General features: G+C 38.5%; 5 protein-coding genes across 15 annotated transcripts in view; 3 read left to right on the top strand and 2 right to left on the bottom strand.

The window, feature by feature from the left end:
* LOC108677667 (chloride channel protein 2) overlaps positions 1 to 4,067 on the bottom strand; it is a 21,116-nt gene extending 17,049 nt beyond the window's left edge. The window contains exons 1-4 of the mRNA XM_018165923.2: positions 3,535 to 4,067; positions 2,859 to 2,958; positions 1,052 to 1,228; positions 602 to 730 (exon numbers count right to left, since the gene is read on the bottom strand). Of these exons, the coding sequence (XP_018021412.1) occupies positions 602 to 730; positions 1,052 to 1,228; positions 2,859 to 2,958; positions 3,535 to 3,648 (520 nt within the window). The 5' untranslated portion in view covers positions 3,649 to 4,067. The remainder of the gene's footprint in view (positions 1 to 601; positions 731 to 1,051; positions 1,229 to 2,858; positions 2,959 to 3,534) is intronic.
* Positions 4,068 to 18,673: 14,606 nt separating this feature from the next.
* On the top strand, positions 18,674 to 24,790 carry LOC108677673 (organic cation transporter-like protein). Of its 2 annotated transcripts, none has more exons than XM_018165929.2 (9): positions 18,674 to 18,923; positions 19,320 to 19,433; positions 19,934 to 20,037; positions 20,720 to 20,874; positions 21,214 to 21,382; positions 21,530 to 21,841; positions 22,328 to 22,542; positions 23,256 to 23,446; positions 24,585 to 24,790. In XM_018165929.2, the coding sequence occupies exons 1-9, from the start codon at positions 18,711 to 18,713 to the stop codon at positions 24,750 to 24,752; spliced, it is 1,641 nt and encodes a 546-aa protein (XP_018021418.1). In that variant the 5' UTR covers positions 18,674 to 18,710; the 3' UTR covers positions 24,753 to 24,790. The 2 variants fall into 2 exon arrangements, with proteins under 2 accessions (XP_018021418.1, XP_018021417.1); XM_018165928.2 differs by having other exon boundaries at positions 18,674 to 18,950.
* Positions 24,791 to 26,716: 1,926 nt separating this feature from the next.
* On the top strand, positions 26,717 to 33,393 carry LOC108677666 (DNA-directed RNA polymerase III subunit RPC10). 3 transcript variants are annotated; one of them, XM_018165922.2, is made up of 4 exons: positions 26,717 to 26,930; positions 31,493 to 31,573; positions 32,188 to 32,252; positions 32,560 to 33,393. In XM_018165922.2, the coding sequence occupies exons 2-4, from the start codon at positions 31,517 to 31,519 to the stop codon at positions 32,756 to 32,758; spliced, it is 321 nt and encodes a 106-aa protein (XP_018021411.1). In that variant the 5' UTR covers positions 26,717 to 26,930; positions 31,493 to 31,516; the 3' UTR covers positions 32,759 to 33,393. The 3 variants fall into 3 exon arrangements, with proteins under 3 accessions (XP_018021411.1, XP_018021410.1, XP_018021409.1); XM_018165921.2 differs by having other exon boundaries at positions 26,718 to 26,930; positions 31,471 to 31,573; XM_018165920.2 differs by lacking the exon at positions 26,717 to 26,930 and adding an exon at positions 31,034 to 31,276.
* A 3,787-nt stretch (positions 33,394 to 37,180) lies between these two features.
* On the top strand, positions 37,181 to 48,095 carry LOC108677674 (lysosomal cobalamin transporter ABCD4). 3 transcript variants are annotated; one of them, XM_018165932.2, is made up of 14 exons: positions 37,181 to 37,471; positions 38,546 to 38,673; positions 38,998 to 39,140; positions 40,129 to 40,245; positions 40,674 to 40,799; positions 41,597 to 41,729; positions 42,240 to 42,374; positions 42,691 to 42,846; positions 43,389 to 43,500; positions 43,807 to 43,870; positions 44,217 to 44,545; positions 45,296 to 45,498; positions 45,870 to 46,405; positions 46,623 to 48,095. In XM_018165932.2, exons 1-14 carry the CDS (start codon positions 37,258 to 37,260, stop codon positions 46,882 to 46,884), a joined length of 2,658 nt encoding a protein of 885 aa, XP_018021421.1. In that variant the 5' UTR covers positions 37,181 to 37,257; the 3' UTR covers positions 46,885 to 48,095. The 3 variants fall into 3 exon arrangements, with proteins under 3 accessions (XP_018021421.1, XP_047736988.1, XP_047736989.1); XM_047881032.1 differs by having other exon boundaries at positions 46,687 to 46,828; XM_047881033.1 differs by lacking the exon at positions 37,181 to 37,471 and having other exon boundaries at positions 38,605 to 38,703.
* Positions 48,096 to 48,242: 147 nt separating this feature from the next.
* Positions 48,243 to 68,995, bottom strand: LOC108677675 (zinc finger protein 773). Of its 6 annotated transcripts, none has more exons than XM_018165936.2 (5): positions 68,842 to 68,993; positions 62,909 to 63,031; positions 61,194 to 62,030; positions 54,823 to 55,251; positions 48,243 to 52,109 (listed from the first exon to the last, which is right to left on the bottom strand). In XM_018165936.2, exons 2-5 carry the CDS (start codon positions 63,021 to 63,023, stop codon positions 51,373 to 51,375), a joined length of 2,118 nt encoding a protein of 705 aa, XP_018021425.1. In that variant the 5' UTR covers positions 63,024 to 63,031; positions 68,842 to 68,993; the 3' UTR covers positions 48,243 to 51,372. The 6 variants fall into 6 exon arrangements, with proteins under 6 accessions (XP_018021425.1, XP_018021426.1, XP_018021423.1 ...); XM_018165937.2 differs by having other exon boundaries at positions 54,991 to 55,251; XM_018165934.2 differs by having other exon boundaries at positions 48,243 to 52,193; positions 54,739 to 55,251; positions 68,842 to 68,992.
* Positions 68,996 to 71,402: the final 2,407 nt, after the last annotated feature.

Genomic DNA, 71,402 nt, shown 5'->3' with positions numbered 1-71,402 from the left:
AGAAGGGGGCGGAGGACGACGAATGTGAAATATCAGCTTGGACTTGGACCAAGAATTCCGAAGCACAAGGACCAAAGGCTTCCAAGCCACTGGTCGCACCAAATCCCCTGCTCATGAGGTCAGCGGATGTGAACAGAAACACTAGATGCCTGCTTATCCCACAGATGAAGATATGCAAAGCTCGTCGTGGATGCAATGTGATGTTCCCTAAAATGGTTCACGAACAGTGGTACGCGAACATTTTTGCTGTCATGAACAACGTTTACTCAATTATTTTTATTTTATAGAATGTTCCTATCAAACATAAGATAATCTAAAATGGAGTTCATCCGTTGCTACCCGTTCAATGCAGTAGTTTGCTTAAATCGCAAGTTTGCTAAGAAAATGAAAGCAAATAATAAAGATTTCGTATGACGCCAACTTAGTTTAATACACGTAAGTAATTATTAATCAAGCTTCCTAAAATCATTCTTTCTTTTGAATTAAATATTACTCACGACCCTTTGAGATAATTAAATTTTGTTTTTGAGGAAAAGAAAAATGCAGTTTCTAAACAATACTAAGTAGGGCTTGCAGGTAGTGCAAATGTAGCGGGACTCACCGATGGACTGCGGGGCGACGAACTGTACGAACGTGACCGAGAAGAGCACCAGCAGCACGGGCAGCGCGATCCAGGCGAGGTACTGCAGCGCCACTCCCGTCGTCAGCTCATCGAACGCCCACAGCCGCGCTGCCCCGACCAACACGTTTGACATCAACACCGAGATCAGTGTGAGAACATGAGTATATTGATACAAAATATCAACTAATACTATTGTTTCCAATACTAGAATACTAATACCTGTTAGATAATGCGGGATGTTTTTCGGAAACTTCGTTGTTCTATAATTGCCAACTTCAGACGGTATAGTAAACTGTAAAGAAGAATTACTGGAGCATCTCGCTTAAACATTGTCAGCTTGCACATGTACAAATGTACCCTCATGCCCTGGTTCCGATTGTAGCGTAACAAAATTATTCAGTCTGATGAGGATCAAAACACCATGATCACCTTTAGTGCAGGCCGCGATGCCCATGTCCATGATGAAAGATATACACGCCATGAGTAGGCCTAGGGTGAGTAGGAAGGCCCAGTCTCCTTTCCCTAGGAAAACTGTGAAGAATTTCCAGCCACTATGGCGACCGTTCGCCAGCCACCTCCGCAGCCAGTTGCGTCGTGGCCTGAGACCTGCAACCAACATTTAATATTTCGATATAATGTTTATATATAATATATAAACATGTATAGTTTAATTTCAGAACGTTTAGAAAAATATTCATTTACTTTTAGTAGTGATGTGTGATGGGTTTTTTAATCCAATCAAGGCACTGGAGAACAATGACATTAAAAAAATTCTATCAACCAATATGCAGAAATATATTAATGAAAAAACACTCAATCAACAAAGAGAATATGTAAACTTTTACATTATTTCTTAGGTAGGCAAGCAACTCAACTATCTGTAAAAAAAATTATTGCGATACCATGTTTCGTTTGGGACATTTTACGATATTTTTAGATGTGTCATCATATTTGTATTACTATGGTGCGGTAGGTACTATGGTATGTATAATATGTATGATATAAGATATATTATATGCATATCTATGATATGTATACATATCTGTGTTTTTATGGAGCGGAGCCTTTCCTCCAGCAGTTGGGGTGACCTTTTTACATCAATAAATAAATCCGCACCAAGAACTCTTACACCGACCTACATATCGAGGTCTAGAAGTGAAGTTGCGACATGTATGTAGATGTGATCATAATGTATATAAAATTGTGCATGTTACGTTGAAGATCTTGTTGTAGTTAAGGCTCATGAGTTGTGTTCGGATAAACTGCTTTGAATTTTGTTCGGTTAGATTAAAAATGATTCAGGACATCAAAAAAGATTCTTTGTATAGCTCCAATTGTCTAAAGCATCATAACAAATCAATGAGTTGCAAATTGTGTTATTTCCTAGCGATCAGGAGCATTTCCTTTCGTAGCTTATGGCTCACGTATAAGTCTGGCATTTTTAGTACACAGTCTATTAGGTACTTGAATCATATGTTTGGAATAAGTATTGTAAATATTTTTAGAAAACCTTTTGTAAGCATAGTTTTTAATAGTCTATTTTTATGGGCTCCTATGGTTTACTTCTTTATGAGACCTTTAGTGTAAAAGCTAGTCGACGACGTATCAAATAGTTTCATGCTTGCTCATTTGTTCGTCTATAGCCTGCGTTAAAACTGCCCACAATCTTTCGGTGCGTTAATTTATGCCTTCTTATAACTTGTTTATAGTTTTGATGATTATTTGTTATATATAAATATTAAAAGCATACATCGAAGTTCATAGGGTTAATATATTTATGTTTTTTCTTACAGATATAATCTGTTCACTCAATAAAAAGAAAATTTCTTGTCGGAACTGTGGTTATCCTAAAACCTAAACGCGGATTTACGTCAACCCAAACTCAACAAAACGAAAAACGTTTTACAAGTATAATTTATCATGTGTTTTTAGTACTGTTCTGTACTTACGTTTTTCATTTATAAAAGAAGTCACAGACTGACCTTAAACTGAAGTGAGGAGAAAATACTGAGCAATGCAAGAAACCTAACATAATGGGATGATTCACATAAGCCATGTAAATGTAAATGCCATGATCAGAAGCCATGTAAATGGCATAAAAATATAAATATGCAACTATACATGGCACTATGTGGTTCTCCATTTTTCTCATGAAATGAATGTGAACGAATGAAACAATACATTCAATGAATGAAACAATATATTAAATTTATTGGGCATATTATTGGAGACTCACCTGTGGGGTCGATTTTTTTTAGTCTCTTGGCTTCTTTCTTGGCTAACTTGGCCTCTTGCTTAGCGAACTCGCTGAGCTCTTTACGATACATGCCATACATCTGAGGAAAGAAAGAAATGAATCGATTATTAGCTTTATATGCAACAAAAAAAAAATTCTACAACAAAATTATGAGGTTCTGTACTTGAGTTATCTAAAACAATAGTTCTTATAACCATGAACTGCAAATGCAGGCTGGTGTGGACAGTGAACACGTTTAATTTTATACAAAGTTGCAAAATGTGTTTACAAAAAAAAAACGAGTTCATGTCATACTTATGCATCAAGTAAATGTGAAACAATATTTCAGAAGCGGAATAACAAGCAAGGTCAGACCTATGAAATTGCCGAAGTGCGATAGCTTGTAACAACGTATTATTATTGATAAAAAAATAGATCCAAAGATCAATTATATATTGATGCAACAGAAAGACAAATTAATGACAAAAATATAACAATGCAAACCATACACTCCACGGTTTAACAGCAAATTTCGCATGTATGTACGAACTCGATATTTCATTTACTTGAGCTTGCAGTTGCGTAATGAACTATTTATAATTCCCTCATTTTATTCATAAGGAATAGTAAGAATAATAGCCTCAAACCGCGAGGTCAACAGAACCAAGAAGCTCACCAAAGTTTGTTGGTACCGACGATCCCCAGCGAAGCTCTGCTGGCCCTCGTCATCCTCCTCATCGTCTTCATCGTCGCTGCCCTTGTTGGGCACCTCTTTCCACGTCACGGTCATCGCGAGCTCGTCGTTTTAAAGTTTTAATATTTTACTCGTCTTCTAAGCTTTAATGTTGCAATCTGTGCTCGCTTGCCTTCCTTCTGCACCCTGCTTCTCTTTTACACACCGGACAGTTGTATCGCTTTCAAATTTCATCAGTTTCAGTAATCATAATTTTCAACAGCATCATTATTCAAAGTTTTCATCAGTTTCAGTCATCAGTTTTCTTCAAATTGTTTAAAGTAACCATGCTTTTGCGGACTGAATTCCTGTAGCCCTGGTCCGCTACTGATAGCTTATCAATCTTTTTTCTAATTTCACGAATTTAGAGCCTACAACTGTTATCTTCCTAGTTTCCATCTAATATCTTCCTATTAAGTCCTCATAACACCTTCGTTTATCATAACAGTCTAAATGCTCGTTATCACAGATCTATAAAACCTCAAGTTTGTTAAACTTGATTACGGGACAAATATTGTTTACATGCTTATCATAAAGTCAGGAGATTCATAAACCAGAAAGCTGCTAATTAATTGCCGGTCAAGAACAGTTACCATTTGTGCCATTCAGCAACCGTCTACTAAGTGTCTCTGGAAATATTTATTCGTCAGCTGCCAGCAATGCCAGCATCCCGAACCGAGGCATCCTTGACAGAGATCAGGAGTTTTGTCTCGAATAAATTATAGAAAACCGAAGCATGAAGGCAATTCAAATAAGGGCTCACGATAACAGCCTTCGACATTCCAAAGCTCAAGACATGAGTGATCGTCTCTTAATTGATGACCAAAATGAATACCTAAACTTTAAATGCTAGAAAGGCAATATTGCGTAAAATTTCGTGAGACAATAATCGTAGCCACCCTGCAGCCACATTGCAGGGAGGCTAAATGAATAAAGTCATCGTGCTGACCATCTGGTTGAAGCGGGCAGTTTCTGACTACAATTTTAATGTGTTGCTACGAGGAAGCGTGATATCGAAGGTCGGACACCTGCAGAGCCCTAAATTTTGATAACTTTTTGTGAAGTATATGCACATAAGTTTTGGATGCACGGCATAGAATATACAAAGCAATAGAACTCGGCACCATATAACACCTGCAGCGAAGCGAATAATAATATCTGCCGAGCCACTCTTCGTGATGCGCGTCCTCTCAACTATTACATAACATATATATATATAGTGATATCGGCGCTGAAGTGTAGGCCTGATGTGGCCTGTCGCCGATTATTTTCCTTTTCGCGCCTTGTTCACAGAAGATCTTAAATCGTGTCATTTGACCGGATCTTTTCATGACTGACGATAGTTTGAAGTAGCTACTAGACTTCCACCGGGTTCGATATGGTGCTAGGCATTTCAAATCTGAACATATATTTTTCCATAGCTTTATCTAGTCTGTTCTTGAACGCGTTCATACTTGGAAGGCCAACGATGACAATCGTTTGGATCATACATAGGATCATCAGGACGACAACTAATAGTAAAGTAATCCTCGTAATAGGGGGTAATGAAAAATACCAGCAACAGGTTATTATGTAGTTGAATGACGCCAAACTTTAGTTTATTTGGTAAGATATAATACTATTTCGTAGCTAGTGGACTTTATAATTAACTTTACGAGCACAAATGGGGTCACAGACCCCAAAATGCAGACGTTTGCGTTCGCCAAATGTACATGAGCGGTGATTGATGTACATTTTGAACATCAATTTTTACAAAATTTACATCAATCAAGGTTTGTAAAACAGTGTTCTAAAGCACGAAGAATTTATGTGGAATATCATGCAGGCGAACAATCATGTTTCTGACGTCGTTCCAGACTATAAGCTTAGCAATGAAACGCCTCATTATATAAAGAAGAGAACAGAGAAAAAACTAGACGCCACACACCTCATTCTACTCACTAGGGTTTATGGCATCACATGGTGATATGAACGTGCGTAGCTTCACTTCCCCATTGTGAAACTAAAGCTTTTTGCCGGATAGTCAGCGAGCGCAGTTCCGTTGCTTGTGAATTTAGCGGCGGAGCAGAATTGGTCGCCGGGGCTGAATTTATGAGACGAGGTAGCGAAGACGAGTCTGCCGCGACGAGGTCGCTCGGACGAGTGCGAAAATAGAAGGGGGAGGTTCTTGCGCTGACGAGAATAAAATGCTGTGATCTTACTTGTTTTTATCATGAGGAATGTCTTTCTCGGCATTGAAATAAGGAGACTGAGTTAATGGTGAGACTGCTGAATGGCAAGTGTGAGATTTTTCGGCTGAAAAATGTCAGTAATAATATTGTGCGAGTGATTCATGCATCCGGTTTATTTCCTCGACCGGCAAAAAAATACAAATGATGGAAAATGAATTTAGGAATACAAACGTGAAAGTTGAGTTGCTAAAGTTACTTTCATGTGATTCCTTCCGTTACTCTGATAAAATTAATGAGGTTGTAAATACATGGTAGATTTACCTTGGTCATCACTCTACATGACACACCAACAAAAATACCATCCGCATCTCAATCAATTACGATGTCAAAAAACATTGTTCTTGTGAAGAACAGACATAGCTATTTTTTCAGACAAAACAGAAATATCTATTTTATATTGTCTAGCTATTATTTTCTCTGACATAGCAAGGCCCTTGCTCACTCTGATGAGGATTTGTGCAGCAAAGAGCGTTATTATTAAACCGAGCAGGAGGCAGCGCCAGAACAAAGTGCGTATAAAATGCGTCACCGAGACTTAAACCTCGTGAACCTGCTTGCAGATAACCACTTGACTTGATGTTAAACAATTTCAGTCTTTGCTAAGTAACGTAAATCATGTTATCTAATTTAATTAACACGCTATGCTCCTCCGGGATTTCTCTTGAAGGGCGTTCATTTTTCGACAACCACATAGGCAGTTTCTCCTAATGTCTGAAATTCTGAAATTGGAGCAAGAATTTTACTGAGCGACTCAGACTACCAGTGTTTACATCGCAAACGCAGCCACTGTTACAGGCGCTGCCAGCAAATCTTGTGGCGCCAACTGACGCATTATGCATGAGAACTGAGATTAAATCTCAAATTAGATATACCATTAATTACGCAATTATTAGAAGAATAAAATGGAATAATAAATAGATTTGAAATGAGTAAAATCTATACATAAAAAAATGATCGACGAGCAGACTGCAGTATTCCCCCAAGCTAATGTCAGAGCTTAGACATTCAGGCACTCAAACAGATTAACATAGAATTCTAAATCTCAATGTAGAAAGTAAAGCCATTTAAACCTTTAATAATCACAGACGCTCATATCACACGATCTATATTATTTCTTATTGGTTCCCAGTCTGCGAGCACAAGTCTCCCGTATCTGCGTCTACAAATATTCCCTAATTAAATTACAAATCTTTTTACCCTGACAATGTGGAAGATTAGAAACGTTTCTTTGTTTTAAAATAGTTGAAAAATACATAAATTTGCGGCTGGTGCGATATCCAGATCATGTGAAGTGAAGCTGATAGAACAAGGGAAGTCAAAAAATCATTTATGAAAAAGTTACATAAAGTCTACCATCTCAAAAAAAGTTCTTGCTCGTGATTTTGACAGAACTCTTATTCACGTGACACGGGAATTTATTAGATTGACGTGTAAGGATTCCTTGTAGCTGAGGTACTCAGTCACAGGCGAGGATTAGCGAGCAATCCGCAATCGTTGCACGTGTTTTCCTTGCCAACGAACACCGCCCGTGTTGAATGATGAATACTTGTCTTGTTACTTTGCGTACCCGCACGCAGGCTCGTGAGCATTGGACATACAGTACACGCATGCAGATCGAGGTAGTGCGTACGTCGTTGTCATGCAAATATAACAGGTTCTTGTTCGCCACCGACAGAGCAGGCTATTGACGGGTGTTCTTAGGTTGAAGCTTTGTAGCATGATAATGTACCTAGGCAATCATAACTTTTATGACACGTGTGTTTTTTTTATTTGTATCATCGATGAAATGAACCAAACTGAATGTTTTAATTGCCAAGTATGCATTTCGTGAGCTCAATATAACATGTGAAGCTGACCCATATATTCATGCATTGAACTAACAGTGAATAATTTTTGTGAGAGAAAAGATGCCTCAATGGCGGTTAATTTTGTTCAAAGTTTGCAGAAGAAAAATTAGAAAAATTAAAAATTATGCTTATAACGCATGGATGCAGGAGATAATGTACAGAAACAAATACATGAAGGGTGCTCCCTGGATTGCGAAGAGAGAGCGTGATCTGGGCACAACGTCCATTTGCATAGAGTTCACGACGTATTAAAAAATGAGCTGCAACCCAAAACAAGATATGGCCCAGATGAACGCAATATTTAGCAGCCTACCCGACCATTCTTCCTGCACAAAAAAAATCAGAGAAACGTCGCGGTTGACAAAAAAGTCGGCCACAAAACTGGCCACATTTGTCGCGGCCGCGCCTTTTGCATCATCGCCGTTTGCGATGCTTTTTTTAACTATCCGCCGACTATAGGGTGGTTTAGGATTATTTTACCCACTTCTGGCACGTCTTACATCTAAATCCTGTAGCAGTAAGTTTTTTTTAATATAAAAATGCTCTTCGGGACTTATTTTTGGGCATGTTGTATCTAAGAATCATAACGACTTCATCGATTCTACTTGAGAAATAATTCACGGCAACATTGTTTAAACAAAGAAAAACAAGTAATGCATTCTCTATGGTATTAAATTTTCCTTAGTTGAATATATTCATTAAATTTTATTTTTTTAACGTCATTCTAACTACGAATAGCATTTCAGTTGTTAGTGATAGTGCTAGGAATAAATAAAGAAGATATTTTGGTTCGGACAACTAGAGAAGTAAGCACTTGATAAAGAGTAGTAAGCTGCAGCAGCTTCAGATAACCGATCAAAGGATTTGGGTGTTTAGCAATGAACGCAACCAAGATTATCACTCATGCACATCGTTTGCATATACGGTATACGGTCGAGCTACTTGCTTTATTCACAGAACATTGCTGCACTGTCTTATTGCTTCTTCCTAACAGGTTAAGCGAATAGACGACATCATTATATATACATGACTATATCTTATTGACTTATTGTGAAGACTAGTGAGGTCATGCGAAATAAGTATGTCTTGAGAGACACACCTGCTGTCATAATAGGACTGCGTATAAGAAACCATAATATAAGAAACCCAAAATTATTTTCATCAAATGCCAGTTGGAATCCATGGACCTGAAATGAATATTAATGAATATTCAATGGGTTGCTCCTTGGAGGCCATGGACAGACTCCATGGACTGACATTATACCTAATTATAATTAGCTCATTGCGTAGGTATGCTGTTGAATGTTATGGAAGATGCGTACAACTATTGGCACCGGAAATATTCGAAAACTTGAATTGATGCACTGCTAATGGTTCGTTCCTAACTGTTTAGGTACCACAAACGATATATGACATGCAAGTACTGTAGCACTTGTATGCAAGTTCATGCAAGTGCTGGAGCACTTGCTTGCAAGTACATGCAAGTACTGTAGCAAGACCGGAGAAGCCTCCAGCAATGGGTTGCCCTGTCAGAGAACAGGCAAGGCAAGGAAACTAAACTGCACTGTAATGCAAGGGGAGAGTACATTGTGCAATTGTGCATGATGCATCAATCGTGTAACTTCAAGGCGAGGTGATCGCTTCCGCGTACTTTACTAAATGGCGGATTTCATTTTATTCGCTTAAAAATTGCGCATACTGTAATGAATTAATCCCTGCTAAATAGAATTATCCCAACGCGGGTAAAAAAATATTTATATCATTTCAGTTGTAACCCATTAACCAAACACGACGACAAAGGACAAAACAAAACGCCTGACCTAAAATGAATCCTCGCACTAGAAATGGAAGTTACTCCAGTATTCAGTGATCGCAGTCCACACAAAGCTCACTCCGCCAGCAAAGGCTAAGGTGCAAACACGACATCAAGATGTTGACGAACAGGACTACACCGAGCACGTCGGAGTGGACACTCTTGTCAACAGGCTATTGTAGCTCCTGGACTCCGCTAACGACTGAGCTGCTGCGTTGTACTGAGATAAAAACAATAGCGCATTTTTTTCATAAATGAGAATATGCGCTAAAAACGTGTGGTATCGTATATACAAGGTCCAGTTTAATCTGTCCGGTCTAAAAAAAACTATATCCAAGATCCATTATATCTATCACGCAATAATCGTAAATCCAAGGTTCAGTTTGATAATTAAGGCAAAAAAGTCGTAAAACCCAAGTTCAGTCCAATCAATAAGGCATAAAAATCGTAAATTCGGGGTTCAGATTAATCTATCATGCATTTAAATTCATTCTATTAATAATTGAAGTGTTAACTTAGAATTTAAAATGAACCAATGATTTATGACCATCGTTAGCGTTTACAAAACACGTCCTGGCAAGTTTTTAGCCCCGTAAAAGAGTTGAGTGAACGGCTTGCTTAATGTGCTGCGGATATTCCCATTGATCGAAGCAGCAAATTGTTCCAGCATGATGCATCACTGCACTAATCGTCACTGAATGCTCTTCCAAAATTATTATTGTGTGATAAAACATTAAATTAAAAACTACATCCCGTTTTAATCAATAGTATTATTCTATATGGCTGAAAACATAAACATCTCGGGCAGGATCTTCATCAAAACCAGTAATATAGCAACCCTCTAACATTAATGTGCAAAAATTCATCCCTATATGCAAAATTCATCCTCAGGCTCGTGGTAATTAAGGCTCGTGGTAATTAAGATAGGAATTCATTGAGTCAAGCGCAACGTAGGGGCGGGGAGTTGCCATCCAAGTGCAGCGCTACCAGCCGTTGCTATGGCTCAGCGAACTATACTTGAACGCAGCGTCGAGTTACTAGAACGTTTCTTGTGTCCAAATACATGTTGTTGCCTAATAATGTTTAAATCATCGCTGCAAGTAGCAGGAAATCATTTGTTAAATAAAAGTTTCTACAATTATTGCATAAAGTTCATACCAAAATTAGTCTAGTATTTTCTGCCGCAAAATTGCCCAAAGAAACTACAACGTAATAATTCGCTGCAAAAATACCACGCTATACTCGCTGTAGCCGTTTCACTATTGCCATACTTGCTGTAGCTGTTTCACTATTGCCATACTTGCTGTAGCCGTTTCAGTTTTTAAGCCACGAGCAGATGTGCAGGTTTTGAACGCTCGGTTTGGTCTTCCATCAAACCTGTATAAATGAAGAACTTCTGCCCAACTACACTAAATAGTTGATCGTACATAAACATAAACCTTTTTATAACCTCAATTTAGTACAAGTTTTCCGGCCACGCAGAACCCAGGACAGCGAGAGTACGTTCGGTCTCGATTCCTCAGCTAGGGGCAAGTGGATGACAAAAAAGTGCACTCCACCCTAGGCGATCACATCAGCTGAGGCCCACGTGATCGATCCTGAGATCCTTTGCTGCTCAGAGGAGTCCTGTTCTCGTCAGGATTCTGGTTTGGATCTCAGCTAAGAGGAAACTGAAGCTCGAGCAAAATATTGGCCGCAGAAATTCATCGCGCATGAACGGGCTGTCACATGACAGCGCCGAAAAACAGTAACGAATAAGTCAACATTTTTACTGGAAAAATCAACACCAGCAACTCAGAAACATCTGCGGTACGCAGCTGAAATAAATCCATATTCAGATTCGTTTGAAAAGCTGCGCATATTTAATATAATATAATAATATAATAAGACATAATACCATCAAGACATCGTGCTAATATAAGCCAAGTTTGAGAATTTTGTTTTCCGTCAGTAACACCGATCGTGCCTGCTTCTCCATCCTATTCTCAATTATTTTTCTTATTGAAATGGCGACAACATGAAGTGTCAAGACGTTCAAACTTTTTGTACAAAATAAAGAGAAATTATGTATCAGATTTCATGCCGTTGACCTCATCTGGTCATGTTTGATTGATGTACAGCTTTTGATATCGACATTCCGATAGAGACTCTGATAACTGGAGATAGGCTGATATTTCCCAGAACGCGCCGTAACATTTATTCTAAGTCAGGTTTAAGCTTGCTTTTCAACAAGCATTCATGGGTATTCCACCTGCATGATGAGTCTTTATACTATATTGGTATTATTAAGATCATATAATTAACATTTCGGGAGAAATAACATAATATCCCAATTCTGTGTGTATACGTGTCATTCTATTCCATCTTCAACTTATTCATTTAAAAAATTATTCTATTATGTGTGCTCTCGTGTTTCAGGAAATTATCAACGAAGCCACAAGCCATAGAAGGCATAGAAGAATGAATTTAAACAAATTTACAAACACATCAGGGTTTTTACATCAAAACTTTAAGCTCATCTTGATTTACTGGGCGTGTTTTCTGAACAGTTCTGCGTGACACAATCAAGATCGATCAATCAGCTGCGGCATTAACCTATATATAGTGAAGCTGATAAACGTTGTCATTATCAAACCGTCTGTGCTGAGTAGGTAATTTAAATTAAATACTTCATCTGTATATATTTTTAATTGAATCCTCTTCTGTAGCCATTCTTATTTAAACCCTCTTTGTAATGTAAAAGTTCTTATAATCAAATCCTCTATCAGTCGAAATTTGTACTTAAATCTTTTATAAGATGTTCACAATCCTTAGCACAATATCGTTGGTTGAACGCCAATCGTTTGTTCAGATCACGGCATGATACGTTTCATGATTTATCAGATTTATTTCGTCCAGGAATAAATAGTTTCAAGATTTTGATAAGAATATCTTATCTCATTACAAGTCAATAATTTTTTCCTAAGCTGTTTATTATCGCATGTTGAGGATTAAACTTTATTCCGGACTTATTTAGGATAAAATAACGCATATGATCGAGTATGATAATTTTAGAATGTGTGTGTGAAAAAAATTCAATATGAACGCAATGAGTATGCAATTTATCAACCTGGCTGCAGAGGGTTCGTCATCCATCATTAAATCGCACACGTCGAGATATGCTGATAGAATAAACGCGTACCAATGCCCTGATAAAGAATAACTTGATTCATTAGAGATTACAAATCAATATTTGCGGTCAAACAATTCACTCATATGTGTAATTGGTCAAGTTTATGATGACAGGAAAATGCATAAACGTAAACGATAGCGGGAATTTCAACTGATTCGAGTGTTGCAAATTTTACATTAACGGTTATTGCAAAATCAAGTAATCAAAAGTAATATAATGAAATAAAATTATGATCCACAAGATCTCTCACGCCGGGTCACGAAAATAAGCAAAAAATGGATTTAAAAGCAACCCAGATTCAAATCCGAAGTAAGAGAGGTCATTTGTCAAGTGCCGCGACTGCTCCTTGCCCTGGGTTCCGGCTGAAAATTAATTTTTTGCTAGTCAACTACAGCCGGCATGCATCACTTTAACCTCGGATTTAGAACCCATAACAGTCAGTCTTGATTCATGGCGTCATCTTGAGCCGTCTAAACAATCTATTCTTAAATAAGACGCCACACCAGGCTTGAACAATTAATATTGTGTACAGACGTGATACGACAGAGCGCGTGTTTTGCCAGCCTTGGAGAAGCTCAACGTGGGAGCTGGCTTCCCTGTTGAATGAAGGTAGCTGGCATAATGTCTCGTAATTCACTGTTGAATGATGGCAGCTGGCATAATGTCTTATAATTCATTTTTCTTTCAAGGGTTTTTATCGTTATCCATGAAACATTTTGTACGGTAATTACATATTTTGAGTCAATAAAATTGTAAAGGAAAGAAGTTTAAATTTAAAAAAATTTGCGAACGGTAATGACTATGTCATGTTGGCTTTCTTCGTAAACTGCTTTGAATACAACAACAAAAAAAATATTGCAATAAACTAAAATTAAGATATAAATAAATTTTTAGAATTAAACCTATTTTAGAAACTTTAAACTTTATATGCTTCATTAAAATACAGGTCCAACTCGTAAGTTTCTTCGATGTTCAATCCATAATTATGATCCATAATTATTGATTATGTTCAATCCATAATCCATAAAGCGGTATTTAACTAATATTTAATTTATTCTACCCTTCTATGATTGGTGCGGTAACTGGAATCTGAAGGCTACATATAGGACACGCGAACTCTCGGAAAACTTTATTATCCGTCCAACCTTTTCTCTATCATTATTGCGGCAGTTTGACTTCACCTGCGGCAATCTCCTGCATTCGGGGCTCGCACAATCACTCGATGATGACAAGCAAAAGCACAACAGTTATACTCCACTATATAAAGCCACAGAAATACACTGATAATACGCAGAACTCTGTTTGTAAATTGCGCAGCACAGCATGTACAGTACATATGTAAATCACGCAGAGCCATAGAAATTTTCCCGTTGTTGCACGAAATGCGGGCAGTAAGAATACAATTGGGTCAGTAAGTAAGTCAATTGCAGTAAGTCAATTGCGTACGTTATTCCGTATATGTATAGCATGTGTATGTTGTACCATCTGTATGTGATAGTACAAATAGCGATAATTTTGAATTTTATAACTTTTTATATAATATTAATTTGCGCCTCGGCGTCGCTGAAGAGTCATCGGATGAAGCAGAAATTAAGAATCAGATATAAGAATTAAGAATCAGATATAAGAATTAAGAATCAGATATAAGAATTAAGAATCAGATATGAAAGTGCCGGGACTTGTTCAAGTTTGAGCCTCGTAGTCATGAAGCGCCTCGTCTCTTATCCTCTCGTGTCCCAAACACGTGCAGTAATCAGAGCCCCACGACACAGGAAATAACTTCTGTAATGACTTAACTGGTAAAAATAATCGTCTGCTAATCAATCGGGACCAGATGGAGGCTCCATATGCATGTTATGTCGGTTATACGCGTAGAATTTCCTACCATTTTCCTACAATGAGCCTCTAATCAGGGTATTTAGTTGTTCATATATTCTCATTAATGAGAGCTATGAGCCTGGCGTTGCACCGCGTCTTCGAGTTATCTGTCACTTGAATATACCACGTCACTTTGAACGTTTAGGTTTGCGTAAAAAAAACGTTCAGTTTCTTGCCACCGAATTCATAAAATTGTATCAAAATTAAAACTAATTACATGAAAACTGAAAAAAAGAGAGCTCATTAGATCTCAACCAAAATTTTATTTCTCTATAAAAACATCATCAATTTTGAAGTTTTATAGACACAATCATCACTGCGAGGCCTGTCTTGAGGCACAGATTTCTAAGACCGTGTATAATAATAAGATGTTCTCATGTACGCACTACACAACTGTTGGCACAAGACTGAGCAGCTGGAGTTCACCGACTCGCGGTCTGCTGTGTTCACGCCAGGCAGTTGCCAGAGGCAACCGCATGCCTCAACAGCTGTTGCAGCGGGGCAGGAGTATATTATAAACATGCCATGTAAAATTCATACTCACTGCTATTAGGGTGCCCCGTCAACTGAAAAATGCATGTACTGCTTGGTCATGAGATTTAGCAAAATTATGTTGATACTCATGGTGTAAATTAATCCATATTGTAAAGTAGAATTGATTATGATGAAAAAATATTTTAATTTGACGCCAGCGGTAGTGTCACGCCGATAAATTGGATCAGCTTTAACTTGGCAAAATTTCTTTCACTCAAAATGCTAATCCATTCTTTCCCTCTCTTTATCAGGTCCTAAAACGCCATTCACGTTTTAAAAATAGTATTCAAAGAAATAAATATCAATGGCCATTTAGCTTTCATTATAATCTTGAGATATAATTTTAGTCTTTTCTGCACGTGTGACTAAAGACCACGCAACAGGCAGAAGTCCAAACCTGGAAAGCATCGTTCACTTAACAACACTAAACTGCAAACAAATAACACCAAATATTTCTGATAAAATATTTTTGAAGAATGAGTATTGTAAATATTTTCTAAGAGTTTCTTATCTTATATTATTTAATTGACAAATGTAGATGTGATAGAATGACCCGAGTTGCTCAATCGCAATGATGCCCTGAGTTATCACCAACACGATACCGCGAAGTGCGACGAGAACGAAGGCATGTGGTGATAATAAGTGGTGAAGTCATGCTCAAGTGCTCATACAACCTATTGTCAGGGAAAGAATTCCTCACTAAATAAACGTCATTAACCGTTTAAATGGTCGGCTGAAGGTTCACACTGCCCAATTGTGTATTAATATCAAGTATTAGCTAGGATCGTTAAACAATTACAAAAAATAAGTATGCACTCTTGCTGTCTCATATTCAATTCAACCCCAGTTTAACAATAATATCCCACAAACGTGGGATATTGGGTGAGAAAATGTAGTCACTCAATCACTTTTTTGCTCAATCCACACTTTGTTTTTTTTTTTTTGTACAAGAAGTAATCTTCACTAATTAAGCTAAATTAATCACTAAAGGCCACCAGAAATTTCGTCAGAAGCTATCTATGCAATCGTATTGTGGGTATATTAAGTTACATCGTAAGCAAAAATAAACATTGAACAGACGTTGTTGCGCTATACGCACCTAACGCATAAGTCAGGTATCCATGCAGGACCGTGCTGAGGCATGTTAAGCGTGCTGCATGCCTGCGAGATTCTCAGCGCACAAAAGAGAATGCTGCTTACTCTTGCGCGTAGAATTACATGGACTATGGCTATTGTGGTGCCGTAGCTGTCGTCCACTTACGCTAGCGTTGCTTGGTAAATATATTCCCTAGCATGCGAGAATCCAGTTCATTCATATTTCACTGATAATATAATATAATATAATATAATATAATATAATATAATATAGTATAGTATAATATAATATAATATTCTTCATTGCACAGCCCGCACAGTCTCCTGCTGTCCCGCTGCAGTGACACTCTGCTCACTGTGCGCCCCGAACGCAGTCATAGCCGTGCTGGTCATATATTTATAGGCAAATGAAGTTGAATCTTCGTTTAGATTCAAGTTCAATCTTAGTTTAGATCGTTGAAACATCGTTGATTACGAGTTTAGATCGTTGAAACAACGTTGATTACGTGTTTAGTTCGTTGAAACATCGTCGATTTCGAGTTTATAGTTTGTTGAAACATCGTTGATTACGAGTTTAGTTCGTAGAGATATCGTTTAATCAACGTTATTTCAGCGGCAGTTGCCCGCACACCAGTTTCCTTCCTCTGCAAGGAGCGTGTCAAATGAACCAGTCAAATGACGTCGAAACAACGTTGATTACAAGTTGGTTTTGTTGAAGAAATAACTCGATCATAAAATAACGTTAATTTAACGTTAGTTGCCTGGTTTGTAATGGTTTTGACACGCACATCGCAGAGGGAGGGAACTGGTGTTCGGGCTCGCAGCGGTTTTTTCGTGGCAGGAAATATAGTTTCTAGTTTGTTTCTTTTGATCTTGGTGGTTAATTTCAATTGTATTTTAGACCGCAATATACAGAGGCTGAGGAAAAGAGTAAATTCTAGCAACATTTGCATTATTTACAAATTATCAGGTAGGCAATACAATTTTTCAAAGATTATTTATTTGTTCCTAAATTACAAACCTCATGGCTGGATACATGCGTGTAAAATAAATATAGTAAATTTGATATACGAAACAGAAGTGAAATAAAAACCCTTACAAATTTGTGGAAATTTGGTGGTATTATTTGCAAAACGTGGCATGTTATGCGAAAATGAATCGAAATACGTTAAATGATTGGGAGCTGTTAAAAAACATTAATCCATTGAAAATAAATGGTAAATGAATTATATAACTATAGGTGACGTAATTTCTGAAAAATGTGCCTCTTATCAATGCGCGAGATATAATTAAATTGCTTCAATATCTCCTAGTTCACAGCTGATTAAATACGAGAGGGGCATTCTAGATACCAATAGGCTTCAGACAAGCAGACACGCAAACAAACAAACAAAAGCAAACATCATATCTGTTATATGTTTCATAATATCTATATTATGTTTCATAATATCTAAAATATGTTTCATAACATCTATTATACGTTTCATCGTATCTATTATATGTTTCATCATATCTACTATATGTTTCAACATATCTATTATACGTTTCATTATATCTAAAATGAGTTTCATCATATCCATTATAAGCTTCAGAACGTATGCGGATTAGGTTTAATTGAGTCCTCGATAACATACCGTCTCATCAGATCGTTGGAAGTATGAGTATTACCATGGGGTATTAGAAGCGAAGATTAATTTATGAAACCAAAAATCAATTTATATATAAATAATTATTGAGTGATCACAGTGAGCATTTACTTATAGTTCAATCATAAAAGATCCCACTGCGTTTCGCACAATACTGCTGGGACTGCACAGCAACAATAATTTCATTCATTTATTTTACAAAGTGCCCCCAGTTAATTTTCAATCAAAGCCTCATTTAAAACGTTTGGTAAAGTTTCGGAAAATGTGATGTCTCTAAGTTCTGTGAGAGTTTTTGAAATCTGCTCACCCAGAAACACTGAGTAACGAAATCAGCTTCCAATCAATGTTTTTTCCGACTTTGTTGATAGACCGCTCGGCCTACAACATTTTAAGCGTCCGTGTTTTCCAATCTTCATGATCGCCTTTCCTACAAAATTACTGATTATCCCAAAGCCCTAACAATTATTTGGCATTTTATATTTGAACTGGGATTACCATTAGCAGATATTTACAATGTACAGAAAAACATAAGGACCGAGCATTGATAGTTTAGTGATGCGAAAAACTTTAAATGTTTCAAAGTTAATGTTTCAATTGATAATTTTCGTTAGCCTTATTTCGTCTCTAGAAATTAATTGCTCTTCTCAATGGCTCATGAGAAAAGTATTTGAACCGTAAAGTTTCTTATCCTATTGTGTTGTTATTCTGACCTAAAATTTTGTCCTCTCATCCAGAGTGTCATTATTAATTTTACTTTGTACATTAACCCCAAATAGTTACAATAACCGCTATTTACCATGTTTTCCATACCCGCACTTACCAATTAGCTTTTTATATTTCAGTTTATTGATGTATATATATTCATATTTCCATTGATTTTCATACACATTGAGACAATATAGGATGCATTTCGAAGACCTCCTCGCCGAGGCGGGAGGTTTTGGCTTGTACCAGAAGGTGCTGTGTTTTGTCCTCATCCCCTTCACAACGGGCATCGTGGGGTTGGTTTACACATGCCAGCTTATCATTCTGTCGGTCCCGCGGTTCCGATGCGATCAGAATCAAAGTCTGGAAACCTTGATTTCGGCAGAAGGTTCTGCTGTTTTGGACACAGACGTAGGCCATCCTCAAGTTTTAACTTCGGTAACATTTTTCTTATATAACACTAATCCATGTTGAATTCGTAATGAAAAGGCATATTAACTGCTGTAAGGTACAACTTATTAATTCTCATTCAATTAATAGAAACGTAACCATTTAAACGATGGCTAAGATATTTCTAGTTATGAAATTAGTTAATTTTCATCTAGGCGACCGAAGACTCCTGTTCTATATATAAAACTTGGAAGACTCCTTCTATATATAAAACTTGGATGCACCCGAATGAATAGATGTAGAAAGAGATCTTTCACATTGTTTCGTCTCCCTCGATTATAAAATCTTGTTCCATGAATCTAAAATCTTAACGCAACTTCAAAAGGTAAACTAAACTTCATTCTCGTATTCTGTTAGGGGCTCCAGGGTTTGGATTACGAGTGGGACGGGAGCTGTGAAGCGGGGGATTCTGCTCCGTGTCGCGCCTGGCAGTACGACTACTCCAACATTTTCCCCACGCTAGCTTCCGAGGTTAAAGATATACACAGTAATGTATTTACTTGTTAAATTTACTATGTAATTTACAGTTAAAAGAAGTTGATGCATGGAACAAAAATGTATAAATCGAAACCTAAATTCTGAATGCATTATTTTTTCAAGTTTCGGCTATGCTTAGTGAAACAATTTTGATAGAATAGAATAGAATAGAAGTGTCGGCGTTGAAGAAATAGGCCCATGGCCTGTTGCCGATTCTTGAACTTTTCGTGACTTGATTCACAAGGGATCCGGCCTTTGGAACCCGATCTTTCTATAGCTTCTTGACCTTCAATATGCTTAGAAAATTTCAACTCATTGTCGATATTAACTCCAAAATCCTTTTCCGTTGTTTCCGTTCCTTCTTAAAAAGATACGTACAGCGAATATCGAAGTAAGTTTCCGTGGATTCTACCGTGTGCAGAGATCCATTATCAGTTCGTACTGCATACAAAATCACTGGTAACTGAACAATTACACATTTATCTCCGCTGCAGGAGAACTGGGTGTGCAGCAGCGCATGGAAACCGTACAGCGTCATCACCGCCTTCTGGATCGGCAACATGATAGGCGCCTGGTGCCTGGGCATCGTCTCTGACAAGTGAACTTGGTCAATAGCTAAAATACGATGTGGTCAATAACATAACAGATGATTTGGTCAATAGATAGACAACCATTTTGCCAAAAGCTTGGCTGATATTAGGCAAATAGCTAAAATACAATTTAGTCAACAGATAAAAAACGCAGCTGTCAAAGCTGAACAACGATTTGGTCAATAGGTAAACTTCGATTTAATCAATAGAGGAAATATGATTTGAGCAATAGCCTAAATATGATTTGGTTAAGAGCCAAACAAAATTTGGTTAAAGACGAGCTACGATTTGGTCAATAGCTAAACTAATATTTGGTTAATAGCCGAGCTACAATTTGGTCAATAGCTAAACGACGATTTGGTCAAAATATAAACGACAATTTGGTCAATAGCCGAATTATGATTTGGTCAATAGTTAAGCTGCAATTTCCTAAATCAAATCCAAGCACCGATGATGGTGGAGGGAAAATGCACCCTTTAAGTAATTCTCTTCAGGGCGACTAGTTTCAGGAAATTCAGTGAGTGACATGAGTCTCAACAAATGATGTGAAATGCGTGATTATTCTTTGTTATTTTCTTAAATTCAATATGGAGTTTAAAATTAAATTGGTTTATGAAATATTTCTCTTTTTTTAACTAATTGTATTTTTATTCCTATTATATATCTTGCAACCTGTTTCCGCATGTGGAGGTTTGGGCGGCGACCTGTGGTCCTGATTTGCTGTCTCGTCTATGGAGTGACAGGCATAGCATCCGCCTTCGTCAGAAATTTTTTCGCCTTCATGACAGTGAGGATGTTGGCAGGCTCTGTGCACCACACGCTCTCTCATCTACCTTATGTCATGGGTAATACACAACTGACTCGTGTACATACTTCGTCCCATGCATACAAGTTTACTCGATCTGTGTCCATGCGCATTATGTGTTTAACAGATCAAGTGAATCGCACGCTCGTTTTTAAAAATTACTGCAATTTTTTCGAATCAATGCAGGTCTTTTTCAATATATTACAATTTTACAACCGTTTTATGTGAATAGTTTCAGGTCACTCGAGATATGTCGACTATTTCATCCGGGCTGGTTGAAATTGTTGAAAAGATTCAAGTTTGTGTTGGCCGAAGTTTTTTTTCCTTTGTTAGAAATGTGGACACAAATTTTGTAATGGATGGATTCCTTTCTTTTCAGTAATTGAATTTTGCGAGATGGACAAACGATCAGTGCCTCTGCTTGCAATCATGATGACGTACACAGTAGCCACGATTATTGCGCCAGTAATTGCTTACTTCATATGGGACTGGCAACTGTTCGTAATCTTTACGGCGGCTCCATCTTTATTGATCGTTCTCATATATAAGTAAGTCTTTCGGAAAACTACGGATGGAACAAAATGTGCATATGTGTTATTATTGGAATTTGTAACATTCAAACACGCTTCTAAACTTAAAATTTGCATGACAGTTAATGCCTGATCAGAGTTATGCATTCAAATTTTTCCATCCAGGTGGATTCCTGAATCAGCAACGTGGCTTATCACACAAAATAAACTAAAGATGGCCGCACAACAGTTGCATAGTATTTCAAAGGTGAACAGAATAAACTTATCAGAAACCTATTTGAAACACAGGATATCACAGTTGTCAAATAAGGAAAGGCACTTTATAAACGAAGACGATATCATGTTGACGACAATAAGCCGAGAAGAAGATAATGAAGAAAATGTTCCCCATCGCGATCAAGTTCAACCAGTTGTAATTGTATCAGTCTTGAAGTTCCCTATACTGAGGAGGCAAATCGGGCTTGTTATGGTCATATGGTGAGACGATGTTCTATTATGAAATAATTTTTCTGCGATGCATAAACTGCCTTAAGAAAAAACTTTATTGCTTGCATTTTTCATTTAAAATGTATATTACATTTCTCAATCCGAAAAATTGCGTTTGCAGCATACTCATGCTATGTCAGCCAGCTTTTTGGGACATTCTACAGCGTTAGGGTACCCACACACTGACACAGTGAAAGCAGGTTTGCCCGTGCGGGCAACCTGCTCCAACCTGCCACAAGAATGAACATAGGATAATAATTTAAGTGTTCACAGTAAAAACCTGTACGAATAGGCCACCGCCATGCCTATTTATTTAAATTTCAGGCGCCTGCCTCGGCAGGTAACCAGCACGCTGGCAACCTGCTTTCTCTGTGTGGGTACCCATCTGCCGTAACTCGACAGGCTCAGCTGAATCTCTCATTTGTTGAGCCTCTTTCCATTTTTTAAACTATTATCTTGAATGACCTTTTATATCAGGATGGTTGGTTGTATGTGTTACTACGGACACGCCCAGAACACCGCCAACCTCGGCGACGACATGCTTGTCAGCTTCTTCCTGGGAGCCGCCGTTGAGATCCCTGCGTGGTCGACGCCTTGGCTCATCGAGCGCTTCGGACGGCGACCGCCTCTTATTTTGGCCTATTCCTTGTCGGCAGCCACGGGGATCATGTACAGCGGCTTAGTCGTCCTGAGTAAATGCATAAAATTTTCTTTAAAAATCATGATCAATGTACTCTCGAATTTAATAAAAAATTTAAATGCCACTCAAATACCGTGGAAGCTATACAAGGTCCGCCATATTTATGGCAACCCATGTTTTTTGTTACTTCTCATTTAAACAAACAGGTGCATTGTTTTTTATTGGATGAACTAGTAGCCAAGAGTTACCTAAACAATTCTCAGACATATTTATTCAATATGACCACCTTTACTTTTCATGACGGCCTCCAATCTACGCGGGAAAGCTTCACAGGAGACACGCAGCATTTATTGAGGGATCAAGTCCCATTCTCGTGTCTAGACTTCAAACTATCCAAAGAATCATGAGATGTTCTGCAGACCCCACTCTCTAAAATAGCCCACACAGAAATGTGTGGGCTATTTTGAAGTGTTATTTAACGCTATGTGAGTCGTTGAAGTGCTTACGGGCCAAAGGTAACAACACAGCAGCCAAAATGTCCGAAATGTATCGCTGACTGTCCAATTTCACTCCTGAGGGGATAAAAACGAGTGGGGACCTCCCAGTGGCGGTTACCGCGGCCCAAACCATCACGGACATGGGATTTTGACGTCGTGTTTCTGTTCTGGCTGGTTGCCACAGATCCATCTCGATTCCAAACTCTAATAATTAGCTCCGTTCTTTCTGTAGCCTGGTAGCTTTCAGGAAGTATCATCTTTGTTTCAGCCGCTAGTTGGCCAGCTCGCGTGTTGGGGATGCTGGGTAGGCTCACCGTGACGGCGGCGTACTACATCATCTACATGGCCCTGCAGTACGGGCCTGAGGTGTTCCCTACCGTCGTCAGGGGTCAGGGAGTTGCTTTAGCGGAAACTCTGGGAGGCGCGGCCATCTTTATTTCTCCGCTTGTTGTTTATCTTGTGAGACAATTGTCGTGGTGCATACGTCTCGGACAAATTTACGGCCGTACTTGCGGCCGGTCTCGCGGCCGACCCTGTACCTGAAATATCTCCCAAAGTGCTGAACGTAGCTCGATGAAACTTGGTAAACATATTCATTATGGCCTAACGGTGATGTCAAGCTCGTGACAATTTTTTTAATATCGCCTTCATTCGTGAGTTATATGACGAAACGTGCCGAAAGTTGCAGTGTACCGGCCATTTCTTCTAAATACTGAACAGATTTGAACGAAACTTTGCATATACCTAACCTACCTCCCCACGGTGATGCTTAGCTCGTGTTAATTTTTTACGTTTTGCCTTGGTTGGCGAGATTTTTTTCTTTTCCCTCATTCGTGATTGAAACAGCAAAATTGTGCTTAAATTCCCAGTGTACCAGAGATTTCTTCTAAAATACTAAACAGATTTGAACGAAACTTTGCATGTTGAAACCTAACCTCCCAACGGTGATGTTTAGCTCGTGACAATTTTTTTCGATTTTGCCTTCGTTTGTGAGTTATACGGAGAAACGGATAAACGACCGGCATTTCTCAGGCCGATTTTTGAACTTGCATTGACCAAGAGCCATATACGTAAAGCTGTATAACTCGCAAACGAAGGCAAATCTGTTTAGTATTTTAGAATAAATTTCTGGTACACTGCAAATTTCGGCACGTTTCGTCATATAACTCAAGAATGAAGGCGATATTAAAAAAATTGTCACGAGCTTGACATCACCGTTCGGCCACAATGAATATGTGTACCAAGTTTCATGGAGCTACGTTCAGTACTTTGGGAGATATTTCAGGGACAGTTTCCCTTGCGAGACCGGCCGCAAGTAGGCCGTAAATTTGTCTGAGACGTGTGGTGCATATCTTAATCATTGATCTAATTTTTATCATCAATGCATCGTCTTCTATTTTGTTTATTTCATTTTTTATTTACTTTGATTTGCTCGTATTATTTGGCCTATGACTATGTTTCAACTTGAAAGCTCTGATTATTGCATCAATTAGAACTGTTCCATGAATTCGTTATCGTTGCCTTGGCAAAGCAAAACTTGATTCTAACTATTTTGCTATTAATAAATAATTTTTAACGGAAATTTTGTGCTGGGCAGGTTAAATTCTACAGAGGACTTCCGCTTCTAGTGTTTGGATTACTAGGAGCTGCCGCAGCCATCCTGACGATCTTTTTGCCAGAAACGAAAAATGTTGCGTTGCCGAGCACATTAGCAGGTGCAGAGGACGCGTGGAGACGTGGAATGCGGCCGCGTTCTCAGCGATGAATTGAATGTTTTAAATTTTATTTTGTTTAATTAAGCATGTGTGCTTTCTATTTTTAATAAAGAAACAATCAAAAATACACCTCTAATCGAACTATCTCCCACGGGCCACGTACCGGATAGCTAGAGGTCAGCATAGCCCAAGTCCACAGTGCGATTCACTGTGGACCTTAACCTTCCCGAGCGTAACGCAGCCGGGCATCTTCACGGCTTTTGACACAAAGCGCCCACCACAACAGCGCCGTTCAGTCTAAAGGCCACAGCGCATACAGGCCGGAGCACAACTGGCCGGAACGCAACAGGCCGGAACGCAACAGGCCCTACGGCAACAACTACTCCTAACGTAATTTAACCGAACCTAACCTGCGCCGCCTGTTGAGGTAGGGCCTGTTGCGCTCCGGCCAGTTGGGCTCCGGCGCTGTGAAGCAGTGGCTGTTGTGCACAGCGGATTTACTGTTAGCCGGAGTTACCCACAGCTCATTGATCTGAGACTATGTCAGTATGTGTAGATATTGCATGCTGATGGTTGGCCGTTGGCGTTAGGCCCAGGGCCTGTTTACGAGTCAATTTTGTTACCCACGGCTGTGCTCCCCACCCATGTTGTGTTTGGGCCTCAAACGTAGCGCAAGACAACTCTCCGGTCTGTAGATTCCTCTAACATGTTGGGACGAGTTCAGCGTTTCCAGTTCCAGACGGTCTACCTGTCACTCTACCATCTAGCTCTATAGGCTACACGCTACAGCCTTGCAGCGCAGCGGCCAGCGTTGCCAGATGGTATATTTCTATACCAGATTTCACAAATCTGGTATTTTCAGAAGGTGTCTGGTATGAATATTCCAGATCTGATATATATGCCTAAATCTGGCATTTTTCTGGTATTTTCTGACTTACTGCAAATTTACTGCATTAAGTTCCACCTCTGAAGTTTGAACTTCCTCCAGCGTAGGCGTGGATTATATAGATTGCCTTCAGAGCGGCGCGATTAGAGCTTTCCCGCCATTTTTGGAACCGCAAGTTTACCGCTTGATGAAATAACCCCAATCTAATTGTTAACATTTAACAAAAGTGCTTAGTGCAATATGAACACGAGAGTGATGATCCTTGATTGATTACTGATCAGTGATGATATGGCCTAGGACGAGTGAGGTTGTCGAACCGATCTCTGCGACGCAAGCTCCACCATTTTTGTTTGGTGGTTTGAATTATAGAGTGCCACTTGAATTCGGGGGTGCCATACAATATTTCACTGATCTTGAAAATCATCATCCATTCATAGAACTGGCTGCCTACTGCACCACGTGTCTACTTTGACCAGGTCTCCAATGCATTCGTGGAGTGAATGTTTTCACAAGTCACCTATGTGAAAAACAAGTAACGAAATAAAATTTCAACTAAGGTACTGCAGTCCCTTATTCGGACCAAAAGCTATCTGCTCAGCCGTAACAAGTGATCAAACCCGAAATGTTAGATTAATGCAATATGCAAGCATGTATGAAAATGGAAGATGACCTGTAAGCATGTATGAAAATGGAAGATGACCTGTTTCCGTGGCTTGCTCATGTTGAGCGAAGGGGAAGAAGTGCCACACTGGTAAATGCACAGTACATAAAATACTTTTTAGCGCATTTTCTCATTTATGAAAAAAATGCACTATTGTGCTCACCATGTCCGTCTGTCCGTCCGTCTATCCGTCCGTGACCACGTTTCCGTCGACGAGAAAATGCGCTCTCTGTCAGTCACTGCAGTGAGTACTGAGATCTATATTTTTTTCTTTTTCTAACCAACGTTTCTGACGAATAGGTTCATTAAATTTGGAGGTATTAGTCAGTTTTCGAACAATAGAATTTCTGGTATTTTGAGCTAGGCAATCTGGTATTCTCTCAGAGAAAAAACCTGGCAACACTGGGCCGCCGCAGCCTAGGTGCAGGTGTAAAATGTACGTAGCTTCGTAGGAGACCATGCTGATGTTTGTGCATCAGCGCTGTGACTCTCGAAAGTTCAAGCTCCTTGTGAGGTGGTAGGCAAGTGTTGCCAACTTGCCTAGTTAACACTGAGCAGTGGAATGAACACTTCGTCTTTGTTCTTTGAGCTGCTTTGAATTCCTAGTTAGAGTTTGTCTCTCGCTCCCTCTATTGTCATTGTCGTGTGTCGACGGGATAGCCCACCTTGACCCTGACCTGGGTGAGTCCCTTGTTGATCGTCCAACTGAATTTCTGAAATGCGATGGTTAACTATCACATAAGTTTAAATTTTTTCTTTCATTTATCAAACTAACAGATGTCATCTATCTTTCCTTTGGTTATGACTTCTGGGTAGAATTTTGAGCATTTCTGGCTTGTGGCTTAGAGGGGTCAGTCAGTGAGTCTCAGACTCAGTGGAGGCATCTAGTCTTGGGAGTTGCTGTCCTTGCTGAGTTGGGCTGTTGGGGCTTGGTCACTCGGTGAAAAGTTCTGTGATTCACATCATTCCAATTTCCAATTACCAAGTACCAACTTGGTGTTGGTGGCTAGCAGCCAATTTGGAATATCAGACAGAAGTTTCCTAAAATCATTCTAGCTCTCAAAGGGAAAAACAATAGTTTCATAGGTGATTTTGGAATTGCTAATAAAAATAAGCCATTTTCCTACATTGGAGAAATTGAGAAAAGGCCATTTGGATCAGAATGAGCAAAATTTTCCAGATTCACTATAATTTTTGTCTAATTCATGGGATCTTCTGTACAAATCCAATTTCTCACTTGGGCCTAGCTGCGTAAGCTGCGTAGGGTTGCCTAGCTGCCTACTAGTGCCTAGGTCCCTACCTAGCCCCTAGGGGCTAGGGCTAGATGGCTAGTGGCTACTTTGACAGCCTGAGTCTCACAGTCTCATAACAGCTTATTTCCAGGGTCTTGACAATTTGACAGAAATGATAGTGATTTGCCAGGGTGCAGAAGGTGGAAGCAGCGTCGGTGCTTTGCCAATATATGGGTTTTTAAGCCCAAAGCGTTGCCGACCATTTTCAAAATGCGTTGCCGGGTAATTTTTAATGAAAATCCATTTACACTGAGTAATGAAAAACTATTTACAAGCCACAAACTTATCTATATACCCCAAATAATTAATTTTACCCTAAAAACAGACTGATTGTACAATGTACAGCAAGTGTCAACTGAACATGTGATGATGCAGTCTGATTGCTCTAATGTGACTCATTCATAAAATTGTTTGAGTTTGAATTAATTAATGCTTTCTGATTGTATGTCCTAGGTATTAGAATTTTTATAAAAATTTAAAAATTTCATTATACAGTTTAGTGGGGATAATACATCATTACATGAATAGGTAGCTTAAGAGATAAGAAGCACTGTCAGCCTGTCAGGCAGCTCAGGCCTCAGGCCTCTTATGCTACTTGTACCTAGTACCTAAATCAGGACAGTCATCTGACATTTTGTAGATCTGTTGTAGAAACTAAACTAATGGGAATATTGCAAAACTAAAAATAGTGCTGCAAAGTTGAACATTTTTCCTATCTATGTAGCATAAAGGAAATCAAATCATTAATTTACTACCTCTAAAAAAATCCCTAAAAAAAGTGTGAAAATTGAGATTTTGGAAGTGTACCTTTGCAGCTCTGCTAAGGTCTGCAGCAAAAAAAATATTTGCCATAATAAAAAATTTTACTTGAATAAAAGTTGCACATTGGTGTTGGCTTAGAAATGTGACTAACAGATTTTGCGGATATCATCCCCCCCCCCCAAAAAGGACCGCCATTTCAAGGGTAATAATGGATACCTCTAAAAATGCATTTATAGTAGAACCTCATTAAGTTGAAGGCTGCAGACTCCAGTTAGTAAAAAATTCAATTAAGAACAAAGAATTTTGATAACATTTAACAGCAAAAAAAATTGCTAAACAAAAAATTAATGCATCAGCGGTCATCACAAAATTGTGTGTAGAATATTAGATTGTGTACCAGGCAACATAGAATGAAAAGTAATTAGCCTAAACTATGATTTATTTCTCAAAAAAAAAATGATAGTTGCCACAAAAATAATCCTTGCCGTTTCAGGCATCTTTTTAGCGCATTTTCTCATTTATGGAAAAAATGCACTATTGTGCTTGCCATGTCCTTCTGTCTGTCTGTCCATCCGTCTGTCTGTCTGTCTGTGACCTCAAGTCTTCCTTGACGAGAAAATGCGCTCTCTGTCACTCACTGCAGTGAGAACTGAGTTACATTTTTTTACAATCTTTTTTGTCATAGTGAATTCACTTGAAACCCTTACAGCTACCTATCTGTTATGTGACTCATCAATGTTTAGGAGATCTGCATTCCTGAAGTGTTTTTGTATATTGAAGCCAGTTAAATGGTCAATATTTAGCTCATTACCTTGCTCCATACAAACTTTACAAAGCTAATGAATAGACTTATCAATAATTGTTTACCCGAAAATCCCTATGTGGTAAACACCACCTTGGCCTGTTGGCCATTATTGGAGGCAATAAGTGCCCTTTTTAGCCATCTTTTTTTTAAATCAAAAAAATCGCCAACCCTGCTTGAAATCACACAAAAAGTCATTTATTCTACATCTACATCATCTACCTACAAAGGAAGAGGATGACTTCATAGTACTGTTAGTATGTTAATGGTCGAGTACACTCTGCATGCTTGAAATGTTTTAAAACTAAGTTTTATTTCGAGTGTCCCTAATTACCCCATTTCCAGGGGTAATTAGGGAAGCTTATACTTTACGTCTAGCACCTTATGAATACCATATGGAATTTTTCCAAAAATGCCATTTGATAACCCTTGCAAAGGCCTTTGAAATGAGTTCAAAACTCATAAAAGAAATGTTTCATAGTAAGAAGTTATTAACAAAAAATGCTCAAAACCATTTTTGAGCATTACTCCATTAGATGGTATGTCAGAGTGACAGTCAGACACTGTGAGGCCTGACTGGCCTGTTATGTCAGGCCTTATGGTCTCAGGTTGGTTGAGGTTGCACACTGTAAGTGGAAAATTGGGCAAGAAGCCACCTGTGAATTGGACAAAAATACTGTCGAATCTGGACAATTTCATCTGTTTCTATGGCCTTTTAGCGCATTTTCTCATGTCTGGAAAAAATGCACTATTGTGCTTGCCATGTCCGTCTGTCTGTCTGTCCGTGATTTCACGTTTCCATCGATAAGAAAATGTGTTCCCTCTCACTCACTGCAGTGAGTACTGTGTTATATTTCTTTAGTATAAAGTAAGTAAAACTGCCTATTTTCATTTCAAACATAAATTTTTGAAGCTCAATTGTGAAATGGTCATTTTTATCTGCAATTTTAGAAAACTTTAGTCCAATATTCCAAATAGGTTGCGCACCACACTCATATTGGTTGGAAAGCCTGAAACTGGGGTCTAGATAATGAGACCTTCTTTTTGTATCCCAGCTGATATATTTAAGCACTTTTGTGCTTAAGCTCTAGTTGTCTTGGGGCTAGGAAGGAAGGCCACCATTCAAACTGGCTCAGGCAAAAGTTGCAAGACTGATTTTATGCCCACCTGGAGCCTATGTGCTGCCAGCTATGTTCACTTGAATGGAATATATTTGACAATGTAGGACAATGTATAACATTGGGGACTTGGGTCAAAGTGAGTGCTGTCAAAAAGTGTTTATTGGAGCATACTAATACGTTGTGAAAGATGGTGGCCACAGTGGAGTTTGCTGTGGTGCACCCTGTCTGCATGGTTTCACTGCTTTTCTATATGGCTGATGTTTGGCTGTGTGTCTTGTATTATATTGCTGTTTAGTAGGTTTGAGAGAGCATTCTCTTTTGGAAATTTGTGTATTTAATTGATGAAGTTGGATGAGCCAGTGGGGTATAGAGGTGAGTATTAGAATAGAATAGAAGTGTTGGCACTGAAGAAAAAGGCTCATTGCCTGTTGCCAATTCTTGTACTTTTTGAAGCTTGATTCCACAAGGGGTCCAGCCTTTTGAACCCGATCTTTCCATAACTGACAATTGTTTGACATGGCTGCTGGACTTATTGCAAGGCCCATAAGGTGGTGCTAGGCATTTTAAAACTAAACATATGTTCCTGCAACTGCACAGCTTTGTCTAGTCTGTTCTTGAAGGCGTTTATACTTGGAGCATCAATGATGCTATCAGGGAGGCTGTTCCACATGTCGGTGACTCCAAGCAAGAAGGAATGTTGTTTCATGGATGTGTTACAACGCAGTGTTTTAGTTTATAGCCATGGCCCCTGGTGTTGTTCTTTTTTCAAATTCTAGTACCGTAATCCTACTGGGACCTTGTATAAACCATGAGTATACTTGTATAGGTACTTCACTGAGGTCATTAAGGAGATTTTGATAACAGAGGGTTGGAAGCTTCATAATCTTTAACTTTCTTTCTAAATAAGGTAGTACTCAGCTGTAGTAGTTATATAGAGTGTTAGCTATTTGTCTTGGTGTTAAGAGTAGGTGCTGAAGATAATAGCTGGGGCTGAAGAGAATAATTTGGATAAAAATAAATCTTCACCCCTCAATGCAACAGAGGCCTAAGGTAAGGATTTCCTTTTCTCTGAATTATTATTAACGGTGTGTTCAATCATTTTGGGCATGCCTCTACTGCTTACCACAAATAATGGTGTGTGTTACGAAATGGGGCATGAATTTATCATGCATTTTGTTTCACATGAGATAAATTCATTACTTTAAAAATATGCTAATTTTACAATGTTCATTTGTTTTTTTCAGTCTTTGATTTAATTTACTTCAGAATCTTGAATTCTGGTCAAACAAGATGATGCGCTTCTGCCCTCGCTGCACCAACTTGCTGATGATAAAAGAAGCTGAAACAGTGAGTTTGAATTTTTTTAAAGCATCACTTCTATTTGGGTGCTTTATCTTTATGTTTCAAGTTAGTTTTTGGCCTTAAAGGTGTATCAAGTTTTCAGGCAAATATCAAAAGTTATGATTTTTTAGCTTTATTCTCTGTGATTCAATTATTTTTTATTTCATCATTTATAGTTGGTACATATTTTTTCCAACTTCAGGGAATTTTATTTGATGAATGAACATGAAATTGCATTGAATGTTTTAGTACATTGTTTCTGTTTTCTTTTAGGATGTTGACATGTATAATTAACTAAATGTTTTAGTCTTTTAGGGTTGTTGTGAATACCTATTAATTTGAACTTTCTGTCAACTGCCAAATGTGATGTGAACTTTTAATTTTTTTATGCTATTAAGAGTTTTTATGCCCTGTCAATGACCAATCTAAAGGTCTTGACCAGAGGTCAGCACACACCCAATTCCAATCAGATTTAGCCAAGCAATAGTTTATAGGAATAACTTTATCTTAATTAATACTTAGTTATGTTGTATATGCCTCTACTGTGTAGAAGTGATCATATCACATTTCAAATCTGTAGTACAGAAAATGGTTCCTGCTAATAGTTCCCTATTTTTCAGCAAATGCGCTATGAGTGCGACTGGTGTCCATACATATTTCCTGTCAGAAAGACTCAGGTTCACACGTGAGTTTGCCAGAATTAGTTCAAGCTAGCCTTGCTTTAAAGATATTTCATGTCTATTAACAGTATTTAATTCATATTATTACTTCTCTGTTCAATTGGCTGTCAAAAAGTATGATTGAAACTGAAAAGTATGAAAACTGATTATACTAATTTCATATAAATAGTGTATGCAAAAATTTTAACATTTTTATGTACTCAATACTGTATTTATATGTAGTTTTAGCTTTCCTTGATGGAAACACACGTCATTTTTTGTTTAACTTCTCATTTGAACAGAGATTCATTCAAGTTTTATTTTATTATCCAGATTCCACACAAGCAAGAAGCCTCTGGACGATGTCTTAGGAGGGAAGGAGGCTTGGAAGAACGTCGACAGCACAGAAGCTCCTTGCCCCAAGTGCGCCCACAACAAAGCTTACTTCATGCAGATCCAGACGCGGTCTGCTGATGAACCTATGACCAACTACTACAAATGTGTTGAGTGCAGTTTTATCTGGAAGGAGTAGACGATAGTTATTTTTGTATCCTGTACATTAGGTTATGTGCGATGTGATGTTAGAATTAATAGTAATTGCTTTACGTTATTATTCTAAGTTTGAAGTAATGGAACTTGTACAAATCTTTATAGTGTCTTAAATAGACCACACACTGCAGTATAGTGGTTATGTGAAAGTAAGAAATTGAATATTTGGAAGAAAAATGGAACTTCGAATTGAATAAAGTGCAGCCTTTCTTTGAATATTTTGTCAAGCTATTACGCTTTAATTGTGAATAGAAGTTAATAATGCCTGAAACGTTGTTGACATGTGTGATATATAGGTACATCTGTAAGAGCACTGGTGACTGTTTAGGTCAAGCTATCAACGCTTCGGCTGACATGTAATAATTTTGTCTTAAAACTTCCATCCCTTATCATAAGATTCAGTGACCTCTTATTCTCTTAACTAAGATTATCAGCCGTGTTGTGTGTAATTGAGAATCCAAGGAAAGTCAAGTGGAGAATGGAGATGTGTTTGTCCCACCGTTGTTTCTTGCATCAGAATTTGTATTAACTTTATCCAGTAATCTATTGAAGATTATGGATAGGTTTTATCTTACTTTAATAAATTTTACCAGAAAGAAATGTGTTGTTTGAAATGGATTAGCATTGTTTTGCTTCTATGCACCGTGTTTCACGTACTATAAAAGAAATTTCTACCCGCACAAATGGTATGCTTGTTCGTCCATCTCTTACAGGGCCAGTAGACGGTGAACGCTCCTAGCAATAGGTTGTTCCTGGAGTCTCTTGCGACTGATATGATATGCTAAACTTGAGCAGAAATGAGACCTTTTGTGTCCAACCATTTTGCATTCAAGTCAAAGCAAGTTCTTGGTGGGAGAATGTATTCGCGTTAAAAAATTTTATAATGACCATCATAAATCCCAAGCTAATTCAAACGTTTTTGTCTTGTTACTCTTGTATAATGTGTCGGTAAGTATAATGAGGACATAGCTATTATAATATTTTACTATTCATTGGATTCCTCACTTCGATGCCTTGAAACTTTTTTTACCTGATCACGGGCTTTCCTTTTTTAAGGAATTTAGCTTTGCCTATACGAAACCTAGACTAGCGTTTCATTACCTAGACATTAGATTTCATTGATTTTATTCTTCCCTGGAAAAATGGATATTGGACTCAAACCAGGAAAGCTAATGCAACCTGTGATTTTTTTGTAATCTGGTGTCAACTTCCAGTCACATACGACTGTTACGTTAATTTACTTCTCTCTTTGCATTCATAGAAACGTATCAGGATGCAGCAGTCATCAAAACTAAAATTTTATCATTACTATTGATCACCATATCACCTATCATGATAACCGTAAATGTTTTAGTTGACCTTCAGGAAAAGTTTATCATGTAGACGAAGGAATATGAGATGTCCTCATGTTACTACTTGTCTACCATTAATCTGACGCCTACGATATCAGTTTGCACTTTGTGCTACTTGAGGTGAAGGTCAAATTCTCGCGGTAAACGACCAACAATCTTATGGCATGAGTTGAACAAATCATGCATTCTGAAGGCATTTTGCGAACGAATAATGGAACTAGTTTGGCTTCTCAGCCTAACGTATATTTTACCATTTTGCTCTCCATTTTACAATACTTCTTTAACTTCACTTCTTGCTGTTTGTTTGTTGTCTGCTACAAATCTTGTAATCGAAATTTAACACACTTCTACTTGTCCTATCGATCTGAAATTTTGCACACTTGTGTAAAGTTGGAGACAAAGCTTGAATCAAATGTCAAAATAAATGATTTTAAAAATTTAAAAAAAAATTTAATATTAAAAAAATTGAACAAATAATTTTGTCAGCTACAAATCTTATAACTGATATATGACACACTTTTACCTGTCTAATTGATCTGAAATTTTGCACACTTGTGTGAAGTCAGAGGAAATTTATGAATCAATTAATAGAATAAATAATTTTGAAAAAAAAAATAAGTTTATATATTAAAAAAATGAAAAATCAATTTTTTTAATATTCGAAAATTAAATGAGAAATTCATTGTACATCTGTAAGATTGGAGACACTGGATTCTTTGGAAGTGTTGTCTCTAAAAAGTAATTTTTAAACGTGTATTTTATTACAAGACTTCTCTTTAACTTCACTTCTTGTTTGTTTGTTTGTTTGTTTGTTTGTTTGTTTGTTTGTTTGTTTGTTTGTTTGTTTGTCTGTCTGCTACAAATCTTATAATCGGTATTTAAGACACTTTTTTTCTCTCCAATCGATCTGAAATTTGGCACACTTGCGTAAAGTTGAAGACAATGCATGAATCAATTGACAAAATGAATCGTTTTGAAACTTTTTAAAATTTTATATATGATATTAAAATAAATTGGAAAAATTATTTTGTAAAATAATTTAAATTAAAAAAAAATAAAAATATTAAAAACTAATTTTTGAATGCATAATAAAATTAGAAATTCACTTTGTATATGTGAAACATTGGAGACACTGAATTCTTTAAAAGTGTTGTCTTTTAAAAGTAATTTTTAAACGCATATTATTATTATTGATGATTCGTAAGTGACCACGTTAAATTTGAAAACATTTTTAAAGCCAACCACGTTAAATTTTTTTTACTGCATTTATCCGAAAATATTGGTATTCAGAATAGAAACGCATGCTATTATACGTTCTTGAATTGTAACATCGCTCGTAATTGTAGTTATTTGGTGATAAAGGTATCAAATGTATAATTTTACAGTATATAAAGATATATTTAGGTATTTGGGTGAGTCTCGAGATAATTGGACGACTTGGGTATGAGAAAAGTACAAGAATCGGCGACAGGCTCATCCAGCCCTATTCTTCAATGTCGAAGATACTATACCATGACTTTCTGTCGGTCAACGCGCGACTTCTTCACCTATAACCCGCCACCACCACCACTTTCTGTCGGATACAACCTTAAATGTTTAAAACTCAGGTGCAATGCTAATTAAAAAAAAATATCAGGTTAGCTCGATGTTTCTCGGGTTCGATATTCCTACAAATTTAAATTCCGTCACCCTGAATGGCTGAATCCCAAAGTTGCCGGCCAAATTAACCAGCAAGCTGCGACTTCTCAGATCTGTAAAGCTAATTTCGAACAGCGTTGAAGTCACGTCGATTAAATGTAGTTATCTGTTGAATTCATAGTTAAGAATTTCCATAGACGAGAAGACAACTACCTAGGCTGAGCGAATTGATGCAGGTTCTTAAACAGCACCTTTAGCTGACAATTTTCTGGACGTGCGGAATCTTTTTAGATCAAGAACAGGCTCCCGAGTCAGATGGGTTTATTGTCTGGCCGAATTATACGATTTTGCTTTATTTAATCACATTGGCTGATTAAAATATATGCAACAAAGTATTGGCTTTGGATGTGTTATAGTTATAACACAAAGATTTGAATTGTTGCATGAAAAACATACAACACTTTTCAAATAAATTAAGAATTTTAGCCGGTCTTGGCCTTGCCTTGGCTTATGTTGCCAGTTTGACCGTTTTCTCTAGCCATCATAAGGGCGATAAGGCACATAGGCAAGACAACCGGCCCCGGGCGGCGGGCAGCCCCAAAGTCAACATAGACATACACATACCTAGTCAATGATAGTGGCACCCAGTCAAGACATGCAGGACTTCGTCTACTTCTGAGCCTCTGAGGAAATATGTGAGATGTGACCATCTGTTGCTTTTGGGTAGAATTTCACCATGCAGAGCAATGAGACTAGGTATAGTACCATATAATTTTTATCTGGAGTTATTCATGTCTAAAATGATAGAGAATTGTAGCATGGTTACCATTTTCATGGCAATCAACTGTAATTTTACTGAATTTCTGAAATATAAATTATGTTCAATTTTTATAAAATGGTTAAATTACCTACTTTTTCATTTAATGGCTTTATGCAATTAAGACAATGGCTGTTAATGTTATCCTGTTAACATTGATTAAATTGTCAGTACTCACTAGCCTAGTCACTCAGCACTATAAAATATTTTGTTTTGAGTTAAACTGCATTCAGTGCATTGCAATGAAGTCAATGATTGCATCAGAATCAGATGTGGAAACTGTAGAATAAATCTACCTTCCAGTCATGACTGGTTCTTTCCTGCCATTTTTGCAACTGCAAAATTCTGCAATTATTAACAATAACAAAAGACATTTATGGCTTTTGATTCATGATTGGGTGCACTGTGCATGATTCATGATGATTGGGCTCTTAGATTCCAAGGCAATTGTATTAAAAATTTGGCACTTTTGAGCAACAAAATTTTAAAATTTAGTATGAAAAAATTCAATAGAAAAATTCTAATCCTTAAATTCATAAAATGGTGTAAATGAAATTTTAATATCTATATTTGTTTGGCAGACCAATACTTTATTATTATCTAGAATTAAATTTTTAAAGGATCTATCAATTTTATTACTATTTATAAGAATTGGCAAAAGCCTATGCAATAAAAATGGAAGTTCCAAGCAATACAGAAAGCTGCAGCTCCTTAGGCAGCTCTAATCAATCTTCACTGCCTAATCAAAAGCCAAGTAGTGCAGACAAGTCCGTGGGCATCAATGTCCTGCTCCTCAAGAGACTGAGACGTTTATCTCCTCTCCTCTTCCCAGGAATCTGCAGCCTCCCAGTAATACTATTCACTCTCCTCTTGCTAGTATGCATTTTGGGTAAGTCATAGGTCATAGCCATGGCCCATGAATAATATATACATTGTTGTTGATATATAATTAGCTTGTGCCTTGCTCTCTTGCTTTTTAGCATTGGTTATGTATTTGAATCAATATTTCCTTCTTTTTGAATTGGTTAAAATTATAATTGTAAGCTTCGTTCTAGAAACTGATGATGAAACAATATGTATACTTGGTCACTTGAGCCATTTCATCTATATTCATAGGTGCTTTATGCACACTATAAACTAATAATAAAGGCATAGTGTGCTTTATGCTTTAGCCTTGAGTGCTATGAATTCAAACCTTCATTCAATAAAGGTTTTATTAGATGTTTTTTTTTTCTCTGGCATTTTCCATGATATTTTTGTTATTATAAAACAATAATTTTTTAATAAAATATTCCTCCCAATGTAAAATTGAGGACTGACATACATCCAAAATATAAGATGAATAGAAATGTTGTGCAGCTTCACTTCAAAACTGCCACAATAACTGAGTAAAAATTTGAATACATATTGTGAGGCAACCAATCAAAATTCTGCAATGCAGTGGCTCCACTGAACTATCACTTGATTATGCATGGGTGATTGGACATGTTAGTGAATCTTTATAAAATAGTATGTGCTATCCAGATAAAACTGCAAGGCTAATTTTTGTTTGCCCCAAGATCAAGAACAGACCTCAATTACATAGCAGTATCATGAGGAGAATACAGGCCTATGACAATTGTGTTTGACTTTTCCTGGGCAATTTAGATTAACTATAGTTATACATTGCTAAAGTTGTGCTTAATGTAAAGTTAAATATGTAAAAATGCTCATTTTGTTTAGGCAAAACACCAATTTATCACTTGTTTCATGGACTTCATATACTATGAAGGATTTTCTTTGAATTAAATTTTCAATCAATTCTTACTCCAGACAGAATTTTTCATTTCAAATTATTTTTTTCATGTTTGGAGCTGCTTATACATTATAATTGTATATTCAATGGAGATTCATGATCATTTTGTGTTAGTTTTTCTAAGTTGATATTCTTAATAAAGTGCTGACTCCATGTTTATCTGAGCAGAACAGTACATTGTGTACCACGTTGGCCTCATCAGCAGCCGCTACTACCTTGTATTGGGCAAGAAGGACTGGCAAGGATTTGTCTACACGACGCTCTACAGCCTCTTGCTTGTCACCACCATAGCTGGGGCAAGATTTACTGCACTTGTTGACTAATAGGTTCATTAAGATTATGTAGATAAGTCATGCATCTAATGCACCATGAGAGAATAACTTCCTAAAATAATGATATCATTTGTGGTTGTTGTCATTTTTCACTAGCTTTCTTGTAATTCTCACCAATTTACCTTGTCGTTTTATTCTCAACATTCATGTTTGTATTAATAAGTTTGTATCATTTTACCCTACTTGTCTGTATGTTCCTATTGTTTATGCAATCATATTTCATTTGATATCCCATGATTCCTTGTATATTTATTGTATTTGTTCATTCACTAGTCAATGTATAATCAGGTTCTGAGTGGGAAGTCCTACATCAGCAGCATGTTGTACATCTCATGGCGACGAGTGCTGACACATGCACTGCATCGTCTCTATTTTGCTGGCATCAACTACTACGCCATCACCATCACCCCGCATCTCAACCTTGACAATCCGTGAGATCTGCCTGTGTAACGTTACTAGTCATGGAATATTTTGTGTACATCCTTGGTGTGATGTACATCCACTAAAATTTATTCTTTTGAAAAGGATTTTACACTTTGTTTTTAGGGTGAATGAGTGTTATTTCAAGCCTTTCATACATTTTGGAGTGTTAGTTTATATTTTGGATGGGTTTTTCACATAGGTTGAAAGAAAATTTTTCATGTGTCTAAATCTTATAATTAAAATCTATTTTCCACACATTTATTTCACTACTATTGTCAGAAAGTACATTATTACATAAAGTGTACATCATGATAGCAGATTTAACTTATTTATATACCTACATAATATCTATATACATCTAGGTATATTAAATAAATATTTTATAATATAATAATCAATGAATAATAATAGTATTCATATTATTAATATATATATCCTCTTCTTTAAATCAATGTGAAACACGTTGTACCAGAAAAGCTAAGCCTGAATTGAATGGAGAGGCAAATATCTTCTCAGCAGAATTCTTGCTGCCTGGCTGCGTGCTGAGTAAGCAATTTTCATGTCTGCAAGATAGACTTGGCCATTGGTTGGAATTTCTTAGAAAAATATTATTGCCAAGCATCGTCACAAAATGACAACTTTTTTTCATCCTTGTGACTGCGTCTTTCATGCATTAATTTTAGAGAAAATTAAATATTTTTCTGATGGATGTTTTTCAAAGAGATGTTATTGGCATTGCCTTATGCCTATGGTTGGCATTTCGTGTCAACATAGATGTAATTCTGTCTTAAATGCGGCTTATTACCAGCTGCTTTTCGTCCTCAGGCATCGCTATTAAAATCCTAGTTTTCAAGTACCAATATTCTCTGTCATATTAGTTCTACATGAATCATTGCCAAGCAACTTGTTTTGTACTATGACTGCGAGTAAATGAGTCTGAGAGATTTTATTACCCTTTAGTATTTTAGGGGTTTCAAGTTTATCAATTTTTTCCAGTGACATGCGGATGACGCAAGACGTGGATTTGTTGTGCCGAACGTTAGGGATGATGGTTGCTACTCTGCTCATCTCCCCATTCAAGATATCCTACTACACTTATCAGGCTTATACCAGGTCTACCAGAATTAGTTAATTACTTCCAGCTTGTTCAATATTTTGAATTGTCTATTAATGCTATTTGTATCTAAATCATTGCATGATTGTCAAGCATGGTTGTTATTTTTCTTTTCTTATGTTTTTAGGCATTTTCTCATTTATGGAAAAAAATGCACTATTGTGCTCGCCATGTCCGTCCGTCCGTCTGTCTGTCCGCCCGTCTGTCCGTGACCTCAAGTTTTCGTCGACGAGAAAATGCGCTCTCTGTCACTCACTGCAGTGAGTACTGAGTTATATTTTTTACATATCTTGTCTGAACATTGATTAACTGCACTATTAATGAAAATTCAATTGACTTGGTACTTCAGCTACTCTGACAAAGTGCTTTGATGCTGAAAATGAAAGCAGTATGCAAGATGGAATCCATGAACTCTTCGTGATTGCAGCACAGGCTGGCTGGGTCCTACCATGATCCTGATCTTCTTCTTGCTGAGTAGCGTCGTCAACCGCTTTGTGATGGATCCCATCGTGCCGCGTGTGGTGCAGGCCGAGAAGTGCGAAGGCGATCTCAGGTTAGAACGCGTGTTTGGTCCCTCCATGTATGTACCGTAACTCTCTTTAATTTGCGATCTCAGGTGACAATCTCGTCAATTCAAACCTATGCATTTTTAGCTGGAATTTTGTGAAACATGGGTGTATCACTGGTCTATGAGCTTTATTGAGCCTTCAAAAATTTACGTGAACCAAGTGATCTTTCTGATGGTGATTTACTACCCTTTTCATTTTTATAGATTACTGAAGTTTCTGTGGAGCAATGGATTAGATTTCTGCCCTGCACGATGATTAAAATCTTTAATAAATTATTTCTTGATTCGGATGCATTTTTTGCTTAAAGTTTATATTCAGTAGTTTAAAAAAATGGAATTGTACCTGGCACATTTTGCTCGCGTGGAGATTACGTGCATCTTCGAAGAAGCCACAAAATTTTCAGTGGATATCTAAAAACTTAAGGAGATGCCCAGTGGACGAATCCTTGGCCCTGATGTGTTTGCACATCGCGTTCCAGTGTTTTGCGTGCTGTCTTCATCGAGGATGCCTTCATTGTTGTTCCTAATAACCATGACATGAATGGAGCCAAAAGGTCCTAATAGTGGTCGCTATTGGCAGAGTGTTAATTCTAATAGGTATATCTTCAGCACAGAATGATAGGCATTTGTGTTTTCGACTTGGACTCTGCCTTGAGACCGTCATAATATGTTCGTGTCTTATACGAGACAAAAGAATATATTCAAGTTCAGTCAGTTCACTGTGTACCATTGCTATTAAATTTCCACGATGTTTGTATGATATTAACCGTCACTCGGCCCAGGTTTAAACACATGCAGATCAGGGCGGGCAGTGAGAGCGTTGCGTTCCACGTGTCAGGAGAAGTGGAGGCCATCAAGACCAACTCTGCCTTGGACGACCTGGTCCGCGCCAAGCAGGCGCTCTTCAACAGACAGGTGAAGACAACACTTGTCTCGATCACATGACGATCTATCGTGATCACAACGCTGTCTCGATCCTAAAGGTCTGTACCGACCACGTGACAATCTGTCGCGATTACAACGATCTGTACCGACCACGTGACAATCTGTCTCGAGCACAACGGTCTGTACCGACCACATAGCAATCCGTCGCGATCACAACGGTCTGTCGACCACGTGACAATCTGTCGCGATCACTTTAAAGTCCGTCGCGATCACAACGGTCTGTACCGACCACGTGACAATCTGTCGCGATCACAACGGTCTGTACCGATCACAGGACGATCTGCCCCGATCACATAGGGATTTGTCTCAAAGCTCTACTAACTGCCTTTTGTTAGATGGAAACGATTCGTTCCGATATTTCTAGACTAAACTAATACCAAAGATTAGTGTTGATTGTGTATACAGACCTGTCGTTTATAACAACTTTGTACCCCGCAATCGGTTTTAACTTATCATTGTGATGTTCATTGTGTCCCGTAGTTATGGCTGAACCTGTGTCAAAACCTGTTCGATTATCTTGGGTCTATCCTGTCATACCTCGCCATTGCCGTTCCCATCTTTACGGGCGTTTACGACGACGTCGACAGCTCCACTCTTTCGTCCATCATCAGCAAGGTGAGCGAGATCGATGTCGCCATACCATTAACTACCCGCTGTCATTACTATTTAGATAGAAATTGTCGGCACTGAAAAATAGGCCCTTGGCCTGTTGCCGATTTTTGTACTTTTCGTGTCTTGATTTCACAAGAGATCCGACCTTCTGAACCCGATCTTTCCATAACTGACTATTGTAACACTGTTTTCATTAACCATTAATTAATCAAGCAATATGTCTGTGTAAACAAGTCATAATCTCTTTGAAAAATAGTAAATATTGCTTTTATTCTACACATGGTAATACAACCAACTTACCTTGGAACTGCTTGTGCAGAATGCGTTCGTGTGCATCATGCTGAGCAGCTCCCTGAGCTCCCTGTTGGACCTGTGCGGCAGCATCGTGCAGGTGGCGGGCGCCACGCACAGAGTCTCGCAGCTGCTGGAGGCGCTCGAGCAACTTCGATCTCACTGGAACTCTGCTAATGATAAGGTGCTGAGGGCAGACTTAGTTGACTAACGGTAAGGGGCGTGGGGCAGACGTCATTTACTAATGTTGAGATTACGTAAAACTTCGTCTATTGATGATGAGGTCTGGCGAGCAAAATTTCGTTTAATAATGATGAGGTCCTGAGGACAAATCTTTATCGATTAATAATAAGGCCCTGACAGCAAAGAGCAGAGTTCTAAGAGCTAACTTCCTCGACTAATTGAAAGGTCCCAAAGACAGAACTTTGTTAGCTAATGAAAAATTACGAGTGCAAAACTTCGTCAATGAATTTTATGGTTTTGAGAATCTATGTGGATTTTACAATGTCCCAGCTGAGTTTTTAGCGTGCTTAGCAGAACAGCACTAGCTTCTGCAGGACCTAGTAGAAACGTAGGTCATGCACAACAGGTATTTTATTCTATAAAACCTAATATTTCAACCAGAAATAACAATCAAATACTGTGCCATTTCAAACCATGCCAAAGCCATTCTACTGAAAGTACTCACAAAGTGAAATTGTGATGAACTCTTGTATTTCATTGCAGGCCTCGGCGTCATACACAGACCTGACCAAGGGCTACTTGGGCCTCCCTGCAGCCTCGCCCCCTGCGTACTCGGCATCGCCGGCTGTACTGGGCACCCTCTACACTGCCTCCAGTAGGCCTTTACACTTATTTAAATTTTCGTTGTGCTAGTTCTTTTTATTTGTCTTCGTCCATTGTTTTTGCAGTTAAAATAAGTTACATTTTCATGCTTTAAAGTCTATCAAAGAATTTCATTCCGGTTACTATTTCGGCCTAAAATTGTATTTGAAATACCCATTTTCATTAGCATGGAACCTAGAATTTGATCCTCATTTCATACGATCATTGAACTATGAATTGTCAGTAAACACTAAACATGGCCAACAAAACCATGATTTAACCGCCGAGAACATTTCATGTTGTGTGTTTTGGTGCGCAGGTTCGGGCGGTCCTCCTCCGTCCTACAGCGCCGTCTGTACGTCTTCAAGCGAAGCTGATGACAGGCAAGGCGAAGCTTTTGCGGGGTTGAGTTCTAGATCTTACCTTCGAAATAAAACACTTTAAATGTTTTAGATACCGGCTAGTATAGAATTGCTGATCTTGTGTAATTTAGTACCAAGAAAGTTCGCCCGTCTTCCATTCTGAATGATAATAAATTGGTGTCAAGTAATTCAGGGTAATCGTAAATCTGATTCATATCATCTTCCTGTGTAATGCTTGGGGTTCTGATTTCTTACTTCAAATTAGAAGTTACTTATAATAATTGTTGTAGCATTTATGTATTCGACATTAAATATAAATTTCCCCAGTTGTAGTGTGCTGATCCTATATATGATTATTGACCCGCAGATCTAGCAAAGATCTGATGGTCGAACAGGACGCTTCGCTGTTGATCACCAGTCAAGTTGACACCGAATTGACGCCCACCACCGACCTTCTCTCCCATCACCAAAAGCTTTCCGACGACCAAGTGGCCCTGATAGCTGCTTGTGTGAACCCTGGCGCTCAGGAGGCAGCGTCGGCGATAAGAAATACTGAGGAGGCAACGCAAGCTGATATTAACGGCGGAGAGAGTAACGAGGTGGCCCCCGCCTTCACTGGCACCTCATGGCCGTTAGGCTTCGTGCTGCAGAACGTAACGCTGAGCGTTCCAGGCACCACGACTGCTTTAGTTAGAGGTCCGAGTCGAATTTTGTATGAAGTTGCAAAGTAAATAGTGTACCCAAAACCCGAACAGTGAGCTTTGTAGTGCGACGTATGACTTGTGAGTGGCGTTACGAATGCTAACGTCAATCAAAAACCAATGTCAATCTTGAATGCTTTGATTAACCTTAATTCATTTCTGTAGAACGGCGGTAATTCATTCGAACGGCGGCTCACCAAAACAGCTCACCAAAAAAATTAGCAGCTCAGCAAAACAAAGTTAAAAAAAATAATAATAACTCAGTACTCACTGCAGTGAGTGAGAGAGCGCATTTTCTCGTCGACGAAAACGCGAAGTCACGGATAGACAGACGGACATGGCGAGCACAATAGTGCATTTTTTCCATAAATGAGATGATGCGCTAAAACGCAAAGGTCGTTAATAGCAAAAAAATCAGTTTGATTTACGTGATTCTCGTACATGGATGATTAGTATGTGCGGAAGGATTTTACGGTGAACTTACTTGACCTGGCCGTCAATATTTATTTTCAGATCTTGCAAAACGTTTCCAATCACATTCATATTCAAACTGAATTTCATTGATGATGACTTGTGCTGAATAAAAGGTAGTCAGTCATACAAAGACTACCTTATACTGTTACTTGACATATAAATTGTGAAAATTTCAATCTAATGTGGCTCTTCTCTATTACAATAAAGAATTTTCTGAGACTCGCTCTTCTTTTCACTGGTGTATTCGCTCACTCTTATACATTTTTTTCAGATTTGAATTTGGATATTGTGCGAGGCCACAATTTGTTGATCATGGGGCCCAGCTCGTGTGGAAAGACGAGTCTCCTAAGAGCTCTGAGAGGACTTTGGCCCATTCAGGAAGGTGTACTGGCTTATCAGAGCAGCTACGGGCCCAAAGCCGTCATATTCCTACCGCAAAAGCCCTTCTTGACGAACGGAACCTTGAGAGAACAGGTTAGTTGTCCATTAATTGAAAATTGTCTGACAATCAAATTTTTACTCGGTGTCTTCTTTTCAGCGATAAATATTAGAATCCCCGTGTGATTTTATGATTGATTGCGTTTTCTATTTTCTGTTGAATCAATTTAGGGCATTCGTGGTTAATTCAGAGTTTTCTCTGAATCTTGCTATTCACCCAATGAAAAGTCTGTGATGTATGAATCCGTTCAAAAAGATGAAATACAGAATTATTTACTTATGTCCTATGATCTCTTTTCTGATTACAATTGCTCATAAATCACAGAAAAACTGATAATTCTTCTCAATTAATTACAGCTAAGATATTTTTGTGAGCCTATGATTAAAAATTGTGTCCCGCTGCGCAGATCGTGTACCCTGAACAGCTTTGTGACGAGGCCGACAATCCGCGCATCGTTGTTAGTGACGCAGCGTCCAGCGTCATGCCAGAGCCAACGGAAGCAACTGCTATGAACGACAGTTGCGGCGATGCCTCACCTACCGTGTGCTATGATCCAACTGAAAACGCAGGTAACCAGAACACGGAGAGCCCTACTAAGAAGACCAGAGAAGGTACTGTTCCTCGTTTGAAACTAACACCTGACAGAGACCAAGAAATGGGTACAACACAACCTAATCAGTCGAGTTTGACAAAGATGAACGAAACAAATAACGCCAATCAAGACCCAGAAAATGACAATCATCAAAGTGCGGACGCCCAGACTCAGCTATCCGAAGTCGCAAGAAGAAGATTGGATGCTAACGTCGTTGCAAGTAATGCAGGAGGCTTAGCCTCCCGACAGTCGCCGACTGACCGGCAGCTGCTGCGTTGGCTCAAGCAAATAAAACTGGCGTCGCTTGTGCGCCGATGCGGAGGACTCGATTCAGATCCTGGTTGGATTTGGTGAGAAAATCACTGCTGATCATTGAAAATTTTGTGTGACGAAACAATTTTCAGTCAAATGTATTCGAACATATATTCCCTTGCTTTTATTCCCATTACCTTCATTCATCATTGCAGAATCGAACTTGTGTTTTTGCATTTTCCTCTTGTCTACTTGTGATATTTCTCTTTAATTATTTTTAAAAATTCTCCTCGCTAAAAAAGTGTATCTCACTAGGTCTGATGTCCTGTCTCCCGGGGAGGTGCAGCGGCTTTGCTTCATGCGAGTTCTGTACCACCAGCCCCACTTTGCCATCCTGGACGAGGCGACCAGTGCCCTCAGTGAAGACGTCGAGAGCATCCTATACTCACTAGCGGCCGACGCAGGCGTTACTGTCATCAGTGTGGGACACCGAGCGTCGCTGCGGCCTTACCATCACGCTCTCCTCACCCTCGATGGCAAAGGTGGGTGGATCTTCGAGTCTCTACAGGCAACGTAAATCGTAAACTGTGTTGAAACTATGACGTCCTTAGTCAGTGCTTGCAACGTGGAGCATAACGTGTGTTGAAGTATGACAGTCGGAGTCTATGCAAGCAACGTAAATTGTAACATGTGTTGAAATATGAAATCCGGAGTTTGGCTTGACGCTTCGCATCGTCGTGTTGCCAAGATAACCATCGTACAGAAGGGAGCTCATTGAATCATTTCAAGGAATGGGCAACTACCATCTTGTGGAAAACGCACTCCTCTAGTGGCCTTGATATCTTAGCTGAACGTATTAAGAAGGTCGTTTAAGAGACTTGAAGACTTGCACAAGTTACAGCGTATATCCATCGATCTAATTGTATGCAACAATTTCAGTTCATGTCTCAGGACTAGCAGTCCATGACCAATTATTTTAGTGCACAAATTATGGTATAATTGTAATTTATAGCTGCAAATATCTATACTAGTTATTGCTTCTATTCCATCAATTTTGTATTTATCCGTACTTCCATTTCTTTCCATCCATTCTGTCTCTTGATCGATGCATTAATGCAACCGCTCGTGGTATCAGGTCGTTTTATGTTCGTACTTAATTCTGTTGTATTCTAAGGCACTCCATGTTCATGAGACAAGCCTGTTTGTTCTTCTGATGTTTGTCCAGCCTTGAAAATGTTCAAGGCTAACCATTCATAGGTCTTAAATTTTCTTTGACTAATAATCATGAAACTTGTTGCATCCTTCATAGCGGATGTGGTCTCTTAACCGTACAAATGGCACGGTCGTTAGAAGGATGGAATTCGGTGCCAGAGTCCTAGACACGCTTTCTCATTCATTTTTAACACAAGGGAAAAATTAAATATGATGATTTATTGCCATATTACTCAACGATCTGTTAGTAATCTCAAATCCGGCCTTAGCTGAGAATTATTCAGTTTAATCATATTAGAACGAGAGGTGTTGCCATATTTCCAGGCTGTGTGTGTGTTATATAGGTAACCTTAATTGTCCTCGTCACTTCTTGCATTCAATCCACTATTTTTACCTAAGAACTTAAAGTGAAACATCCAAGTGTATTGTGAAGAATACGCACGCAACTAAAATGCAATTGAGACCGTTTACGTTGCAAGTACATGACAGGGTTAGTATTGCTGACCGAGTATGACGTTTTTAAGCTTTTTATATAACATATTTATGTATATTTGATTGCAATATACTATTGGCTAATTTGTTTTTTATATCCTGCGTTAACTTCTAAGCGTAAGAATGTGAACCCGTTGCTGTTCTAGAAATTCTTTAATCATCAATCAAATCGGACACCACAAAACCAAGTCGGACAACGATTAATCAAAATGTTAATAAAGGTTATCATACTCGGAGTTTCAATGGATTATATTTAAAATCTTCGCCAGTTTTCACTGTAAGACTCACTAAGTTCACAATAGCTGAATTGTCGATAACTTAAACCAAATTTTGCATACTTTACAAAGAAATTAATTGGAGGGAATATCCTCTTAAGATTGCAAGCAACTGAATACAAAATATTTTATTTATCGATATCACCAACAACGTACACTGAAACAATTGGATCTATTCCTTCTACGATTAGTCATGCAGACATTCAAGAATGATGGTACACTTGTGAATCAACAGGAGATTGTTAAATCCACGAAAAGTTAATGGCAAGGGCATTTCACATGGTGGAAAAAGTTCAATTGATGCAATGGTATTGGCAGCATGGAAGTTATAACCTATTCTTACTACCGACGTGAGAAAAGAAATGTAATGCAAAATAGCTACCTATACAACAATATTTATAATCATAGTGTCTTTACCCTAACAGTAACTTCGGTGAGGAACTAACGAATGCAATGCCAACCAGGTAAGTTTATGAAACTCCTACAGCTCGTACGGTTTAATAGAGAACCAAACATAGGAACTGTGCGAATTAACGAAAAATTCTATTAGAACTAAAGGAACACTAATTCGAAGTCTGATCTTAACTCGCATGAATTGTAGTTCATGCACACCACTTTAGACTGGAATACTCTTGCCAATATTTTGAGGAAATATTGCAATAAAATAAGGAAATCATAACCTTTCAGTTAAACCGCAAAATATTTTTAATGCAAGGAAAATGACGATTTGTAGGCACTGAAATACCGTTGCTTCACTTTCTAGAAATTAAGGCAGTTGTCAGGGTGCCTGTTGAAGTCTTTTCGATAAGTTTTTTTTGGCCATTAAGCAAAGGTTCAACTGGTGTATATATGGTTCAACTGGTGTATAGATTCTAATAATATTGCATCGTTCGTTCGCAACATGCAATACTCCGACATGATCATCGCTCGAGTGAAGCCCCAACAGACGTCTCCTACACACGTATGGTAGGTTATGCTGGTCTACTTAAGCTCCATTTAATTGAAAATAATAGGTTTGAGTAACTAGCAATATATACACGGTTCAAAACATATCACGCCTACGTTCGTAAATACAATCTGCTCACTTGCACACCTGCCTGCCGCCGGTGAGCAGCGGCTTTACTGATGCCGATTTTTTTTTCAAATTAATTGCACACCTTGCGCTTCAATCAGAAGGAACTTTACAAAGCTGCAGAGAAACCTAAAATAATCCGAGTAAATACCAGGCAAGGTATATTTGAAAGATGAACCATCAAAGGGTGCAGGTTATCCGTTGTGCGTCACAACACTAATGGTAGACTCCATTGACTATTTCTATCACAATTGTTTATGCGTATAATAGGACCTTGAACGCATCGTTAATGAGTTATTTTGCAGGCTGAATTGCATTGAAGGTCCCACCACTCTGATATTCATTACAGGTGATGAGGTTACGTTACACATTTCGCTAGCGGCCACACACCTGAATTGCCACATGCACGGATTACATACTGAACTTTAATGCACACAATCTTGGTAAAATTACGATCCGGCCCTCCTCTCCGCGTAAGCGAAATATGATCACAATTAAGCATAAATGAGATAACGTCATGAGGGTATTATAGACTACGGGAAACGGTAATACTACTTGCCGATGTTGCAACAAACGCTCGGCGTCTCACTACATCCATGTATGTACAAGAAACGAGTATTCGAACGTTCAAAATAGCTAGAAATTCTACAGTATTCTAATTAGATTGATTAAAAACTCGCTATGGCGGGTTATAGTAGCTTCACAACTTATTTACATACGTCATTTTCAATTGAGTCGAAAAATTTCTGACGCCACTGTACCTATCAATGGTCATTACAGATCTTAGAATTTGAAGTAATTCTACAAAATTACTCAGTACCACTATAAAATTTACTAGGAAAGACCTGGTGAATATGGGCGTAGGTTTCAACCATATGAATGCGCGAATTAATTAATTTTATAACTTTCATTCCAAAGTAATTTTTAGCATGAAAAGACTTTTCTATGGTTCATGATCTACAAACCAAGGATCATCTGATAGGGGACTTCTATTCTATTTAATTGAATGATGTATTTTGTGAAAGCATAAAAATAAATCTTGTTATCCTGTACATTGAATTACTTTGCATGGGTTTGCAAATAATTCCATCGATAGTAGATTCTCATCCAAGATACATGATAATCATTATGGTAGACTAAATCACTGTATTTGCTTGCCCAAAACATGATTTGAAGAAATGAGGATCGATAAGGAGATTTTTTTTAAATATCGTTAAACTCATTGAGACAATAGAAAAGCTCATCCCATACCTATTTAGGTATCACGAGGGAGAACCTGCACGCTTATGGACAAAACTTTCACTACAACCTACCATAGAACTACCACACTACATTGCAGATGTTCAGAATAATTACAAAATGAGTCATTACATAAACCACTCGATAAAGGGAGTAACCACCGAAGTTCTTCACAGACATAAGCAGGGTTAAATTGCACGGCTTCTGTTCGTTTTTCTGGCACTCGCACAGTCATGAAAGAGAAGCAAGCATCACTACCACCAGGAGATAACTACACCACTACCACCTCGACAAAAATTAATTCTGCCATCAATTGTGAGAATTGAAATGACATTACGCTACTCGGGTATCAGCGCTCGCACTGTTCTCAGTGACTTCGTTTTTTGTTTCGTAACAGCCATTACGTCGTTGAGATAAAAAAGAAATTTTCTAATGATCAAAGACTCTGCGAGGTTCAGTAGTGAGTCCCAGTGATGGGAATGGTGAGAGTAACGTTGGAATTGGCCACGCAGTTATCTGAATTTGGAGTGCCGAGTACAATAGCTGAGCTATGCGGAACGATGATGCTGGTATGGTCGTGATGAGAAGCAACAGTCGAAGCGTGCACAGTCAACCGGTTGGCGGAGTCATGCTCGATGATCGCAACGTTATTGTTTGACGTAACCACGGCTACAGCAGCGCCGAGGGCAGAAGAAGCAACTGATGAAGCGATCGCAAGCCCAGCGGAAGATATTGGGGTGCTTGATACAATGGGATGAGAGGTGTGTGGGTCCTGTCAGTGATGCAGCGACAATAACGATGATGTCGGCAGGCGACTCGTAATAGACGCTAGTGTTTTCGAAGATATTGCTAGACTCGTGCCTGGGGTGATGATAGTGCCTTGAGAGAGCAAAGCTGCGCCGTTTGTGCCATGGTCGTTAGCGTGTACTGCTGAAATAGCAGCGCTCGAGATACCAAGAGACTGTGAGCTGTGAGGCAAAGACTGTGGAGTAGAACATGTTGGAGGTGTGATGGTTAAGCGTTGAGGAATATAAGAGGGGGAAGGGGCAGTCGTAGGAGGCTGCTGAACCAACGTGTATGGAAGGCGTTCAGGGTGTTTTCTTTCCATGTGCCCGTTAAAATCTTCTTGGCGGGGAAATTCGAGATTGCAAGGGACGCATGTATACGGTTTTTCTATCTTGTGAATGAGCTCGTGACGCTGCATCTTATCTTTCCAAATGAAACTTTTGCCACAGTGTTGACAGACGTGTGGCCTCTCACCAGTGTGAACAAATGCGTGGCGTGTGAGTTTATCCTTGCGGGTATAGGCTTTACCACACACAACGCACTGGAATGGCCTCTCACCAGTGTGGATGCGTGTGTGGACCACAAGGCCCTCATTGCGGAGGAAACCTTTTCCACAGGTCTCACACCGAAAAGGGAAGTTGTTTGTATGGATCCTCATATGGTTCTTTAGTTTATCCTCCCTGCTAAGAACTTTGCCGCAATGCTGGCAAACAAAGGGACGCTCCCCTGTGTGGATAAGGGAATGGCGCGTGAGTTTTTCTTTACTCGTGAATCCCTTGCCACAGACTACACACACGAACGGACGTTCCCCTGTGTGAAGGCGTGAGATAACCGATCAAGCTTTGTTTCTCGTCATTAAAGCACACCACAATATTATGAATATTAATAAATAGAAGCAAAAACTTAAATATTTGATATAATCAATATAATCACGAGTGAACAATTTTCCAGGTATAACAAATTATAAAAAAGTTGAAGATTTTTGTCAAATTACTTTCGAATAACTTGGATTGCAACATCAGAATTTAGAACATTTCTGATCAGTTTCGCACTAACCAATCTTAATTTTAAAGGTAAAAACGGAGTTCCTCATTCAGATATTCCAAACATATTTCAGAGCACAATAATGCAAAGCGTGAATTTTTCAAGAAAACAAAAGTACATAAACATGACATATTTTGTGCAACGTATGCAGGTTTAACATCAACGTACTTCACAACAGGGGAACACGCAATCGTTAACTGATTCGTGAAATTTTCCTTGCACATCATTTTTCCAGTTTTGACGATAGTTCACATAACACTTTCCAACACAAAGATCATGTTGCAATCCAAGCCATGAGCCAAAAAATGGCTTTAATTCAGCACGACATATTGACTTGACGGAAACTACGCTGGAAAATCGTCCACTCCATTTATTTCACTTACAGTAAAGTATATTTCAGAGACAATGAAGGACTGCCACAATATATCATTGGAAGACGTCAATGTGGCCGCAGATGACGTGCCTAATTCCATGAGTTCCTTGGAACTCATAAATTCAAGAAGACGACATCAACGAACACAGTGCACAGTACAAAACTTTGTCAACACTGTGACCAGCCATATATATATATATAACATTGAAATGGCTGTGACATATGACAGGCTATTTTGAAATTGCTGAAATGAGAGATGCATAGCGCGTCACTGGAGCTCATTCACAGGATTGAATGTCAAGTCCTGAAGTGGAATTTCAAGTGAAGGTAATGTTTTATGGGTGGAGCAGCGAGTTAAGGCTAGGTTTTATAAGCGAGGTCGAGTAAAAACTCGAGGCGTTTGGAAACTTCTACTGATTACAAAGAATAATTATTCTGAGTAGCACAAATGATTTTGTTCAATCTTTTTAGATGTAGCAAAAGAAATGCACGACGAAAAATGCATGACTATTACATTACAAGTTAAAATCAGATTTCAACACGACGATTTTCATAGGTTTGACTATTACTGGATTGAGGAGAACGGGAGGATGAAATGCGGAAAAGGGATAGTATGAAACCACGTCAAAGAACAGCTCATCTATGAAATTGTTTCTTCAGGATGTGGAATGAACTAGTGACTTGCACGGGATGGAATTTGCGACTAGTTGCTGATCGATGAATTTATATTTTCTCATTTGACTGGTTCGAGGAAGGATAGTAAAGAAAAATGAGAAATGTATCGAGTTCGGCACGGCAGATGAACGAAACTATCGCATGCATATCACAATGGCTCAGGAGGAAGACAAATTTTCAAACAGCGCTATGAGAATGATTTCAATTCTGATGCTGATCTAAACGGTTACGGAAACAATTCCATCCATTATTACCATGGAAATTTAGGCTGCGTAATTCGCGCAGTCGAGAAAATCAGAAAACAACGATGGAAGCGAATGATGGCATTCCATCAAACATCAGCAACGACTCCACTAGTAAATCAAAATATGAAGCATAGCATTTTCCTTGGATAACCGAGTTCCTAAAATGAGTAATAAGAACGTAAATGCTAGCAATTACTAGCCTCGAAATTGAAGAAAGAATCCTGAAAATTATGCGAGCCAATACAAAAATTTTTGTCCGGTCTTGAGCATTAGGAGATTAACTGAATTAATAGAGTGAAAAGATACGACCATGGAGACATATCCAATGTACGTTTGAATCGTGGAAACGAAAATACGAATAAGTAATGCAAGAGATATATTCAAGGATAATGAAGAGAAAGCAGTGAAGAAGAAGGAAGTCGGCTAGTGATGGCAGCCAGAGATCGTGATGATAAGTGAGTGGCTGCGGACGAAGAGGAATGATTGTTGCTGAGGTCGGTAGGAATAGCATTACTGTTCATCCCTGCAGCCGAGCTCACGACCACTGCCGAGCTATTAGAATGCAAAGCAAGAGAGAGCGGTGTAGGCGAAGCGGTTGAGCGGCCTAGCGAAGACTGAGGAACAACGTAAGAAGTAGCGATAAGGTGTTGGTTGTGTAGGGATGTTGGCTGGCTCACTGAGACAAGCTGCTGGTGTAGACTGTTATGGTGTTGGTAGTGGGCCTCAGGAGGCTGCAGGAGAGATGTCGTGCTAGTGGTCGCCGCATGCAAGGAAGAATCGTCTTCCCCGAGTGGGACAGGGCTATCAGCATCGTGTTGGTTGTCAACTATTGTGAATTGTACGCGCTCGGGATGTTTGCGTTGCATGTGAGAGTTAAAATTAGCTTGGTGAGGAAATTCGAGATTGCAAGGAACGCATGTATACGGTTTTTCTATCTTGTGAATGAGCTCGTGACGCTGCATCTTATCTTTCCAAATGAAACTTTTGCCACAGTGTTGACAGACGTGTGGCCTCTCACCAGTGTGAACAAATGCGTGGCGTGTGAGTTTATCCTTGCGGGTATAGGCTTTACCACACACAACGCACTGGAATGGCCTCTCACCAGTGTGGATGCGTGTGTGGACCACAAGGCCCTCATTGCGGAGGAAACCTTTTCCACAGGTCTCACACCGAAAAGGGAAGTTGTTTGTATGGATCCTCATATGGTTCTTTAGTTTATCCTCCCTGCTAAGAACTTTGCCGCAATGCTGGCAAACAAAGGGACGCTCCCCTGTGTGGATAAGGGAATGGCGCGTGAGTTTGTCTTTGCGTGTGTAAGCTTTGCCACACACAACACAAACGTATGGCCGCTCGCCCGTATGGATTCGCGTGTGAACCACCAGTCCCTCATTGCGTAGGAAGCCTTGGCCGCACGTGCTGCAGTGGTACGGGAAGTTGTTCGTGTGGATGCGCATGTGGATCTTGAGCTTATCCCCGCGTGACAAGACTTTGCCGCACAGGTTACACACCTTCTTTGAGTCCCAGCTCTCACCTGACAACAGACAGAGAGTTACGCTCAGTATGGTCGCACACATTCAATATTATCCTTGCTTAAGGCGCTAAAGCGACCACTCTGTCCTCACGTAACTCCCTTACGAAAGCATTCATTTTTCGTTGACCGTAAAATAAATAAATGGCCATCGAGCTATCGCTTCCATCTTTTAAATTAAGCCACGGTATGATTAGAAAACTGAGATTTAGTCAGAAAAGAAAAAAAATCAACATTCGCGCCTGTAAATTCGACAGTGTGATGAAACAATCATTATGATGCAACGTTAATGATGATTTTTTGAAGGGTTGCAAGCTATCCAAGACGATAACGAGAACACCATAGAGAATGCGATATGAAACATTTACATGAGGATGAAAATGATCTACACACCCATGAGGATCTAGTTATGTGCCGGTGAGAGTGGGGATTCAAAGAGGATGGCATTCTGGGCACACAAAGAAAACAAATCTTGAACGCTTTCATAAACGCACTCGAAGGGAGTTCTGAGTCTTCTCGACGACTGTTCCAGCTTCAGCATAAAGTGCACATATTTCATTGGTGAAACTTCTCTCTCAAGAACAAGCAATAAATAATTTTTTCCAATTTCATCGAAATGCTTGGGTGTTCGCGAACAAGTTGAATTAGTGATCTTCTAGCGCGACTTTCATGAACTGAATAGCCAATAAGTGTGTTTAACAACACATCTCGTCGATGATTTGCGCTCAATGTTGAATCTCAAGACCAACTTTGAAATGGGAGAAGCCACATCACTGCAACACGTGAGCCAAAGCTGTCCCAGTTCATCACCGTAATGTTGGGTTAGCAGAACATGTACCTGAACTTCAAAGCTACTGCAAACAAATTTGCACACCGCTCGTATATTATATCGGACGACACAAATGAAATGAATTCGAAAGGAAAGGTGTGAAACCACGTAATGTCCCTAACTTGACATTTTTGAGGCTTCTGAATGGGATTAATTTTTACCAGAGAAACGTCTAGCAGTGAAGTTCAGGTCTAAAGTTAACGATATTGGTAAAGTTGCATTAAGACATGAATGTGCAGTGTTCGTCGCTGTGAACAATCTGAAAAAGATAGAGGTGAGATCAACACGAAACAAATCTGCATCGTTCAGTAAAAGTAAGATATTAGAAGCGAGTAGCTAACTCTCTGCATACACATCATTAAAATATACAATATTAGTGGCCTATAGTTAACAGACTATTTAAAATACATGGTAATATATAATAGAACTGCATCAATTTTCGATGGAAGTAGACAGCAGATAAAGTTAATATCACTAGGAGGAAAGAATCGATTAAAAACGCCACATTATCATAACTCACCAAGTAACGCGATCACGTGGACCCCGATTGCTGATGTCACAATCCTACTCCAAAATAAATTCAAGAGTAGCTTTAAGCAAGAACGAAAGTTAACATAAAATTATGGGTTACGAAGCCTTCGGTTGTGCAAAATTTAGCAATTATTGAATGCTGCATAAAAAATATGTCACGCAATTGAATATTCAATCATTTGAATTGAACGCACGGTGGTGTCATTTTACCGCACAGAGGCACACAATCAAAAACCTAATAAAGTACATCAACGAAATGCATTGCAAAAGTTATGATAGATTGTTTATAATAAATCATAAAAGTTATGATTTATCTTGCACGAAAACTAAAAATAATTGCCGCAAGAAAGAAAATTCTGTCCCCACACTCGCAACCACACATACTCAGTACACACGCACGCACGTTTTCATATTTGTTAATAATGCTCGTTATTTAGGTGTAATAAAAGACAAAATTCAACAATCTAGTATTATTAAGAATACATGCATTGGCACAGATGAAGTTGCTTTTACGTTACACCAGTATAACATAGCTGCATGAGAATTGACATAATTTTGCATCCACAGAAATGAATGAATTAAATACAAATTATTTATTGCAAATAGAAATATAGACACTAGTTGGAAAAAGGAGCAATTTCTTCCGAAATTCAGTCGTTCATTAAAAATCCATCTAGACATTATAAATTAAATAGCATCCAGCGCCTAATTAATGCCAATAAAGGCATACAATTTTCTGATTACGAGAGCAAATTTGCTAAACGTCAAGAGAAGGTACTGCTTCCACGCACTAAAAAGTAAGTAGGAATCAGTTGAGCTGCCATGAGATAATCCGGCAATACAAACTCTCAACTTCCTCAGCGTCAACACTCCGTATTACCTGGGATGAGAATCCAAAGTTCGTCAACAAACACACGAGGTTTTATAATAACCACGAAATGTACTTCAAGATAGCATTCGTGAGGTGAGCACATGGGTACGCCAACATAACACAGTAGAGCAGAACATGTTATTAACTGTAACTTGTATCAAATCGACGCCTAGCATTCACAGGCTGAAGTATTTAGATTTATAAAACGACATTTCCTGTCATCTCGAGTTGCATTGCACAGCCCCGTAACTGAGATGGAATCAACTACCAACTTAAAACATAAGCCAGAAGCAAAAGAAAAGAATGCAACTAAACAAGGCTCGACTGAGGTCTAATCTTCGATGTTCCGTCACCTCTATTTTATAGGCTCAGATCTTTAAAGCAGATCAACAACTTAACAAAAATGCATCTGGACTGAAAGTATTTTCGAGGACAGACGCAACTGAAGGAGGCGGAAAGCTTGAGATGTCAACTCACCGAAACATGCTGTGTCAAGGCAGGTATAAAACATAGAAAAAATATCACCAACCGAATAAAGAGAAAGGGAAATGGAACAAGAATCCCAAACCAAAAGCAAGCATCCAAAAAATTACTGCCAACACTAATGTTGATTGGTCAAAACCATGAGACCGGAAATGTACTTAATCCCATAAATTTTATGAAAGCTAAGAAGAACGATATACAGCGCATTCAGAGTAAAGTGAAGATAGATATCATCACAAGAATAAGCTCTTAGGCATACATGAAGAAGTTACAGGTATGCCGAAAAATTGTTCACAACTGAGATCTACAGTAGAGACACTAACAAGAGGTCGTTTGCATCAATATGCTGTACTATTAGATTAGTACTGGAATTCATAACAATGGCATAATTCCCGCACATAATGATTGATGGGTAGAATGTAAAAACCAAACGCTTTCCTTGCCACTACAGGAGCCAATAATTCCTGTACATGCGTTAATGAATTCTGCATGCATTGACCAGTGGCATGCTGTTTGCCATCAGCTTAGTGCAAAATTACGAGTGAAATGAGATTCTAAATGATTAAGTTCAAAATTTGCGCTCGAAAATGGACTGCTTGCACCAACTAATATTTACATTGCAGTATTAACTTCATTAACTGTTCATACGTTGACAACAGTCATCGATGTACAATCAATAAACACTGAAATCGCAAGCAAAGAAAACTAATGCGTAACTCAGTGATGAGATGAATGAGGATTAGGATAAACTTGTTGGTGGAGATGATGCAAATGATGAGTCTGCTGCAGGTGGTGATGATGTTGCTGTTGTTGTTGCTGCTGCTGCTGTTGTTGCAGGTGCTGCTGTTGTTGATGATAGAGGCTTGCAATGGTCCGAGCAGCCAGCGCCACGTGACTCGGTGACACAGATGGCGGTGGTTGCGGTGAGCTGGTACAAGAGCTGGCAGCTTCCGACGATGCCGAGCTGTGCACTGCGGATGAACCATCATTGTGAAGAAGAGGTGGCGACGGTGAAAGCGTCACTAAAGGTGGGGAGGAAGACATTGAGAGTCGTTGCGATGAACAAGGCTCCATTATCTGACGTACAGGAGAAGAAGAGTCATGGTAGACTGGTAGCTGCACCATTGTATAGGGTAAACGCTCAGGATGTTTTCGTTCCATATGCTGGTTAAACAAATCCTGTCGCCCAAACTCCAAATTGCACGGAAGACACGTGAAAGGTTTCTCCAGCTTGTGAATCATGTGGTGTCTCTGAAGTTTGTCCTTGCGAGTGAAGGACTTGCCACAAATACTGCAGACAAACGGACGCTCGCCGGTGTGCACGATGGCGTGTCGCGTGAGCTTATCCTTGCGGGTGTAGGTATTGCCACACACGCCGCACTGGTACGGCCGCTCGCCTGTGTGGATACGCATGTGTACCGTTAGACCCTCATTGCGCAGAAAACCATGGCCGCACGTCACACAATGGTACGGGAAGTTGTTGGTGTGAATACGAAGGTGGTTTTTTAACTTGTCCCCACGCGATAAAATCTTGCCACACAAGTTACACATTCTTTTAGTGTCCCAGCGTTCACCTGCACAAAAAGGGCAGTGATACAAAATGACTTGCTTCATCCCACACCAACAACCAAGCCCAAAACACATCTTATCACTTTCGTGAACAAGAAGAATATTTCAAAAATTATTCGTCACAATGGGCATAGAGTAGCATATTAAGTGCTGCTGCCTCCAGTGCTGCAAATTAAATCAATGCAAACAGCAAATGAGCGACAGAGAAGAGGCAAACAATGTAATGTTTAGTAGTTTGCTCCAGCACGCTTACAAATTCATGACAGTCAGCAGCACTGAAGAGTAGTAACTCATGCTACTCTTTACCGTCTTATTAAATAATATATCAATCAAAACAGAGACAACACTCGGTCACTACTTTCTGACATTGAAATATGCCACGCGAATCAATATCAGAGTTTCAACAAACTGAGAATTGTGCCAATATTTTTTACGGGTGGAACAAAGCACGACTAAAAACTCGTAACATATCTCGACCATTACATTTATCTTCTGAACAATATATAATAGCCAGTTGGGATTACTGGAGTGCATGTACTGAGGTAGCCTGCTGGCACCAGAATTACAGGCCTAGAGCAGCACATGGACATGTCAGAAAGAAGCGTGTTGTCTCAATTAAAGCACGTGCTACTAAACATTACATCACTCACCGTTTAAAATCTGCGTCGTTCCACAATCTTCACTAGGACGGCTCAAAGGGGCCTTAATCCTTTAAATAATTTCTTTTCACAGCAAATTCATAGGAATAAAGTTTATTCCAATGGTGTATTCCTTCACAAGTGACATTTATTCCAGTGACAAGTTAATAGAAACTAAATAATCTTCCAAAGCAAACAAATTGCAAAGCATGAACTTCTTTAGATTCGAGTACTCAAATCTGAAAACAAGGAGGCAGCAGCAGGCAAGCATGGCAGCTGTCTAATTAATGCTATTTAGGACAAATTCGAATGGTAACAACGGATCCAAATAATACAAGTAGAATGCCTTAGGAATATTACACAAGCACACCACGTATTCACACGCTCAAGATGCTATGCGCAGTCAGATTTTTGTATCTATGGCTAACGATTAAGATCAGGGGTTCACTCCAGCTGAAAGATTGTTTCACCAACGTAAAACGCATACTATTCCTCCAAACCCTGAAGAGGTGAGCGTAAATTTGGGATCAATATGGCGAATGCCTATTAGAATACCATAGTGCAATTCTGGTAGAAAAAAAGTTTTAATTCAAGTGTTTTTCTCCAAAATTTATCGGTGCCAAATTAAATAGCTACTGTCTCAGCACGACCAAAAAGGAAAGTAATGTGATTACTTACTACCCTCCTCCAGAAGAGTAAAAATAAAACTTTAGTACCCTGATCTCTATGAATGCGTGTACTCGTTTTAGAGCAACTTTCATGTTATGAGCAGTTTCCAGTGTCATTGTTCCCAGAGCTAAAGTTCCTCGGGAATTCATTTCCTTAGCCCACCACCCAGGAAATTAGTAGATAAGCCGTACGTCAAAATACACAGAATTAATCACCATCACATAGATTCGTAATAAATAAATTGAATAAAATATCTGAATGGTAAGCATGTTGGGAAATAACTTCTGTTGAGGAAACATCAAGAAAATCGCTGCTTTTATATCAACAGGCCGGCAAAGACCCCCAGAACACTCACCGTTTTTGGCGCGAGCGGCGGCAGCGGCGGTGGTGGTGGAGGCTACAGAGCCTCCGCCGATGGCTCGCGCTGCAGCAGCCGCCACAACAGCAGCCGAGTTCTGTTGAGCCACAAGTCCTCCAGCAACGTTAGCTGAAATTATCGTGCCAGCTGATAGTGTCTTGCGTGGAGGTCCCATGGGTATGCCTCCTGAGGGCGAGGGCGGTTGATCACCATCCAACATGTTGTCTTGTTCCTGTTTAACCTCCTTAAGTAGTCGTGCAGGCTGGTGCTGAACTTGCTGTTGTTGTTGTTGGACCTGTTGTTGTTGAACCTGCTGTTGCTGAGCTGCAACAGCAGCAGCTGCTGCAGCCGCGGCAGCAACTGCAGAAGACTGGGGGACAACAGCCCTGAAGGTTGTCTGCAGGTCGATAACAGAGGGAGACGATGATGCTGAAACGGAGGCTGATGACGTCGGCATCATAAGAGCAGCGCCGTGCTGATGTGCGACAGCAGCAGCTGCTGCTGCTGCAGCCGCAGCAGCAGCTTGTTGCTGGGCTTGCTGCTGCTGTTGTGCTTGTTGCTGAGCCTGTTGCTGTTGCTGGGCTTGTTGTTGCTGTTGCTGGGCAGCAGCCTGCTGTTGAGCAGCAGCTTGTTGCTGTGCCACCTGCTGCTGATGCTGCTGCTGAGAGTTGGTGGTGTGGGAAATTATGGTCGTCGTAGGTACAGTTTGTGCCAAGGAGGAAGCCGACACGATCGTGTGCGTCGCTGGGGTGGTGGTTGCTGACAAGCTTGCATTGGTGACGCCCGCAGCAACCATGCCACCACTCCCACTGATAGGGATGATTTGGAAAGAATCTGCACAAAAAAATGTAACTCAGTAGTCAGTACTCACTGCAGTGAGTGACAGAGAGCGCATTTTCTCATCGACGAAAACGTGAAGTCACGGACAGACAGACGGACATGGCGAGCACAAGTGCATTTTTTCCATAAATGAAAAAATGCGGTAAAAAATAGAATAAAAAACTAATTTTATTTCTAGAAGTGATGCAGACTATATATATTCTGGGAGCTTAGTACAAATTTGTACTGGGCATGTATAAAAACAATTGACAGATTTACCACGCTTGCTAGCAGTATGTCACCAGGTCAAATGCCACTTATCACAAATGACATTTTTTTGTGGTATCTACTAAAATATTTTTTAAATGTTTTCATTTTCAACTACCGCGTAAACAATTTTTCCGGTGTCATTTTTCTATTAGGATCTCTCACAATGATAGTTTTTAAAACATAATTATAGAGTTTAAACATGAAGAAATAGCAGGGTATAAAAGAAATATGTCATTTCTGAGGACCCAATGGTTTAGGGACAACATGTATATAATAGAACCCTGAATAATCATGCCTTCATAATTATTTAGGGTTTATTATTCATTATTTGTTTATTATTAAATAATGAATATATTCTAATTCACTGCATTTTTCAAGTGTCCTGTGCATGCTAATAATCATCTCCCTTATTTCTCTTGTAGTAATATTAAAAGCAGTGTCAGAGACAATGACCCGTAAATAATGAAAGTTAGTCCGCCTTGCACTTAGCCTCTCAATACTACCAATTGATTCAATGGAACCATTGCAACAAATCAAACTTTATCAAAATCGCAAAATGAGCATTTGAAGTCAGCAAAACATGAAGGAGTGAATTTATTCATTTATAAATACATCAAGCTTACTGGGCCCAACAGCAAATTCATGGCTCTGTGCTGCATGCAGAGCTGCAGCACGGGGAGTAGCCGCAGCATACCAGGTGTTGGCGCCATGCTCCAACCCACTCAAGAAATGATCCATGGTTATACCTGGAAATACAATATATTTGAATCTGCAAAGTTATAAGTAATTTATATATTATGTTGTGATGAACAATCTAATGCTAAGACAATTTATAAATCTGCAAATAAGATGATTTATATTACTGCTGAAAAATTCCAGATCAACAAAAAATATCATTCATTAATAGAAAACTGAACAACCATTCGATGGTTGATGAGGGATCAAGACAATCTCTAATTTAATTGTAATAGTAACAATTTTTCATAAAACGTGCATATTTTTAAAATTGTTACTTAAAAAAAAACTTGCGAGCTAAGCTAAGCTTTGACAATAAATCAACTTGACAAAACTTGGAAAGCTAAGCTAATCAACTTTGACAAAACTTGGAAAGCTAAGCTAAGCTTTGACAATAAATCAACTTGAATAGAGCCCAAATACAACTGCTTTAGGCAGCAATTCACAGAATTCTGGAATAATTAGAGCAAATGCTAGAAAAACACCAGCAGCTGTTGAGCACTAAGATCTAACTGCAAATACCAGAGACGAGAAGGCGAAATCTCAAGCAGCTATATACATATTGGAAAAGTTACCAGGCAATAGAAAAACTGAGATTATGTTCATTTTTCAAATGCAATATTGAAGAGATTTTAGCTAGGACATTGACTTGAGGAGAGCATCTACCCTAAAACTCAAAAATTTTGGCTTCTCTGGTTTTTATGCTCATCTTAAAGCTTACATTCTGCCGCATCAAACGGTACTAGAATCATCTCTGTACATTGATTTATGCGTTCATGACAGATCCCGGAAGAGTGGAGGGGGGTTGAGCCCTTCCACAAAACCCTATGGCAATTAATTCAAGCCGGTACTATTAATGTGCTCTCAGTCGACCTGCAGCTCAGTTACCTCCCAACTATCATGAGGGAAGGTTTTCATGCAGTAGTTCTATGCACCGCTGAGTGACTTTAAAAGTAAGACAAAGCTTACTTTTGGCATCTAAGCTACGCTACATGCCCTTACATAGCACGCACGCGCCGCCAGTGGGCGGTTTATCGCCTCTCCTGAAAACCTCCAACCGCTCTCAAGGCAAACCTATCTCCTCATAGAGTTTTGAAGCTACAACAATGAGAAATATACCATTCGATTTGCAAAAAAAAATCTACAAACGGTAGTAGGTGTTTTTCTAATTTTGTTACAGTTTGGACTTTATTTTGAAAAAAATGGGGTTGGTGGGGGTAAAATAAAAAATTTCTGAACAATTAATGAAAAATGCCACCACACCTACATAAATGAGAATTTAGAAAGATGCCTGCTAACGTTTGTAGATATGGTATTTACACATCAAATGATATGTGCCTCAATGTTGTAGCTTGAAAATCCTAGGAGATAGATTTCTACAGTACCCCTCCTTTTTTGGCAGTTTTCTAAGAATATCATGTTTTCTTTCATTTTTTCAAGAAATTCACATAACAAAAAAGGCTGAAATTTCTATTTTACATGTGTGTACCAAATTTTGAAGTGATCTGTCTGTAAATAACCAAGATAGATTTTGAGGAGACACTCCATTTAAGGTCAGGATGCTTGATGACAAGCAAGGAAAATGCCTGTATCTAACCTATAAAATACATTAGTTGCCTAGGTAGGTCACAAGCTAGATCAATAATGAATAAATTTTCCACCATTTCTACTTCAATTCAATGCTGAACAGAAACAATTCAATGCTGGTGGCTAGCTGGCCACAGGCATCTATAATTTAAGCCTACAATATGAACAAAAGAATTCAACATCACTCTAGAGGCAATTTAGCACATCATAGATGATTTATTATGATTTTCCTCATAATACCTCTACGTTTCATTGCTGTTAGCAAGGTGAATTGCTACAGCATTTCCAATTTTCTTGTAATAACTTATTTGCAAGTTGTGCAATTTCCATCTGAACCAGTGACAATATATTAATTTTGAGACCTGACTTTGACCAACTTCTTCTGTACTAATTGAGTAAACCCAGCATATATTCATCATTGACTAGAAAAAATCACCCATGTAATGATCATCATTACCCACAGCCTTTGGAAATTAGTTTAGTTTAGTGGCCACACATTTACTTGAGCTTTAGATATTTAGCATGTCACACTGAAAATCAAGATGTACCCTGAAGTTGGAAAGTCTTGATAATCAAAAGTTTGACTCAACACTTTGACTGCGACTCCCAAAATAGCCTGTATTCCTGTGATGCAACTCTTCAAACTTGAATAAATTTAGTAACAGACGAGACTGCGAGATGGGAGCTAGTGAGCTGCTCTTGCCTAAGCAAGTTCACAAGCTTCTGACAAAAACCATGAGCCTCTATTATTGCACATTGCCTGGAATGGAAACTTTCATATTTCTAGGCAATGTGTTCCATATGAGGTGCATGGCATTTATGATACAACTATAATAGAAAATGTGCATCACACTCATATTGATGCTTAAAAAATGTTTTCTGGGCAAATGGAATCAGAATGTAACTGCAATACTGAAACTACAAATCATTCTGGGGAGAAATGCTGCTAAATGGAAAGTTTATAATTCTATTAAATGATGTCTTACATAACTGTGTAGAGAGGAAGGAAGAAGTGGTACCAACAACTGTGCAAGTTGTTGGCAAAAAACTGCTGTAGCAAATGCCTGGGATCAGTTCTTTAGTCAATAAAAATCAATGTGAATTGCTGAAGTTGTAGAAGATGACTGAATGTATTGTCGTAAGTAATAAGACACACATGCAGCAAAGAAAAGTTTCTATGACCAAATCGTGAAGATTTTAGGTGTCTGCGTTCCAGCACTTAGCACTTTAATATTCAAAGCTGAGGATTTGAACTTCATGACAAGCTACTAATCTGAATCTTGCTGTGACATAATTGCAAATAATATACGTTTAAAAATTATTTTTTAAGAAGTGAAGTTAAAGAGAAGTGTTGTAAAAATTCAAGTTATTTTTCACTAGGATTCTGGGAACAAGATGGCAATAGACTGCTTGAATAACCAACTCTTGGTCCACTTAATAAAGGAACTTTTGATGTAAATTAGCAATTTGTAATTTTCTTTATCTTTGATTGATACTTTTAATACATTGATACTAATTTTTATATTTTCTTGCCTTCTAAGTGGTATAGTGTAAATGCAACATATTCCAACATCATGGGTAATTCCAATACTTCTCAACCTTTTCCATTATATTTAGCTTTGTCTTAGTTCCATGCATGCGTAGATGGTTGAAATAGTGATGTCGTACTATTGCGCACCAGATTTACGCAAAACACTAGGTTTGGTGGGAAAATGTTAAGATCCTCAGAGCAAAAGTCCATGTCACACAGTGAGAACCTCAAAAATCATGTCAAAGTTGATAGTTGACCTTGCTCTACCAAATGGTGATAAACTGTTTGTGTAGAAAGAATTTAAGCATACTTGTATTTGCTGATTTCATGTGGTAAAAAAATTAATAGATGATTAAGGTAAGAGACGGTTTTAGACACATAAAAACTAATTCCGATACAGCTCGAAATTAGACACACACAGCTCATTCCGAGCTGTGCTGTATACCGATACAGCTCACACAGTGCGTCGGAATTACAAATTACGGTTTTGAAGCGCTCTGTCCGCAAGTCTACGGACATCACACCGTAGATTTTAGTGACGTCAGAATTACTCACAATATTCCAAATTTAGTCACACATAGCGTTGGACTTTAGCGATTTTGTAGATTTTCAATTCTTAAGGCTTTTAAATAAATATGGCAACAGTTTGTGACATTTCATCATTGCTGGCGTTGCCGGCAGTGGCGCGTAGTGTGGTATTTTGAGAGTGACGTAAACCAATCACAACGGCGCATACGGTGATCATTTTTATAGCCATTCATTTCTTGCTACGTCCCCAAAGTGTTGGAATATGGTGCATTTACCCTATAGGCCTATACGTATACATGTTCATTCCATCATACTAATTAATCATAGTATGATAGTGGCAAAATAATTCAGTCTTCAGTGGATCTTCCAAACAAGACCTTTCTGAGTCTGAACAGTAGACCAGAAAATAACATTGATAATTAATATCAGCATTATCATTCATATAGGCTTACCTACAATCATAGATATTGAATAAAATTTTGAATTAGATCAGACAGTGATCAGGGAACTAAAAATGAATTGAATTCTATTTCTGATATCAGAATTAGCTATCATATACTTATAGGGTAAACGCGGTATATTCCGACATCATGGGTAATTTCAACACTCCTTGACTTTTTTCTTTCATATTAAGCTTTTTCTTAGTTCCATCATCCATGCATTCGTTGATGGTTGAAATAGTGACGTCATACTTTTGCGTGTCATACTATTGCCAAAACACTAGGTCTGGCCGTCTGGGCCGTCTGGTGGGAAAATCTTGATATCCAAAGAGAGACAGTGCGCGTCACCCAGTGAGAACATCGAAAAATATGTCAAAGTTGATAGTTGACCTTGCTCTACCAAATAGTGATAAACTGTTTGTGTAGAAAGAATATTATGGTTTGAGACTTTTAACTAAAAGTCTGTGAATATATTGGGAATCCTTTAAGTATACTTGTATTTGCCGATTTCAAGTCGTAAATAAATTGATAGATGATTAAGTTAAGAGACAGTATAGACACATAAAAACTAATCCCGACACAGCTTGGAATTAGACATACATAGCTTGTTCCAAGCTGTGTGCAAAAATTAAAATTTTCTTAATTAAAAGCTTAATAGCTCTTAATTAAAAGCCTAAATAAGTAGTGTTCAATATTCAATAGTGTTCTAATTCCAAGCTCTGTTGTATTCCAATACAGCTCAAANTGAGTGACTGACTGCACTGTTCCCATTCTGTCTCTTATACACATCTAGATGTGTATAAGAGACAGCTCCCACACAGTCGTAATATATGGATTTGGAGATTTGCATTCTAAAGGCTTTTAAATAAATATGGCAACATTTTGTGACGTTTCATTGTTGCTGGTGTGTGGTGTGGTCACAGCAGTGTTTTGAGAGTGATGTAAAGCAAACAGAACTCAGGTTGCACATGCGGTGTATTTTTTATAGCCATTTATTTTTGCTACGTCCTTAAAGTGTCGGAATATAGTCAATATACCGTGTTTACCCTAGTAGTCTCATACAGATATTGAATAAAATTTTGAACTTCCTGTTCCTAGATCAGGAAATTAGTAAAATCAAACTGAATTCTAAGAAAATTCTTGTCTAAGAAAATTGAATTCTAAGAAATTGTCCAGTCACCAGTGGCCAACATGCATTTTGATATATACTATATACTATATAGCTAGGCTAAACTCCAAAAATAAAAAAATATTCTTGCACATAAGCTAGGCAGGCTAGGTAGGTAGGTACCTGGTTCCTGAATCAGGTTTTCAAGAATACACAAAATGTACTATATAGTCAAGTTATAACTTAGCTCTCCACAGTCCACACAATATTAGGTAGTACCGTAGTAACTAGGCTAGCCTTTTTACTTGGAATCATAATGTATTCGCTAAGGACGTTCAAACAAATTAACAAAAGAACTGAACAAGACATTTTTGCCCATCTCATACATGGCTGTCCAAAGAAAATAATAAGATGAAAAAATTTTCAATAGTATTCTTAACGTTCAATGGGTGTTAAGAAAATCTACAATATTTGAAAATTGAAATGAAAAGCGGCATCATCAAACAGGACCGTCAACGGTCAGATCGTCGGGTGTCTAAGTAAGCGTCCCTTGTCATGAAGCTTGGCATCACTACCTAGTTACTTCAAAATACGGGAAAATGAGTTAACTCAAGATATAGGACTTACGATATTAGTGTTCTTCCGTAATTATTACTTGGCACATAATTACTTTCGATGCGTATTAACACGAATTTATTCGATGACAACAATAAAATGGGGGAGAGCGTAGGTGCGCCCCCTGTTGTTGTTCACAGTACTAAGCAGAGGATGCTCACCCTCCGTTAGAACCTACTCGTATAATAAACTCGATATAAAATATTTTCAATATTAAATGATACATAATAGGAACCCATACCAATTATATTCATCATAAGTCATTATTTATGTCATTTTTTACCTAATTTTTTTGCATATCATGCGTAAGTGTGTTTTTGAAATGTCGATTTTGTGAGCCATAAATAACGACTCTAATGTTGGCAGTCTAATGCAAAAATTTACTCATTTCAATTACTCCGGCTAGCATATTTCTTTGATTCTTATATTATTTTGATGTCTTCTAAGGGGTTTTTCGAGTAAACTAGAGTAAATGTTTCATGTCCGCCCCTGAACATAGGATACACCCGATCACCTCGCCAACCCACCACCCTGTCATGATACTCCTCCTCTACATAGCAAAGGTTGTTCAAGCTTGTCTAGACAAAAGGGGTTGAGGGGGACTTCCATACGCCATTGTTTCTTCTATAAGACAGATTCCATTATCATATGTTATTATGCATTGATACCAAAATCAAACAGCTCGTGCCTAGAAACTTGTCGACCCGTATGTCAAGCCTCCAAAGCCATGTCAAATTAAAATTCCAACAGGCAGTAAGAGAAAAAAGTTATTAACAAGTGATTTACTATGTACAAACAGTAATACTTAACCAAATTCAATTTACGCTAATATTTCCGTTAATTTTATCGTTTTTGATACTTAGTGAGTAACAGCAGACGACGATCGACCATTCTGGATTAGGATGAAGGTCTATTAAATTCGATTTAGATAGGAATTTGCGATTCATCGCCTTTTATTATAATTTCATGTTAGATAGCAGGCAAACACTTCAACCCATTGAGTAACCTACTCTTTAGACCTGCTATTCATACATTATTATTCCTCAATACCACGATCATGTAAAGTAAACGACAATAAAGATGAAAAAAATTCTAATTGTGATCTTGAAGTTAAACTTCTTGTCTACACCAGACGTCCTTATTTTCCGTTTTTGCTTAAAAATTTAACATCATGGTGACTTCATGATTATAACGTTTTTATGATTGATTATATGATTTATATCACAGTATGAGATTGATATTACAAGATGGTTGTCTTTTCGAGGGAGAGTGATTTGTTTCAATTTTATTATAATGATTCTCAAAATAAAATTTTAAACATAAATTTTAATAAATAAATAAATTAGAAATATATCTACACTATTTAATATTAAATTTATTTTCTATGGTTGATTTTTTGTATGAAGAATATAATCAAATCATAAGAAATTGCTTCTCGGGCGCATATTAACAATATTTATCGTTTCCTGACACATTATCACCAGTGAGAGAATAGTAAAACCATGGTTGAATTAATTCAACCATGAGTAAGACATTACAAAACTGGGAGGAAGGGATTAGAACCATTAGATAAAAAAATAAATTTCGATTTTCTAATTGTTATACAATTAAAGCCTAGGAAATACAGAGAGGCAGTTGAGACGCGATAATAAAAATTTTCGTGTCGGGAGAATCCCGGAACCTGAACATTTATTTATTTTTATTATTGAATTTAGAAAAACTTCACTTTTATTTACTAAGAAGAAAATAATGTGATGAAAGGATTCGGGATAGTCAGATTTGGTAATGACGGAATTCACGAGCGTTATTTGGAATGCTGGAATTCGGAATGACGGGATTCTGATATTCATATTGCATGAACTTTCATCCTGAACAATGTTATTTATGACGAGTATCTTAAAAAGTTGACACAATTTGGATTATGCTTGGACTGAATTGAGGAGTCTGCAACAATAATAAACTTTGGAATATTAATGATAAAACGAGTCTCCCTGGCAAACGGGATATTCAAAATATCAGGGAGCATATATCGCTGGGATTCAGGATACTGGGAATGGCGCAATTCGAGATAACGAAATTCTCAAAATGCAGATATTATCAAGCCTTCACCACTAAGGAATTTAATATTTAAAGATATTAAATCAATTGAAGCAAGGCGAAAAGTACTTCTGAGCAGCTACATATATTTTTAATCGAATGGCTGCGACTTATGAGTCATTGACGCGTGTCTGTGCGCGTCAGAAGTCCTATGGGATTTCGCGCTCCGAGGGGGATTGTTCCTGAGCGCCCCACCGCTGAGCTCGCGGTGTCTGACTGCAGATCTCAGTTGTGAGGTTAAGTTATTATGTAGGTAGGATCCCTTACATTTCCCTTCTCTAGCTGTCACTCTCGTGCGGGCGGCCGACGTCCCGTGTAAGCGACCTATTGTTAGTGTGTTTTCGTTTATGTAGCTTTCCACCTGTCCCTCCTTGTCACTTCGTCTCTTTGAGATGATAACGCTGCTTCCTTCGAGCCAGCTTCGACGGGCTGGACAATTGAGACCTTCCGCCCCTTATGCGTGATGATTAATTTGA

Source organism: Hyalella azteca, unplaced genomic scaffold (assembly GCF_000764305.2).
Source record: "Hyalella azteca isolate HAZT.00-mixed unplaced genomic scaffold, Hazt_2.0.2 contig6875, whole genome shotgun sequence".
NCBI lineage: Eukaryota > Metazoa > Arthropoda > Malacostraca > Amphipoda > Hyalellidae > Hyalella > Hyalella azteca.
The sequence above is the reverse complement of the archived record's forward strand: the minus strand, read 5'-3'. Positions and strand labels throughout refer to the sequence as shown.

Coding starts and splice junctions, on each gene's coding strand:
- LOC108677675 (XM_018165934.2), bottom strand. CDS start 63,023: ATGGATCATTTCTTGAGTGGGTTGGAGCATGGCGCCAACACCTGGTAT. Junction 62,031..62,908: donor TGAATTTGCTGTTGGGCCCA/GTAAGCTTGATG, acceptor TTTTTTGTGCAG/ATTCTTTCCAAATCATCCCT. Junction 55,252..61,193: donor CGCCGCTCGCGCCAAAAACG/GTGAGTGTTCTG, acceptor GTCTGTTGTCAG/GTGAGAGCTGGGACTCAAAG.
- LOC108677673 (XM_018165928.2), top strand. CDS start 18,711: ATGCATTTCGAAGACCTCCTCGCCGAGGCGGGAGGTTTTGGCTTGTAC. Junction 20,038..20,719: donor CTGGGCATCGTCTCTGACAA/GTGAACTTGGTC, acceptor CCGCATGTGGAG/GTTTGGGCGGCGACCTGTGG. Junction 20,875..21,213: donor TCATCTACCTTATGTCATGG/GTAATACACAAC, acceptor CTTTCTTTTCAG/TAATTGAATTTTGCGAGATG.
- LOC108677666 (XM_018165920.2), top strand. Junction 31,574..32,187: donor TGATAAAAGAAGCTGAAACA/GTGAGTTTGAAT, acceptor CCTATTTTTCAG/CAAATGCGCTATGAGTGCGA. Junction 32,253..32,559: donor AGAAAGACTCAGGTTCACAC/GTGAGTTTGCCA, acceptor TTTATTATCCAG/ATTCCACACAAGCAAGAAGC.
- LOC108677674 (XM_018165932.2), top strand. CDS start 37,258: ATGGAAGTTCCAAGCAATACAGAAAGCTGCAGCTCCTTAGGCAGCTCT. Junction 43,871..44,216: donor TCAAGCGAAGCTGATGACAG/GCAAGGCGAAGC, acceptor ATTGACCCGCAG/ATCTAGCAAAGATCTGATGG. Junction 46,406..46,622: donor TCAGATCCTGGTTGGATTTG/GTGAGAAAATCA, acceptor GTATCTCACTAG/GTCTGATGTCCTGTCTCCCG.